The sequence below is a fragment of the Camellia sinensis genome, chromosome 5 (genome assembly GCF_055761805.1).
Source record: "Camellia sinensis isolate YWXY chromosome 5, ASM5576180v1, whole genome shotgun sequence".
NCBI lineage: Eukaryota > Viridiplantae > Streptophyta > Magnoliopsida > Ericales > Theaceae > Camellia > Camellia sinensis.
This window is the reverse complement of record NC_138965.1, coordinates 182,670,028-182,742,116: the sequence shown is the minus strand read 5'-3', so window position 1 is coordinate 182,742,116 and position 72,089 is coordinate 182,670,028. Positions and strand designations below refer to the sequence as shown.

At 36.5% G+C, this 72,089-nt stretch overlaps 2 protein-coding genes, 1 long non-coding RNA gene and 1 pseudogene across 5 annotated transcripts in view; all 4 read right to left on the bottom strand.

Annotated features, from left to right (window-relative positions):
- The window catches only part of LOC114268154 (uncharacterized), a 20,918-nt gene extending 19,601 nt beyond the window's left edge, over window positions 1–1,317 (bottom strand). Inside the window, exon 1 of the mRNA XM_082870658.1 lies at window positions 829–1,317. Coding sequence (XP_082726784.1) covers window positions 829–1,141 — 313 coding nt within the window. The 5' untranslated portion in view covers window positions 1,142–1,317. The remainder of the gene's footprint in view (window positions 1–828) is intronic.
- A 31,976-nt stretch (window positions 1,318–33,293) lies between these two features.
- On the bottom strand, window positions 33,294–35,781 carry LOC145791034 (uncharacterized). Of its 2 annotated transcripts, none has more exons than XR_014330660.1 (4): window positions 35,681–35,781; window positions 34,297–34,381; window positions 33,742–33,807; window positions 33,294–33,653 (listed from the first exon to the last, which is right to left on the bottom strand). It is a non-coding gene; the product is annotated as an uncharacterized LOC145791034 (long non-coding RNA). The 2 variants fall into 2 exon arrangements; XR_014330661.1 differs by having other exon boundaries at window positions 33,525–33,653; window positions 33,718–33,807.
- An 11,041-nt stretch (window positions 35,782–46,822) lies between these two features.
- On the bottom strand, window positions 46,823–53,089 carry LOC145791033 (ABC transporter C family member 10-like; annotated as a pseudogene). The gene is made up of 5 exons (XR_014330659.1): window positions 50,062–53,089; window positions 49,486–49,787; window positions 49,310–49,396; window positions 47,942–48,520; window positions 46,823–47,817 (listed from the first exon to the last, which is right to left on the bottom strand). The product of XR_014330659.1 is annotated as an ABC transporter C family member 10-like (transcript).
- A 4,478-nt stretch (window positions 53,090–57,567) lies between these two features.
- The window catches only part of LOC114287379 (uncharacterized), a 23,531-nt gene continuing 9,009 nt past the window's right edge, over window positions 57,568–72,089 (bottom strand). The window contains exons 2-10 of the mRNA XM_082870652.1: window positions 61,888–62,082; window positions 61,493–61,774; window positions 61,120–61,154; window positions 60,947–61,036; window positions 60,432–60,570; window positions 59,951–60,351; window positions 59,619–59,760; window positions 58,931–59,538; window positions 57,568–58,809 (exon numbers count right to left, since the gene is read on the bottom strand). Coding sequence (XP_082726778.1) covers window positions 57,925–58,809; window positions 58,931–59,538; window positions 59,619–59,760; window positions 59,951–60,351; window positions 60,432–60,570; window positions 60,947–61,036; window positions 61,120–61,154; window positions 61,493–61,774; window positions 61,888–62,082 — 2,777 coding nt within the window. The 3' untranslated portion in view covers window positions 57,568–57,924. The remainder of the gene's footprint in view (window positions 58,810–58,930; window positions 59,539–59,618; window positions 59,761–59,950; window positions 60,352–60,431; window positions 60,571–60,946; window positions 61,037–61,119; window positions 61,155–61,492; window positions 61,775–61,887; window positions 62,083–72,089) is intronic.

Genomic DNA, 72,089 nt, shown 5'->3' with positions numbered 1-72,089 from the left:
TAATAAGGTGAGATGACATGATTGTAAATGATCCAAATTAAAAATAAATAAATAGGATGAATCATCTTATTTTGAGCTCACATCAAAATATTGGACAATTCAATTATTTCCAAAATAAATAATTAGAAACATAAAAATTGAATATAAAATTAAACAGAACCCTTTTACATGAGATGAATCTCACTTTTTATTAATTTTTTTTGACATTGCAAAAAGAATGGGGGGTTTGAATTAAATGTTAAAAATAAAAAATATAAGATGGAACAAGCAGAGTAAACAATCATGAATTCTACAGAGCAACTCTGTCTCTTTTTTTTTTTTTTATGGGGTAAGGGCAATGATCATCAGTGAATGATGTAGGTAAGAGCCAGAGCAAGCAGCATGAGCACATATGCTATTCCTTGATCTACTGCTACCCCATCACTTGTAGGGGAAGGTGCAGGAGCAGGGGCAGGGACATGAGCATGAGCATTGATAGAAGGAACAACCAGAGCCAAAACAAGTGCCATAACACCCATCACAACAAAATTTACTCTCAACATCTCCATTTACAAAAAAATAAAAAATACTCAAAGCTTTCTTCTTCTTCTTGAATGAACCCTAAAAACCCTTTTTCTTTCCCTCTTCTATTTCCCTCAAATCATAGAATGAAATGACCATGCCCTCACTTTTTATTAATCCTACATCAATTCAGCCATATATTTTTGTGCAGGTAGAATAATTATTGTTTACAAAGGTCAGTGACAATCTTAACTAATAAAAAAATATGTATAATTATTAGGGTTTAAATTAGTAAAATGGTAAATAATGGTTTTAGGTTATACTAACCAGAAATACCGGCGGTGCAGTAAACAAGGACGAAGATCATGCCGCCGAAGGCCCATGCGATGCCGAGGATGCCGACACCGCCACACTGGTCAGGGTTCTTGATGGGGTCAATCTGGCTCTTGTAGCCGATGACGGTGAGGACGGTGATGTAGAGGAAGAGAAGTGTGGCTATGAACTCTGCAATGATAGCTCTGTAGAACGACCATTTTGTCGGCTCCACCACGTCCACTAGCGGAGCTGGAGGCGGGTCGTGGTAGTCCTTGGCTGAGAACTCCTGCTCTGTTACTACTGTTTTCTCAACTTCCTTTGCCATTCTAACAAAAGGCCCGCCGTGTGTAGAGAGAGAGAGAGAGAGAGAGAGAGAGAGATGTAGGATGTGGAAGGTGAGGAAGAGGGGGGCAGGTATTTATGGAGAGAGAGAGAATGCGGGGAGAGAGAATTTTGGACCCGGTTTGGAATGGTTTTCAAACCGTGATTCCACCGCTATATTTGGGTCGGATGTTTGTTTATAAATTCACGCTCAGTTTTGAAAGTTTTATGAAAGGTGAGAAAATTTAGCCTAACCAACCGTCCGGTCAGTTGATTAAAATAATATAAATATATATATATATATTTTTTATAATTGACATATATTAATTATTATATATTTAATAGTATTTTAATTATTAAATTCCATGAAAAATATATTTTAAACATTTAATAGAGATTTGGGGGTTATATGTGGGACTCAACATAATTTTGGCACGCATTTGGCAAAAAATTGAGTTTTCTGTTAGTTCAATAGACTGAGGCGCGTAGATTGCGACATGGAATGGAATTCAAGATTTAAATTAATGAAATTAAAACTTTGGAGTTTAATTTGAAAAATACACAAAATCTTGAGATTTTTTTTTATAATTTGTCTCAAATTTTTCTCTCTCTCTCTCTACAAATTTAGGATATAAACATAGTTTATGAAAGTGCTCCAATCAATAATTGAAAGCAAAAAACACAAAAACATTGAGGCTAGAATGAACTCTCTGCAAACTTTGAAGTTTGTTAGATATATGAATTCATAAATTAAGAAGTGATTGATAAACCAGTGAAAACTATAATTTAAAAAAAAAAGAAATCATGAATATAATTAATTGTTTATCAAAAAAATTGATAAGAGAAAAATTTAAGAACCACATCTTTCCACACAAGCAGTGAAAAAAAAATAATTAAAAACATTCATAACATATGTTGTTTTTATTTGTTTTTAGGAAATACAAAAAAAATTAATTTATTATATTTGACATTATCCTTCTTTAATTATCTCTTAAACCTGAACGCCACATTATTTCTTTATTTTTTTATATATATTTTCTTAATAAGTAAAAAAATCTTTCTTTTTTTTTTTGGTTTGTTTTTCTGTTTTTATTTTGGACATTTCTCAAAACAACACTTTATTATGACACATTATCTAGAGCCCCAATAGGCCAACTGTGTGACAGTCGTACCAGTCTCTTCTTGGTTACATTTTCATTATTTTGGGGGTTTTCATTAGTTATAGGTCTTGTTGAAATTTTGGATCACCTAATTATAATTTAGAATGAATAGTAGTAAATTGCTAAATTATAGCAATTGTGTTCCAATAATCACATGTCATTTTGGCAAATTTCAACAAATTTTCCTTTTAATTTTGTATGTGTTATTTGGATATAGGTTTTTTAGTATTTTTTTATTGTTTATTTATTTATTTTTTTTATCTTTTATGACCTTTTTCAAATTTTTTCTTAAAAAATTAAATATTTACATTCTATCTGACTAGACAAATATAAAAAATTAAAAATATTAATATATATATAAATATAATTTACCCCACCATTTGATACCACTACAAAATTGAGTGAAGAGGATGAAGAAACTTCAACCCCCTTTCCAAGTATTTATTTTTGTGAAATTCATTTATGAAATTGTTTGAAATTTGCTTGAAATTAGTTGAGATTCTTTTTGCTTTGTTTGAGATTGCTTGAAATTTGTGAAAAATTGCTTGAAATTTCTCTGAAATTGTTTGATTATTGTCTTTGTAGTGATTGTTGTTGTTGTTTTCTAAATTTGTTATATATATATATATATATATGTTCTGTTTTGGGGTGGGTGGGTTTTGCCTTTGCCTCTATCTCCATCTCCAAAAATCTAGAAAATAGTATTTTTTATTATTATTGTATTGTTGCTAGATTTTTCCCAATGTGTTTGTTTGTTCCATAGAAATTTTGGAGCCAAATTCTATTTATTTGGATGATGATTGCCAAATGTGTTGCCAAATTTGAGGAAATGGCAATTGTCAAATTTAACAAGGGTTATAGCAGTCCACTGGAATAAGATTTTTGGAGACTATTACTAAATTTTGGCAATGGCAACTCCAATAGCTTGCCATTGGAGATGCTCTAATGTGTGAGAAAAAAAAAAATTTAATATCTAACAACCTTCTTCTCTATGATTAATTAGAACATTCACATTAGTTTCAACAAATTTCGAGCCAAATTCTAATTTAAAAAAGCTAATTTCTTATTTTAAGTAATTACTTTTTGGGCCATTTACATACAAGTCCCATTTTGTGAACTTATAATCCATTAAGTCCTAGATAAAATTATTTTCTCTCTCAAGTCCCATTAATTTTTAATAGACTAATTTACTCTTCTAACAAACTCCAAGCAAGGCAAGTTCTCTCGATGTCGCCTTCACTCTCCCTTTCGTCTTCAAGTCCTCCATCGACGTCCTCGACGGAGCTCCGTTGTTGGAAATCCAGCTCCGCCCCCAGAACCACCGCCTCTTTTCCTTACTCAGATCTGCGGTGTTGTCGTCGTTGATAAAGATGAAGAACTCAAATCTGCAAGTGGCTCACGCATGAGGTTGAGATTGTTGTTAATCTATCTCTGAACAGATCTACCTCTCTCTATCGCCACCAATTTGCCTTATCACCGCCTAAAATTTAGGGTTTCTAGGAGAGTTGGGTGAAGAATTGCGTGGATCTGCAGCTATTGCTTATGAAAGTCCACCAGAAAATGAGAACTCAGAGCCGACGTTGGAGACTTGTCCGGAAGGCGATGAGTTCATTGATTGTGAGGTCCCGGTTTTCACTGAGTTCACAGATGCCACTACCCATTAGAGAGAGAGAGAGAGAGAGATTTAGGATTTTTTTAAATTGAGAACCTTCTCAGTTTATAATTATCTCAATTTTAATCATGAAAAAAATTGAGAAATTTCTCAAAATTGATAATTATAAATTTCTTAGTTTTGATAATATTCTTAGTTCATATTAGTAAAAAATTAAGAAATTTCTTAGTTTTGATAATTATAAATTGAGAACATTTTCAGTTTTGAAATTGAAAATATTCTTAGTTTTGGGATTAAAGGGCAAAACGTCTTTTTACCTATAAATGGGACTTATTGGTTCAAAAACTTTTTGATAGGATCTAAGCTACCACCAAATATGGGGTGATGCTATGGTACATTTAGATGTACCATACATTTAGTTATAAACTTATATGATTTAATGTTATAACCAATATCATATTAATCATAATCATTATCATATTGACTCGTAACTTAGTTATATTCAATTATTTATTTATACCATATTACCTCATAATCAGGTCATAACTAAATTATTTAAATAATTTAACTCTGGCAACTGGTGTAGCCAGTTACAAGGGGGAACAAAATTGAATTAGTCGTGTTTGGCCCTCTTGTTGGCGCTTCTCCTTCCTCTTCTCTTCCGCCATAGCCGAAGCTTCCGAGGACCACCAGCCTTGTCGGCGATCCGGGCTTCAACCATGTCGATATCTTCTTCACAAGCTCTCACTCTCTGGACGTCTCCACCATGTGTTTGTGAGCAAAGACCTAGTCATCGTCTTTTCCGTTCCCTTCTAGTCAAATCGAATTTTTTCAAGAACACTTTTCCGTAGTTCAGGTTTGTTGCTAACTCTAAGCTTCATCTAAATGTGCCATTGGTGCTTTGATTTCAAAACCCTAACCATTGAATATCTGTTATTAATTTTTTTTATCAGTCAAAATTAATATCCATAGCTACCCAAGATAGTTGTGCCATTGGGGCTTTGATTTCAAAACCAAGTTGTGTAGATAGCTGCTTCCATGTCTTACAAGTTGTGTCGGTGTATGGTTTCTATGTTGTTCTTTTTCTTTAATTTAATTTATGTGTAAATTATGTACACCAACTGTTTGCTAATATGTCCCCGAAAATAGAAAATAGAAAATCTGTTGGTGTCTCAACCATGAATAAAGAGGCATTCTAACTACCAGCCACCAAAATTAACAGCAAATCATCTTCCTTGGAACAAGTTGCATAACACAATGATTTTTATGTTCAAACAGACAAGTGAAAACAAATTTTGTATTATTCCATGATGTGGTTTATTGAAGACAGGATTATTTAATTACATAGCTGGAAGTAATACCACATCTACCATAAGATATTTCACTTCTTCAAGTGGATTTAATCAGAAAAACTGTAAAACATTCATTCTACTGGTAGATTCCAATACCTTGTGTAGTGTAGGGCCTTATTTTGACAAATTAATATGCAGATAGACCTTCTGCAAAACATAGATAAATCCCCATCAATCAAAGTTCTTTCAAACAGAATTTCATGCCAATTAACAAAATGAAACTGGGACCAAATTAATAAAATTTCAAGAGGCGAAGGCATACTAAGATGGGTAGTTTAGAGACCAAATTGGTTGAAGATGGTAAGGTTGCTGCAGATTCAGTCAGTCAACTCCCGAGTAAGGTTCATTCACTTCTTCGAAAAATCCAAGCCTTTGTCCCCATGCTTGATGTCTATGTATTTATGGATGTGTTTGTAAACGATTTATTCTTTATGCTGTGATTTTAATTTTAATATATTAATTCTGTTTTAGAATTTTGATTAATTATAAATTTTAAGATTTAGGAATGCAGCAAAAGTATGTTGAATTGGAGTGAAGGAGAATTGGGTAAAAGCAGACATATGTCAAGTTTTCATTGGTAGTTATTTGAATAAAGGAAATGGCTCTTCCTGCTTAACTTGCATTTTTGGAAACTCTATTAGTTACAGGGAAGTTTTTTTTTGTTTCTTATTTTCAACGTCAAAGTAACAGCTTGATAAACATTGTTCTTTTTTAATTGCTTTACTTTTCATATGATGTAAATTGTTATTATTTTGTCTCTTTTGTGTTTTTGTTCTTGGTTTTCTTCTTCTATATTGTTTCAGATGGTCAAGATGTGAAATAATTTTCTCTTGTTTTCTTCAGTACATTTGAGGAGTTCATTATTTTCATCGGTGAGACCATATTCACCTTCATCTTTGTGTCCTTCTTTATTCTTTTGTGACCCAAAAATTAATCGGGATTGAAATGTTTAGGGATTAGTAATTATATTTTGAAGAATATGAAAATAGCAGTAGCAAGAATTCTTAGGACTAACTCAGGAATGCATCAGAAGTTAGAAATATTGTTTCTTCATTACATTTGTGAGTTTATCTTAATTTTTTGAGCATACACCATCAAGTTGAATAATTGATTGATAGGATCTTAATTTTGTGGGCATTCTACTCATTATACTTGATAAAGCTAATTCTCAGAGCCATTTTCCTATCAAGTATGGCATTGATGGCTTGGATGGGAGTTTGATGGACCTTGATTAGCAACCATTTTCAATTTATTATTGAAAAGAATGATTGATGTAAGATGATATGCTTGATGCCTTGTGTGACTTCATAATAATGAGATAGTTGATTGCTGGCCACTGGCCGAGTTTATGCTATGTTCTTGTGTTGGTATACTTTAAGTAAAAAAATCTTTCCTCTATGTTTCAGGCCCTTTGAGTTTGAGGTCTGGTAATTGTAAGGAAATAGAAATGTGTATCTAGCATATAAGGCATATGCTAAAGTATGTATTTCGTTGCTTAAGTTCTTGTTGTGCTCTTAAAGATTAAGAAGATGGTACTCAAGAGGGATAAATTTAAGATGAGAAAATTGTAATCTTTGCATTTGCTTTGCTAAATTGGGAACTGTTAATGCTTCAGTTATCATTGACCAGATGGGTTTTGTTTATTGGTTTTGGAGGGTCTGGTTTGATTGAACTTTATATGAGCTTAAACAACAGATTAGGCAGTGTGTCGCTACAGATTAGGCGGTGTGCTTTTCACCCAAGCTTGTTCCTTAAGTCGTGATATATTAAGAGGTGTAAATTGTTCAATTTCTTACAATGCATATTCGTTTAAGTGTTGTATCTTCCTTTATTCTGCAGTTTACATTGGCTGAACTCTGTATGCATTTTTCTTTCACAAACCAGCTACAAATACAAACAATCTGGTATGTAATGGTTTGGTTTGTTGTTTCTTTGTCTTCTATGGAGATGTCATTACATGATTTCTATGCTTTTATATTAGATTGATGCTTGTTATTGCCCCAATTCTATTTAATATTTGGCTCAGCCTATGTATTGTCTTTGTCTTGTTGTTTTGCTACAATTTTATCTTTTGCTCGCCATGTGTTTGATAATATGCCCAAACCAATAATAATATACTTTCATTGATCACTTACTGTTATTGATTAGGAAAAACAACTAATTTTTTATTAGTTTGTTTTCCTTACCTGCAATATTTCGTACCACTCTTAATCAACAATATGATTTCATTGGATTTTCCCTTTTGGTTCAAAATAAACCTTTATTAATTACGTAATCTAATCAATACAATGACTACGTTTAGTGTTTCTTGTAGAGATGGGCCTGCTTTAAATGCCTAGGCCAAGTCTAACAAAATTGTGCAGGTACTCTGAGACCGTACCTCACTATTCTCATCTCTTTGGAGTTTGTATTATCTTCTCTATTTTTATTATGTGTGGGGTGCTTCTATTTATACCCGAAAAACAATTCTTTACACCCCCCATTTAACCATGTACACTCAAGTTTAGAAACACTTAACCTTTATATATCATTTTTATTTTTCAGTGAATATATTTTTTAATATTTTAATATCAATTTAAATGTTTTTTCTAAAAAAAATATGTTCAGTTTTAAAAAAAAAATCTTCATTTTAGCATGAATAAAATCAATATAACTTACAATTTGATGGTTCCAATTGGCAGATCAAAAGTGCCAAAAGAGAGTGAAGATTTGCAAACTTGTAGGCACATGTTATCACGTGTTAAGTACTAACCTTGATTTGTTAGCAGTTCACATACTGTTTCTTTACTCCAAACCTGTCATTGTTACTCACTAAACTTAACACAAACTTAATTCCATAGCTATTGTCATCAGCTACAACAAAATCCAACCCCTTCAATTGAACAAAAGAAAGGCCATGGCTTGAAGCCCATCTAAAAGTGACTGAAATTTTGATAGAGTAAATAATATGTTTACATGGACAATAGGTTTGACATTATGGACATGAAAGCAAACGTATATTGCTCATTTTTTAACTTTGTTCATCATTGTTTTTTTATTTATTTTTTTATTTTTTTATTTTTAGGTATTTCCATTATGTTTTGCAAGTTACAATTGGCTATTGTTTTTTGTTGTTGATTGAACTTAGAAATTTGTAAATGACAGTTTCATTTTAACCTTTATTGCCTAAGCTGTATATCCTGTATTAGATTGTAGATATTATTTGCGTTGAGTATGGATATCTTAACCTCCTTGTTTGCTTCTTCTTTTCCTGATGTATATTTTTAACTGATCGATGGATACTAGATACATTCAATAATTCATTTTTCACTCAATGTCATTACTTTCCATTAGAAGCTGAATGCTAGAAACAAATAGAAGCAAGAGAGGGACAAACTTGATTTTGTTATACTCCAAATTTTATTTTTTCACTTTAGCTTCTAATTATAGATATTCTATTACTTCTTTTAGGTTTTTGCAAATGCGCATTAGGTATGAATTGCAGTATAAAAAAATGTGTACCATACTATGTCTATATTTATTAAGCTATATCTTGGAAAGAATTGAGAACTCTTTTAAACTTGGCATCCAAAGCCTACATTACAAATCTTCATGGAATCACTTTACAGTTGCAAAGTGCAATCATCTAAATCTTAAAGTACAATGAAGTGCAATCAAAGAGAAAGAAGCTCCATAACCAAGTTGAAGATGTAAAACACTCGTCAATTTTTTCTTCTACACTCAATTACATGTTTACATGTTAATGAGATATGACTTGAGGCTACTAAGCATAGCTGTTGAATAAACTTCTTGTTGGTTTTGCTAAGCACACTGTTATATTGGCTCTTCTGTTGACTTGTAGGAAAAGACGGGATTCAAAACCAATTCTCGATTTTGAATCTAGAGCCTAATTTCCGTTTATGAAAACTTGTCCTTAAAGAACTCTTTTTTTTTAACCGGTTGACACAGTAAAATGGTCAAACGGCGTTGGATGTCAACGAAACTTGACACACACAACTAACTAGGCACAAATGACTTGTAGGAAAAGACGAAACATGAAACCAATTCTCGGTTTTGAATCTGGAGCTTAATTTTCATTAGTGAAAACTTGTCCTTGAGATACTCGAACTGGTTGACACACTAAAATGGTCAAATGGCGTCAAATGTCAATGAAACTTGACACACACAGCTAACTAGGCACAAATGACTTGTCAGAAAAGATGGGACCCGGCCTCTTGACATTGATTATGTGTCCTTTGTTTTGTGTCACCTATATTGCCTTTTTGTTGTTAATCTCACATCTATTTCATGTCTACTAGCATGAACTACTAGGGACTGCTGTGTCTATGTTTAAACACAATTATTTGGCTAGATTTCTTGTTTTGTGTTTATTCGATTATTGTTAAATTGTAGCGGAATGTGTTCAATCAATACATGATTTTAATAGTATTATCATTATTTTACAATTTAATTAAAGTTTCTTTGGATAGTTCATGTATACTAATAGTCCAATTGGCGGAGGGACTTCTTATTAGTAACAATCCGTTGTGTGACATTGATTGAGTTCCAATTAGGCCCAAATGTTGCAAAGTCTTTGTCTTAAAAGTGAAAAAGCCAAATGCTGGTTTGGAAACACCATCCCGAGGTCCAAGAACAATTGGAGAAGCTGTTGGAAGATACATTGTGTGGCGCTCGATTCATGTATATATTACAATCTTATTTATTTATTTATTTTTTGAAATAATATCAAATATTTTACAGTTTTTGCAAGCTTGGAATTAATTATATTGTAAATAATTTTTTTTTTTTTTTGTGTGTGTGCAGATGCTACCCTTTTAAGTACGTGATGATATCTTCACATATTGATATTGGAGCTTACTGTTGGTACTAAAACAAGCTATAATATATATGTTTTTTTTATTTGTACTGTCTATACTTTTGTTTTGTTTTAAATAAAAATTTGAGTACTTGAATTATCAAAAATTATTAATATTGTTGGAGGATGTTTTATATATTTTTGTAAAGAATGTTTGGTTGACACTATATTGCTACAGGGGTCATATATATTATTCGTATATATGATTTTGTTTTTTTTTTGTTTTTTGTTTTTTTTTTAAGAACTTATATATGATTTTGTGAGTGTAAATGTAAATGCGAATGCAAATGATGATGTTGATGATGTGTGTGAATGTGGATGTGGATGTGGATGCATTTTATTTTACAAAATATTAATAATTTGTACAGGGAATGAATTAATAAAAAATATATATTTTATGAAAATAATTATTTTGCGATAGTAATAAACCATCGCTAATGTAATCATTATTTACTTACATTTTGTTATATGCGACAGGTTAACTTGTTGCATACACATGTTAATGCTAGTTTAGCGACGATTTAAATTGTTGCGAATACATTATTGATTTAATTCTATTTTTTTTGCAACAATTAATACCATAAAAAATCATTACCTGAACTAGCTGATGTCAAAAATCCATATCGAACAAGACTTCCTTTTTGCTAATTCTTCTCAATTGCAGGGTCAGAAGTCTTTGGCATTGGATACTACAATCAGGATGTGGCAGTTGCTTTTTGCAGAAAAGCAGTGGCCATTGGTTGATCACTGGTGACAGTTCTTGCAGGTAGCCTAATGGATCATAGCTCGTTAAATTTTTAAAAATTTGCTAGAAATTTGGACTAGAGTGATTGGTGGTTTGTTTATAACTTGCAAGGTGCACACAATAGTCATCAATACTCATATTCCCCTACTATTTACTGAGTGGTTTAATCATGTCTGTTAGTCTCATATTAAATGGCAACATGTTATTAGTTCCATGAGGGGTCCGGTTAGAGTGGGGAAAGGTTTCAGTTTTTCTCCCTCATATCGAGTTTCTTTTCTTGAATATGGAAAAGATATGCTCCCCTAGAAGAGCTATGACTACAAAAACAAGATATGTCATGCATAATCTTCAAAGGTAAAACGTCTGTGGGATGCACAAGGTTAAGATGATTGTGATTATGCTTGATTATGCCACCCCTTTTGCATAGAAATACAAAGGATATAAAAATATTATATTAAAAAAAAAAAGAAAGACTTGCATATTGGTGGCTCTTTCGTAATGCTTTATGGGAGGAGTGTTTTGACATAATTTTTAGTACAATTTTCTGCACTTTTCTTGGTGCTAGGGAACTTGTCAGTGATTTCCAATATGTTATTATTTGCTGTATTGTGTTCGTGAATGTGTTCATGTTGAGGTGATGAAGTTTAGTTAAAGAAAAATGTTGCATGTCACTCAGTTTTTTTTCACCATTTTGGGTCTCTTTTTATGTGGATTTTTGGGATCGATTCTTTGTTTGGAAATAATCATTAAAGAAATAATGAAGGCAAATAATATTTTTGCCATGTATCCCATTGATTGAAACAGTGAAAAAAATTCAATGACATGCATTGCTCTTAGTTATATTACTAATTTGAACTCCCTAGAGTCTACATTCATTTATCTTTTCATATTTCTATCTAATAAATGCCAATTTTTCTATTTGGTAGGCCCGGCATAACAAAGCAATATCAAACTTTTAAAAAATATTATTATCTTATTGATCTAACCAAGGTTGATTTGCTGGTGGATCAATAAGATAATAATATTTTTTAAAAGTTTGAACATAGTCTTCAAAAAGGCAAATATTACATAATTCTAATTTAGTCAAAATATAATTTGCATCTGCTTGCAAATTAGTATCTCCTGCAAAACCACATAAATTTTCTTTTATGATTTTTGCAAACTCAACTAAAATTGTGTCAAGTGTGAGAAAATTTGTTAACAAAGCCATTTTTTTGACTTTTTCCAATTTCAGATTTTTCCCACTGTCTTAACCATTGCAACACATCTCCCTGGAGAGTTGCTGCAATATAATCAAGGAATTTTTCCTTTGACCAACTATTTTTATAATTGGTAATAATGATGGACAAGGATTGTGCCCAATCATCTATTGCTTGTGGTTGATCCTTAAATGGAACATGAGACAAATCTAAATAAGTACCATTTTGAACTATTGGATACTTATGATTATTATCTTTTCTAGATATTACCGGCTCGGGTGTAGGATTGGAGGTACTTCCAATATTAGTATCATTTTTAACTTCATTTGTTTGAATAAAGTCAAAATTTTCCCCATCTCCCCATGTGCCAAATAATTCGGGATCAATTGGCTCTTCTGCCTTTCTTTTCCCTTTATTTATTTCTGATGAAATATCTTGATCTATTGTTTCTTCAGATGAGGATGATTCGCTGTCATCATCATTAGTTGACATATTAATATCATAATTAAAGTGTTGTAAAAGAGTTTCATTTTCTAGATAAGTTTCTCTTATCTGATCTAGTAGCCTATTTCTTTCATCAATGCCTAAATCTGGGTCTTTATATAATTTTCTCCAATAATCCAGTATTTCAACAATATTTTCATATTCAGTCCTATTATAGGTATTGGTTTGAAGTACCATAATATCTTATGTACCATAAAATAGCCTATGGATGTTACTATCTCCTGGACTATTCATTCCATCATTGTTTATGAAGGATATAGTTTCTAATTTTGCCACCAAATTATTTATTTGGTTTTTTGATTCTGTATTTAAGTCAATATTTATTATAGAACCCAAATTGTCTATTTTACATTCTATAGACTCCACTTTGGTCTCTAGATAATTTTGATTTATTTTTTGATTTTTATCTAATTTAGAATGCAAAATATCAGTAATATTATTTAAACTATAACACACTATTTATATTTGCAGATTCTTTAGTAATATGCAAACTATGATCGTATTTATTATTAACATTATTTTTTGTGTTTCTAAAGCATATTATATCGTCAGAATTAATTGCCATTTTAGATTGTTGTTAGTACCTAAGACCCTCTTAGTGTATTATCTGGTGCCTAAAACCTCTCTTTATGATCTTAAAGACTTAATTATGGCCAACAGTCAAAAGATCTTAATGAGTATATGGGGCTTTGACATACACTATGCATATAGGTTTTACAACAACTATAAATGAAATAAATAATTATGAATATATAAAATACAAAGGATACACAAAATACTTAGACGAAATTTAATTTTTTTTTTTTTTTTTTTTACAACATAAAACACACCATACAAACTTATATATATATATATATCAAAAATTTATACATAGATAGAAATACTTACATAACTTGATCTTGCTTTTAAAAGCTCTTCACCAAGCTCTGATACCAATTACCAAACAAATAAGGAAATGAGCTTTTTACTATTTTTATTATGGAATTATGGTGGAGTTATGGAATAAGGAATTATGATAGAGACAAAGACGGAAGCACAAAGATGGAGAGAATATGGAGGGAATTTACATTGCCTTTTTCATTGGCTTGAATGCCAATTTATAGAATACATATTGTATATACAGACAAAAACCAAAAGTTATGGCATATCCACCTTACGTCCAATTTCTACAACTTTTGACAAAACTTTACAACTTTTTGACAAAGTCTACAAGCCTAGGCATAGGCTTATACAACGTTTCCACAAAATTAAATACAAAGACAAAAAAAAGTCATAAATGAGAGACTTCAATTATTTGTTATCTTTATACTACAATTATATACATACACTGTATATATTTGTCATCTTTATATACATACACTGTCTATCCTCCCCGGTTTTCAAAGATAAGCTTTGGCTAAGCGGAGTTGTCGTGTAGCATCGGCTGAAAAGATTTGGCTGATCACTTTCTGCCAAATGATGCAAGTTGCTCCATGTGTCCTGGATAAGGTTGGAGTCGATCAGGAGACAGCTGCATTTGATAGTGGGTCCACTATGCTTCCATCCTGTTGATGAGATTGTGATATTCTTCATCAGTTTCTGATGGAGGGGAATCCGTATCTTGGCTGTATTGTTCATTCCGGAAATGTTCTACACCATCCGCGGTCATGGCTAGTTCCAACAAAAGATCCAAATTATTTCTCTTTTTGAGATTTATTAACATGTCAAGAGCCTCATTAATTTGTGTAGGAGACCTTTGATATGCTATGGGAAAATGGGTTACAAATAATCTACCATCTGTAACCATGAATGGCAATTTTACTAAGCCATGGATGTTGGATACTGCTTGTGAAACAGATATTAGACTGTCTATCCAATATTCTGTCAAAGAAAGTTTTTGGATATTTTCCAATCGCTCTCTCCGGTGATCTTCATCTAAATAATCATCTTCAAATTCAAAATCTTCGGTTTCTTTAAGATACCAAATCTGGTATGGTTGGAAAATGTTCTCGTTCTCGCCAACCAACAGTACTGGAGATCCAGAAAGTAAAATATTTGCTCCATCGAAAGCCTTTTACTATCTATGAGAGCATTGCTTTGATGATCTTTGGATAATCAATCCATTGGATTAGATCTAAAATTTGGAAAATAACTTGATTAGTTATTCCCCAATCTATAACATCAAAAAACCACATGTCATGGTTTGCCATGATGGTTATTTTGGGAATTCCATCTTTTAAATTTAATTTATCATAAGATCGTTCTAAGATTTGTCTAATCTTATCATGATGATCTTCAACTCGATTTTTGATTAACATAAAAATTTCATTTGGAAGCAAAGTTCTTGCTTTTTCAAAAAGACAAATCCTTTTTATTTGTTCAAAAACTGGATCAGAAAACTTATCTGATATGAAGTCTGATAGCTGAAGAAAATTGTTTATTTTTCAAAATTAAAATCTTCATTCCAATTCATTTGTTTAAGAATATTGAAACAAACATTTTGCAAATCTTTTAATTTAGCTGTTTGCTCAGCTGATTTGTTAGCCAAAATTCCCATGTGTTGTCACGCCCTCAAAAAAATAACATTAAACCCATCAATAGAGACATGCATTGATATATAAAATCTCCACTTTCTTCTATTCATCAGAGTTCCATTACCAAAAGTATTACATGTTAACAACAAAAGCAAATGCCCTGAAGGCTTACAGCTTTCCAAGTTAACACTTGGTTACAACAAAAGAGTGCTAAGTCATTTACACATTAAGCCCTTGGCTTGAGTATACATGTAATGCATCAAAGAAATAAAACAGCAAAAGTCTGCCTGCCTCTAGCCTCCTAAGCTACGTCCTTGGAGCTGACATGCTACCTGTACCTAAAAATGATATTCCCATATAGGGTGAGCCACAGCCCAGTAGAAATATACTAAACCAAATATGAATAATGACTAAAAGATTAGCAGTTGATAGATGGCTAACACTGATACTTTCCCTTATCACATTTTACGATTTCACGACATACAAGTCCTTGTTACAATCCATTTTTCCAATTCTTTTCAATTCTCAATTTACAACCATGGCTCAGAACTTGGCCAAACAACTCATATGAGACAATAACTCATATCAAGCACTTCCCCATTTCATGATAGATAAGCATACTAGCTATATCACATACCAACAGATAAGCATACAAGCTATATCACATACCAACAGATAAGCATACAAGCTATATCATCACTTCCACAGATATGCATAAGAGCACTATCACACTTCCAATGACAAGCATATGAGCTCTGTCAACACATCACTAGATAAGCATATGAGCTCTATCTATGGAGTCCATCCCCTATCTCCTCCCAACAACATCCGGTTTCGAGGTCCATCCCCTATCTTCCCCTAAACCGTGGAGTACATCCCCTATCTCCTCCAACACAACACAATGCATATAAACAATAATTATACACATCACCACACAACACATAAATTTAATGTATTCTTTCAACCGTCATACTCAATGACACATTCCAGTGATTAGTTTCAGTTTGCCTAATCATCATGCATTGTCTACAACAATCAAGACTGTCCTCCACTGATAGCCCAAAGCAGTTATTTTTATACAGAAAATAAATGCAACAATGGATATATAATCAACATTTCAATTAGGTGAGCGATAAATAATCCAACTACACCCTTTAATCCCATATCTTTCCAAATCAATTCCTCATTTCTCATAATTAATTATGCAAATTAATTAACCAATGTAATTAGGGCATTTTCCATAATTAACATTTCAACCCTTAGTTTCCATTTTCATTAATGTCTTCACATTAGTTTCACTTTTCCATGCCAAGCATGCATCTAGGTTTTATATGGCCAAAACCCCAACTTTTGTAAAAATTACACCAAGGCCCCCAAACTTTCACAAAATCACCAAACCAACCCCAACATCTCAAAATACTAAAATTTAAAGACAAAGCTCATAAAGAGGAGTAGGATATCCCTACCTCGAAGTTAGAGCTCGGATGGAGAAGAGACTCAAAACCAAAATGCTCCAAAGACCAAGATGCTCGGATCAAAACGACGCCCTCGACGATCAACACAACTTTTACAAAGGCAGAAGGCGAGGAACTCACTCCTACTAGATCAATATCTAGAGAGAAGTCAAGGTTTTGGAGAGATGAGCTCTCAAAATGAGTTTTAGAAAAAGTAGGAGAGAGAAAGGAAAGTGAAAAGTGATTTAAAATCACCCAGCGGATAACTCATATACGTATGACCCGCTCGAGCGGAGAACACAGCGCTCGAGCGCCAAGAACGAAAATCTGAACACGCTCGAGCGCAATAAGGCCCGCTCGAGCGCCAAGACACATGAATAAAGCACTTCCGCTCGAGCGCGAAAACCAGTCCGCTCGAGCGTAGATTTCCACCTTCCAAAACTTATACCCAGAAAGTACTACTCGCTCGAGTGCCAACAGACCCGCTTGAGCGCTACCGCTCGAGCGTAAACAAACCCGCTCGAGCGTAAAAATCACGTCTGCAGAAGTTTTGCAGGAACACGAAAGTACTGGTTTTGTGCAATCCCCGCTCGAGCGCAAGACGACCCGCTCGAGCGGAACGCCTAAAAACTGGGCAACAAGGAATTGAAACCAAGGCCTAACCAACCTGTGACAACCCTGCCCAAAACATCCTAAAACTCAATCAAGTGGAATTAAAGGACGGCAACAAGATAGATACTACTGCCCACTTCACGGAACCGAGTCCGGAATACAACAGGACAGTAAAGGGGCAACCGGGATCGCTATAACCTCCCCCCCTTAAAGAATTTCGTCCCCGAAATTAAACACAAGTTTTTCCAAAAATAGGTTTTCTCCATTTTCAACAATATTGCAACATAATATTAGACAACCCGACCCATTACTGGTCGACCCCATCTCTTTTTAAGAGGTATTTTACAACACATATTACAAGTGCATTATCAATCATGCAATCTTCTCCCATTCCCAACCATTTTCAATACACATGGTTCACAGTTCATATCATAATTAATATACATGATACAACTCCAATTCTACCATATAGCCAACATATGCAATATCATAATCAACTCCCATATCAAGGTAAGTTCTACAACATACTTTCATTAAACCAAAACATTACCAATGTTTTACAACTTAAGACATATATAAAGCTCTTAAGTCCAACAACATTACAAAATTTAAATACAAGATTACTCATCAACAAACAAGTTCGGATATTTCTCGCGGACCTCCAACTCACGTTCCCAAGTGGCTTCTTCCACCCCGTGATGTTTCCACAAGACCTTTACCAAAGGGATGGTCCTGCCACGCAGGACTTGATCCCGCTTATCCAAGACCCGAACCGGTCTCTCCTTATACGAGGCATCCTCATCTACCTCTAAGTCGGTCCAATCTAACACATGCGATGAATCCGGCTCATACTTCCGAAGCATACTCACATGAAACACGTCATGAACTCCGGACAACTGCGACGGTAATGCTAAACGATAAGCAACCTCGCCAATCCTCTCAAGGATCTCAAAGGGACCAATAAATCGAGGGGATAACTTCCCACTCTTCCCAAACCTCATCAAACCTCGCCTAGGTGATATTTTCAAGAAAACATGATCACCTACCTCAAACGCCAAAGGTCTCCTCCTACGGTCGGCATAACTCTTTTGGCGACTCTAGGCTGTAACAAGCCTCTTACGGATAAGCTCAACTTTCTCCGTCGTCTCTCTAACCAACTCTGGACCCAACAAAGGTGCGTCACCCACCTCGGCCCAACAAATTGGAGACCTACACGGTCGGCCATACAAGGCCTCAAACGGTGCCATACCGATACTAGACTGAAAGCTGTTATTGTAGGCAAACTCCACCAATGGTAAGTGCCTCTCCCATGTCCCACTAAAGTCAAGGACACAACCCCGAAGCATATCCTCAAGGATCTGAATAGTGCGTTCGGACTTCCCATCAGTCTGAGGATGATAAGCCGTACTAAAGGTCAACTTAGTACCCAAGGCACTCTGCAAACTCTGCCATAACCTAGCAGTAAAACGAGGATCTCTATCTGAGACGATCGTCACTGGGACCCCGTGCAATCTCACTATGTCCCGAATATACAAGTCAGCGAGATGATCTACCGAATCTCTCACGCGCATGGGAATAAAGTGCACCGACTTAGTCAACCGGTCTACAACCACCCAAATAGCATCACTACCCCGCTGAGTCCTCGGAAGACCTACAACGAAGTCCATGGTGACATGCTCCCACTTCCACTCGGCAATAGGCAAGGGTTGCAACAAACCCGCTGGCCTCTGATGCTCGGCCTTCACTTGCTGGCAAGTAATTCACTTAGATACGAAAACTGCCACATCTCTCTTCATATTCCGCCACCAAAACTGGCGACCCAAATCCCGATACATGTTAGTACCTCTCGGATACACCGCAAGACGAGAATGATGGAACTCTCGGAGTACTTCCTCTCGGCAAGACTCCGGCACAAGCAAACGGTCTCGGTATCTCACACTCAGGTCGGGATACACCGTCAAACCCTTCTCAACTTTCCCACTGGAGATTTTCTCTCGGAAGGACTCTACCTCAAGGTCACCTCTCTGTGCCTCTAACACTCGAGTCACAAGTGTGGGCTGCGCAACAACAGAAAACAAGACCGTAGCCTCAACGGATTCGCCCAGATGCAAATCAAACTCGCCAAGTACACCTAACATCCTCCATTCCCGGATGGCTATACAAGCTATATCACTAATGGATTTCCTACTAAGGGCATCGGCCACAACATTGGCCTTCCCCGGGTGATAGTGCAACTCAAAATCATAGTCCTCAATGAACTCCATCCATCTCCTCTGCCTCAAATTCAAGTCTCTCTGTGTAAACAGATACTTCAAACTCTTATGGTCCGAGAACACCTCGAACCTCTCACCATAAAGGTAATGCCTCCAAATCTTCAAGGCAAAGATCACTGCCGCTAACTCAAGGTCGTGTGTAGGGTAATTCTTCTCGTGAATTTTCAACTGACGTGAGCCATAAGCTACCACTTTCCCCTCTTGCATCAACACACAACCCAAACCCTCTCGTGAGGCATCACAATAAACCGCGTAACCCGACCCTCTCTCCGGAATAATCAAAATCGGAGCAGTGGTCAATCTAACCTTCAACTCTTGGAACGACTTTTCGCAAGTCTCACTCCACACAATTTGACTCCCTTCCGAGTCAATCTAGTCAACGGTGAAGCTAGCCTCGAGAAATCTTTCACAAACCGACGATAATACCCAGCTAATCCCAGAAAACTGCGGATCTTAAACACACTCTTAGGCTGTGCCCAATCTTGCACTGCCTCAACCTTGGATGCATCAACGGACACCCCTTCCCCGGATACCACGTGGCCTAAGAATTTGACTTCTCCTAGCCAGAACTCACACTTCCCAAACTTGGCATACAGCCTATGGGCTCTAAGCAACTCAAGCACCACTCTCAAGTGTTCCTCGTGCTCCTCCTCTGAAGGTGAATAAATCAGGATGTCGTCCACGAAAACGACTACAAATCGATCTAAGAATTCCCGGAAGATCCGGTTCATCAAGTTCATAAAGACTGCCGGTGCATTGGTTAGCCCAAATGGCATCACCAAAAACTCATAATGGCCATACCGCGCACGGAATGCCGTCTTAGGAATATCCTCCTCCTTGACCCTCAACTGGTGGTAACCCGATCTCAAGTCTATCTTAGAGAAACAACGGGAACCCTTTAACTGGTCAAACAAATCGTCTATACGGGGCATAGGGTACTTATTCTTGACCGTAGCCCGATTCAACTTTCGGTAGTCGATACACAATCTCAAGGCACCATCTTTCTTTTTAGCAAAGAGGGCCGGTTCTCCCCACGGCGAAACACTAGGGCGAACAAAACCCCTATCTAACAATTCCTGGAGCTGAACTTTTAACTCAACCAACTCTGCTGGAGCAAAACGATAAGGTACCATAGAAATCGGCGCCGTGCCGGGCACTAGATCAATAGAGAACTCTATCTCTCGGTGAGGTGGCAAACTAACAAGGTCTTCGGGAAAGACATCCGAATACTCACAAACCACCCTCGGCAACACAAGCTGGGTCTCACCACACTCACCAGTCTCAAAGCTAGCAAGTAGACCACTAAGCTCACTCCGCCCTCGCGAATCATACCTCGGTGGCAAAACACTACCAACCCGGTCTCCCAAGAAATGGAACCACTCCCCGCTCAAGGTACATAACGTGACCCTCTGGCGGTAACAATCGATAACAGCCCGGTATGACGATAGCCAGTCCATACCCAAAATAACATCAAAACCCTTCATAGGCATAACTACAAAGGGAAAAGGAAGCCTATGGTCGACGACCTCTATATCACAACCTCTAACACCTTGTTTCAAGATCAACTCACCACCAATAGGCGATACCACACAAATAGGAGATGCTAACTGTGCCAACTCCAATTCCAAAACAGATGCAAATGCAGCAGATACAAAAGAATGAGATGCACCCGTGTCAATCAACACACTAGCAACCGAGTTGCAAACAGAAAAGTACCTCTCACTACTGATGGAGCCGGTACTACATCCTGCGCGGTAACAGCATACACGCGCCCTGTAGGCCCCTGATCCACCTACTCACCCCTCAGAGCATACGACTGCTGCACTGACTGGGATGACGAAACTCCTGGATTGGCCCTCGAGGCCTGCACAGACTGAGCTGGCTGAAAACCCTGCGTCTGCCTAGAACCAGACGCTCCTGAAGTAGCACTCAACTGTGGGCAATACCTCTTTAAGTGCCCAGGCTGGCCACACTGATAGCAGGACAAGGGCTGGCCCCTGCCCTGACTCTGGCCCTGAGGTCTAGCTGATGAAGAAGCAGCTCGCTGACCCCCTCCCTTCTGCGGGCAAACCGAAGACTTGTGACCCAGCTGGCCACACGCAAAACAAGTCAAGCCTCTCTGACTGCCTCTCCCCGAGCCTGCACTCGACACCGGAAAGGTCGATCTAGCAACTCCACCCTGAGACTGCTGAGGGTTATAACCCCGCTGTCTCCTGCCATCACCCTGACCCTCTTGGCCCCGCTTGGAGCCTCTATGTTTCTCCTCGTCTTCCTCCTGCATCATAAGCTCCATATGAGCTGCAGCATCCACTAAGTGTCTATACTCTCGGATGTAAGACCCACCAACCCTCAACTTGAGGCCCCACCTCAACTTCCGTTCAAACTCATAGCAACGGCATTCTTCGGACGCCACCAACTCAGGTGCAAACCTGGACAAACTAGTAAAAGTGGCCTCAAATTCTGCCACTGACATACCCTGCTGATTAAGCCGGCTAAACTGATCCCTCAGCTTCTCCCTAGCCACTGCAGATAAGAACCTCTCCTGGAAAGCATTTACAAACGCCTCCCAAGTACCACCAACACGAGCCTTCTCGTACTTCCACCATTGACCCGCATCTCCCTTCAACTAGAAGGATGCCAAGGTCACTTTCAAAGCTCCGTCCTCGATGCCAAGCATCTCGAACGTCTTACTCATCTGTTCTAATCACTCGTCAGCCTTCAGTGGTTCCTTTGGATCTCCAACAAACTCGTCCGGGTTAGACCGGAAGAACTCCCTCTTCAAGAAAGAAGGCCCTGCCTCAGCTGCCAGATTCCCTGCTCTGAGAATACCCAAAGCTCCTGCTATCTCTCGTGCCAAGGCACTCATAGCCTGCTGACCCGCTGGCTCGGCCACATTGGCCTGACCAACTCCCTCTTGCACTGCTGGAATATCATCCGGTAAGGGCACTTCCTGCCTCGCAGGCCTACCACGCCTAGCACCTCTTCCTCGTCCTAACATCCTAATAAAGGTAATACAAAACGTTAGCACATTCACAAATGTGCCAAAACTAAACACTCACGTCCTAATGCATGGACAACTGTAATTCATTCCACGTAAGCACATAAACACATAAGCACTTACGAATTTCATTTCCGGATAATGATAGTCCCGAGGCATTACTAGAGTTCCGGTTAGAAACAGCATTGATCAAGTGCCTTTCCAACAAAACTCACAGAAACCCAAGGATCCAATCAACATCCTAGAAATTAAATCCCATACCCACATAGTCACATAAGCATGTTATCAATTAAGCACATAGCATATGATTCTACATCTAAGTCTCTATCAAGCGAGACAAACCCATTGTGATACTAATCACTTCCCACGTACCCAAAGTATTCGAACCTGGTACGCTCTGATACCAAGTTGTCACGCCCTCAAAAAAATAACATTAAACCCATCAATAGAGACATGCATTGATATATAAAATCTCCACTTTCTTCTATTCATCAGAGTTCCATTACCAAAAGTATTACATGTTAACAACAAAAGCAAATGCCCTAAAGGCTTACAGCTTTCCAAGTTAACACTTGGTTACAACAAAAGAGTGCTAACTCATTTACACATTAAGCCCTTGGCTCGAGTATACATGTAATGCATCAAAGAAATAAAACAGCAAAAGTCTGCCTGCCTCTAGCCTCCTAAGCTACGTCCTTGGAGGTGGCATGCTACCTATACCTGAAAATGATATTCCCATATAGGGTGAGCCATAGCCCAGTAGAAATATACTAAACCAAATATGAATAATGACTAAAAGATTAGCAGTTGATAGATGGCTAACACTGATATTTTCCCTTATCACATTTTACGGTTTCACGACATACAAGTCCTTGTTATAATCCATTTTTCCAATTCTTTTCAATTCTCAATTTACAACCATGGCTCAGAACCTGGCCAAACAACTCATATGAGACAATAACTCATATCAAGCACTTCCCCATTTCATGATAGATAAGCATACTAGCTATATCACATACCAACAAATAAGCATACAAGCTATATCACATACCAACAGATAAGCATACAAGCTATATCATCACTTCTACAGATATGCAGAAGAGCACTATCACACTTCCAATGACAAGCATATGAGCTCTGTCAACACATCACTAGATAAGCATATGAGCTCTATCTATGGAGTCCATCCCCTATCTCCTCCCAACAACATCCGGTTTCGAGGTCCATCCCCTATCTTCCCCTAAACCGTGAGTACATCCCCTATCTCCTCTAACACAACACAATGCATATAAACAATAATTATACACATCACCACACAACACATAAATTTAATGTATTCTTTCAACCGTCATACTCAATGACACATTCCAGTGATTAGTTTCAGTTTGCCTAATCATCATGCATCGTCTACAACAATCAAGACTATCCACCACTGATAGCCCAAAGCAGTTATTTTTATACAGAAAATAAATGCAACAATGGATATATAATCAACATTTCAATTAGGTGAGCGATAAATAATCCAACTACACCCTTTAATCCCATATCTTTTCAAATCAATTCCTCATTTCTCATAATTAATTATGCAAATTAATTAACCAATGTAATTAGGGCATTTTCCATAATTAACATTTCAACCCTTAGTTTCCATTTTCATTAATGTCTTCACATTAGTTTCACTTTTCCATGCCAAGCATGCATCTAGGTTTTATATGGCCAAAACCCCAACTTTTGTAAAAATTACACCAAGGCCCCCAAACTTTCACAAAATCACCAAACCAACCCCAACATCTCAAAATACTAAAATTTAAAGACAAAGCTCATAAAGAGGAGTAGGATATCCCTACCTCGAAGTTAGAGCTCGGATGGAGAAGAGACTCAAAACCAAAATGCTCCAAAGACCAAGATGCTCGGATCAAAACGACGCCCTCGACGATCAACACAACTTTTACAAAGGCGGAAGGTGAGGAACTCACTCCTACTAGATCAATATCTAGAGAGAAGTCAAGGTTTTAGAGAGAGGAGCTCTCAAAATGAGTTTTAGAAAAAGTAGGAGAGAGAAAGGAAAGTGAAAAGTGATTTAAAATCACCCAGCGGATAACTCATATACGTATGACCCGCTCGAGCGGAGAACACAGCGCTCGAGCGCCAAGAACGAAAATCTAAACACGCTCGAGCGCAATAAGGCCCGCTCGAGCGCCAAGACACATGAATAAAGCACTTCCGCTCGAGCGCGAAAACCAGTCCGCTCGAGTGTAGATTTCCACCTTCCAAAACTTATACCCAGAAAGTACTACCCGCTCGAGCGCTACCACTCGAGCGTAAACAAACCCGCTCGAGCATAAAAATCACGTCTGCAGAAGTTTTGCAGGAACACGAAAGTACTGGTTTTGTGCAGTCCCCACTCGAGCGCAAGACGACCCGCTCGAGCGGAACGCCTAAAAACTGGGCAACAAGGAATTGAAACCAAGGCCTAACCAACCTGTGACAACCCTGCCTAAAACATCCTAAAACTCAATCAAGTGGAATTAAAGGACGGCAACAAGATAGATACTACTACCCACTTCACGGAACCGAGTCCGAAATACAACAGAACAGTAAAGGGGCAACCGGGATCGCTATATGTGTTTTCAAAATTTCACTTTGTTGTCTACAACGTGAGTTTTCCAAACTCCATTGAGTTCTATATAAATTTTTCTGGATATACCAGGGTTGAAAAAATATTTTATTTCAGATTCATCTGGTCTGGATGTCTGAATATTAGTTGAAACTGGGTTAGTTCTCATTTAACAAAAATTCTTTTGATAAACAGGCATACCTGGTGTACTGTAAAAAGTTTTTTTAGCTTTGGCCATGCTATCATATGATTTATGACTGGCTCCTGGAAATTTGCAAACTTGCTGATTAGCTTCATTCCAGTCTGTGTAAATTCCAGGTTGTTTTCCTGAGAATACAACATAAACTCTTTCTTGTCTGGGGTTTCACCCAATCTCCTTGAGTGGGTTGTTTACCCTTATCCATTGTTTCCTCTTGGTCTAGAGGTCTTCTGCAAAAATTAAATTTACTTATTTAGCAATTTAATTTTTTGAAACAATTTCTGCTAAGAAAATCTGCAAGAAAATTGTTAGTACTTTTAAGATGTTCTATTTCAAAAGTATATTTAGAAATTTTATTATACCAGGCTAATCTTCTTCCTTGCTCAATAGGTTTTTTATTGATCGAGAAATCTCTTACTGCCTTATTATCAGTGCGTACAATAAAATTTTCTGGGGCTAAATAGATATGAAAGCTTTTTATTGCCAATTTTATTGCAAGTAATTCTTTTTCAAAAATAATATATTTCTGTTCATTTGGTTTAAATGTTCCAGAATTATATCCGCAAATTAATTCTTCTTTTTATAATTTTATGGGTATTGGATTTTTTCTTGGTCTAATCCCATTTTCTGATAAAGGTATCTCTTTATCATACCATAAATTACTTGGTATTGCTTTAAGAACACATCCCCAGCCTGCTTCTGAGGCATCTGTTTCTAAAATTAATTTATCACCTATTTTAGGAAGATAAACATCTGGTAAAGTTTTAACATTTTCTTTAATTTGTGTAATTAAAGCAACATCTTCTGCTGTCCATTCAGAAATAACATTTTTCCTTAATTTGATTAACCAAGGAATTTCTATTTTTGAAAGATTTTTGATAAAATTTCATCCATAATTTAAAATGCCTAATATGTTCTTATAATTTTCTTTAATAAACTCTGTAATTGTGTTATATTTTCAAGAGTATCAGGAAAATCTCGTACTTTGGACAAAATATGTTCTTGTAATTTTAAACCTTTCTGGTCTAAAATTATTCCCAAAAATTCAATTGATTCTTTTTCTAGTTCAATCTTTTTTAGAGACAAAATAATTCCATGTTTTTGGAATTTTTTACAAAGTAATTTTAAATGTTTCTTATGCTCCTCCTTGGTTTTAGAGAAGATAATTATATCATCAATATAAACTACACAACAATCTTTAAGATCTTTAAAAATTGTATCCATCTACCGTTGAAATACCTGTGGTGCAATATTTAACCTAAAAGGCATAACATTTCAGTGGTAATGTCCTCTAGGTGTACTGAAAGCTGTCAATTTTTTTGACTCTTCAGTCAATTGAATTTGCCAAAATCCACTTTTACAATCAAATTTGCTAAAGATTTTTTTATTCTTTGGTTAAGTTAATCAAAACATCTTTTCGTGGAATAAAATATCCATCAAATTCTAAATTTTCATTTAGTTATTTATAGTTGACTACCATTCGGGCTTTTCCTCTTTTAATTTCAGCATGGTTTCTTACCATAAAAGCTGGATTAGAGTGAGGGCTTTTAGTTTCTTCAATTAACTTTTTGTCTAAAAGTTCCTGGAGTTGAATATCAAATTCATCTATATCTTGTCTAGTATAGATCATTGGTCATACTCTAATGATAACATTAGGGTCTTTCAATTTTAAACTACAATAACGTGGACTACGTTGCCATAGTTTTAATGGATGTTCACTAAAATTTTCTTCTAAAATTTTATAGATCCAATGTGATTCATCAATAGTTTTGATGATGGGAGTTAACTCACCATGCAGCACGGGCACAAACTCTTTATCACAAATATACATATGTTGTTCTAACAAGGGAATATGAATTAAGACATTGTTTATGCTTAATGAAATAACTTTTTCTTGTATTTGCATTGGAAGGTATTTATATATATAATTATTGCCAAGAAGGAAATCTTCATGCATATACGGAAAACATAAAATTTTTGATATAATGAATTTGCTATCATTTAACCAAATAGCTATATTTTTAGCCTTGAATTGTATAGAAGTATGGCTGCCATCAATTCCAGTAACCAAAATTGGATGTTTCATTAATGTCCATTTTTCCTTTGGTATGGCATTCCATTTACATGAGCTAACTGTAGCTCCTGTGTCTATGAGAACATTGAGACTATTGGGTTTATAACCTGCAAAATTAAATGTTCTCAATACATATGTATATCTTCTTTTTCCCTGGCTAGGAGAAAAAATGATATCATCATTTTTTGTTTGAAAATGATACATATATGCAGACTTAATATGTTCAAGTTTTCTTGTTCCTAGAAAAATAGGAATCTGAACGTTGTTTGAAGTAATAGATTCTTGATTAGAATTATTACTTGATTCTCCAATGCTTAACGTTGAAAATGATTTGTTAGGAAAATCTTTTTCAAATACAGAAGTTGATCTTTTAATTTTTGAAACTGTATTTTCAATATATAAATTTTTTCCTGATGTCTGCATTTGTAATTGTAACGCCCTCAAAATAATAACATTAAACCCATCAATATAAACATACATTTATATACAAAAGATCCACATTTCCTCAATTCATCAGAGTACTTCATTACAAAAGTATTACACGTTAACAACAAAAGTAAATGCCCTACGGGCTTATAGCTTTCCAAGTTAACACCTGGTTACAAAGAGAGTATTGACTCGGTTACACATTAAGCCCTTGGCATAGAATTTACATGTAACACATCAAACGGAGATAAGAGAACAAAAGTCTGTCCGCCTCTAGCCTCCCAAGCTATGTCCTTGGAGGGGGCATGCTACCTGAACCTGAAATGATGTTCCCATATAGGGTGAGCCACAGCCCAGCAGAGATATACTAAACCCATTTATAAACAATGCCTAAAAGATTAGCAACTGAAAGATGGTCAATACTTATACCTCCATTTATATCTTATTTCAATTCCATGACAATTAAGTCTATGATACAATTCAATTTTCATTTCTTATTCAACTTTGAGTTTGAAAACAAGGCTCACTACTCTGGCCAAAACATTTGATGAGGTTATAGTTCATCACTAGAACACCTTCGAAATTCACGGTGGATACCCATTTTGATGTTATATCAATAACACACAAACTACTTCCATACTTCACAAACGATGATGATATACATTTTAGTGTTATATCAAATCAAACCAACTTTTCAATAGATAAGCATATGAGCTATATCAATACCACAACAGATAAGCATATGAGCTATATCAATACCATAACAGATAAGCATATGAGCTATATCAATACCATAACAGACAAGCATATGAGCTATATCAATACCATAACAGATAAGCATGTTACACATCAACAGATAAGCATGTAAGCTGTATCCACACTTCACTAGACAAGCCTATGAGCTATATCTACACTTCACAAAGACAAGCATATGAGCTGTATCTTCACTTCTCTAGACAAGCATATGAGCTATATCTACACTTCACAAAGACAAGCATATGAGCTGTATCTTCACTTCTCTAGACACGCCTATGAGCTGTGTCTATGGAGTTCATCCCCCATCTCCTCCCAATCCTATCCGGTTTAGAGGTACATCCCCCATCTTCCCCTAAACCGCGGAGTACATCCCCCATCTCCTCCTCTACACAAGCAATGCATATAAACACAAAGGTTCTATACACAATATAACGCATGTAAACACAGAATCACATACTCAATCAATCAATACATAAATCTAATGTATTCTACTAACCGTCTACACATAATGCATATAAACACATTGGTCATATACGCAATCACTCAATACATATAGTTAATGTATTCTATCAACCGTCATACTCTATGACACATCCGATTGATTAGTTTTAGTTTGCCTAATCATCATGCATTGTCTATAACAATCAACACTACCCTCCACCGGTAGCCCAAAGCAATCTTTTCTAAGCAGGAAATAAATGCACAAATGGATAATATATCAACATTTCAACTAGATGAGCAATAAAAGATTCATCTACACTCTTTAGTCACATACATTCCCAATTTTAACATTCTCAATTCAATTCCTCATTTTCTTCAATTAATCGTATGCATTAATTAATTAATCCAATTAGGGCAAATCACCATAGTTCACAAAACAACCCTAAGGTTCCATTTCCATCAATGTCCCAACATTAATCTCGTTTCTCTATGCCTAACATGCATATAGGTTTATATATTTAAAACCCCAACTTTTGTAAAATTACACAAAGGCCCAAACTTTCTCAAAATTTCCCAACAACCCCCAACATATCAAAATGCTAAAATTCAAAGACAAAGCTCATAAGATGGAGTAGGTTATCCCTACCTCGAAAGATGGGGCGCAACGAAGGAGATGAAGAAACGGAAATGCTCCAAATCCCGAAATTTTCAGATTAAAAGATAGCCCTCGACGATCAACACAACTTTTGTAAAGGCCCAAGGTGAGAAAACAACTCCTACTAGATCAATTCTAAGAGAGAAGTTGGGGTTTTAGAGTGAGATGCTCTCCAATGGAGGTTTTGAAAAAGTAAGAGAGAGAAAGGAAATCAAAAAGTGATCAAAAAAATGATTTCACGGACTGATATAAAAACAGGTCCGCTCGAGCGTACAACACCCCGCTCGAGCGTCAGACACAGGTTCACGCTCGAGCGTCCCAAGATCCGCTCGGGCGCCGGATGCACTCTCCTAGAATTTTCTGCAGATGTCCAAAATGCTGAGAGAAGGAAATTCACGCTCGAGCGTCCAAACGTCCGCTCGAGCGGAAAGGCAGCAACAAAATCCCGCTCGAGCGTCAAATCTCCGCTCGAGCGGAGAGACCAAAACCTGGGCAAAAATTCTAAGTTTTAAAACACGACCAACTTATTCCCAACTTGTCCAACACAACCCAAAACTCTAATTAAAAGAGTAGGGGATAGAAATGAGGATAAGACAACAACGAATCTACGGAACCGAGTCCGGATTACAGTTAAACAACAACAGGAAATATCGGGATCGCTATAGTAATTGTGCAGGTTTTTTTGTTTTAGAAGATTCTCCTTGTCCCACTAGGTCTTGGATTAACCATTGTTGAGGGACTTCTAAATCGCTCCAATTCATTAGACGAGGTTGCATTACCGTGTCAAATGGTCTTGGTTCAAAGATTTCAACGATTTTATTATCGTTTGATCTTGTTTTCATTTCAAGAAATTTGGTTAATTCATGAATTGTTTTCCAACGAATAGCCAAATCATGAGAATTTGATTTCATTCCTAATCCTTGTGTTTTAATTCTTATTCTGACTGTATCTTCAATATTAGGATCATTTATGGAAATAAAGAAATTTGGTCTGACATTAAACCAAACTACTCCATTAGTCAAATTAGACTGAATTCCTCCAATGATTGCTTTCATTGGATCGGAAAATCTTTTATAAAAAATTACTGCCAAAATAGGAGTATCTATCCCTTGGCGAAATAAGGCTGTTATGGTTACTTGAATTTATCCAATATGAATATATTAAATTTCAGGATATTTCTTTTTCCATCTTGCAACCTTTTTCTTATCAAAAAAAGGAATATCAATATTTCCTTCTTCTGACCATTTTGCTTGAGTGTTACCACTGTATTGTTCAAACACTCTTGCTGAAAAGAAGTTGAATTTTGAAAGTTTGTAAATTTCTGTAACAGCAACTTCTTGCATTTTTTCGAATGTTGCTAATTCTTCGTCAGTAAAAGTTTTTTCTTCTTCGATTACATCTCCAAGTCGAATTGCCTGTAGTTCTTCTTGAGATATATTATCTACTTCTTGAGATATTTCTTGACTATTATTAGTCATCATGAAGATTAGTTCTTCATCTGAACTTTCTTCATCACTAGAAATTTCATATAAGATTTCTTCTTCATCATAAATTTCTTCTCCATATATTATTTCAAAATCTTGTTCTTCAAGGACTTTGATCATTTTCTTTGCACTTTTTTCCCTTTTTGAGCATTCGGGTGCATAGTGACCTTCTTCGTTACAAATGTAACATTTACAAGTTTTCTTTTTTGAAACACTTGTTGGTTTCTTTTTTCGAATATACTTTTTCTTTTTTGAAAAAGTTTTGTTCTTCTTCCAAGGTTTCCATTTATATTTTCTACGTTTTTTGAAAAATCCTTTCCTTTTAAGAAATGTATTACAACCAATTTTTCAATTTTCTTTTAAAATTTTATCACAACATTTTTGACCATATTGTGAGTTGGAAATTTGATTTTTTATTTGTTTTTTCGCTTTTGCTTCTAGACACCGATCTACTATCAGTCTTATAACATAATAAATGCGAAAACCAAGATTATCATATTCTTCCTTCCCTATTTTTTTTAAAAAATCAGGATATGTTTTAATACATAACTCATCCCATGGATTAGGGACAGTTGGTCTCAACTACTGGAATTTGCAAGGGTAAGATATGAAGCAATAACTTGTAATGCCCAAAGCTGCCATACATTTCTGTATGCATTTGGTGCCTATTCTAATTGTTTTCATCTGCTCACATCCACCTGACTGATGAATAATATCTCCTTGAACCACTGGCCCCATGCTGGCGCACTCCTACATACATAGGTCCATAAGTGGCTAGGAAATAGGAGCTGATCCCTGTCTGTGTGCACATGTGCGCCTCGCATTTCTTCCCTGATCTATATCTCTAGTCCAGTGCAGCCTTTCCAAAGAGGGAACTTACGATAGGAACGATACTTGTGGTCTAGCTTCCCTATCAATTGGATTCTAATCAAAATATAGTTTTACAACTTTTTTCTAAACATTGGAATTGTTGTGTAAAGTACTGAATTTGGTCGACATCTTGAAATGGTTTTTTAAAGGGTAATTAAAATAACCATATAATGTTAAGGCCATGGGTATTCTTTCCTCTCTATGGAGTACAGCACAAGGTGATGTTGACATCACTAACATTTTTAATGTCGACTGTTGTTACAGATGGTGGACCTACACTATCAAACTACGATGCAGAAGGTGTTGGGCCATATCTCATTGAGGAATTTGTTGAATACGAGGATGGCATCATTCAAAAAGGTCAGTTGAATGACTGGAGCTAGAAATGTTGATGTTGTGGTGTATGATATGATGAAGTGTGTCCGATTTAGTATGATTCTGAGTTGTTTTACCCCATGATTAAATCTATTTTATGTTCAAACCAGAAATTTGTTGAAATACAAAAGAGGGACAATACTGGGTGGTGTTGGTATTCTTTTTCAGTGATGGGATTATTGATTTTGATTATATGAATTTTTTAATGAAATAAATGCTAGGGTACATGCAGCTCTGTTTGGTGCAATTTATGGGGTTAATTATAAACTGAAAAATAATATATTGAGAAAGAAATGGATACTTTATTTTAGTCTCTGCTTTCTAATTATCAATATATGTATATATATATATATATATATTTGGAGAAGGTTTTAGTATATACAACACAAATATATAACCTAATCTAGGAGAGGGGAGATGATACTCAAAACCCACACCTTGTGTCTGGTAAAGAGGGCCTTTACCACTTGGGCTGTCTCTGTCTCCTAATTATTATCAATTTTTATCTTATAAGAAGTTTTACAAAACAGTATTAGACCGTGACTACTTTCTCTCTACACTCTTGCTTTCTACCCGGGGTGAGATATGCTTTCGCAAAGGTGGATGTGGAGAAAAATAAGAGGCATATTTAGAAGCTCCCAAAGTGGGGTCACTCATTATTTTTAAGGTAAATTATACATGCATTCTTAAAATTTAATTGAAATACAAATCACCTCTTATAATTTTGAAAATTATATTTTACTAATTAAAATTTTTAATTTCATAATAAATCGTTTATTTTATTAATAAATAATAAAAATTAATTAACAATTTTTAACGATATTAAAAATATATTTAAATTAATAATTTAAATAATTTTATTATTGTATAAGAGAATAATTATGATTTTTATTTTTTAGTTAATTTTGTTAAATAAAAAATTCTAATAAAAAAATATATGCCAAATCACAAACAATGTGTCTTAAACAAACCTTAGATGGTATATTTGTAATTTACCCTTATTTTTAAAATAAAAATTCTTTCCCACATGTTCTTATGGTGACCCGAGATAAACACACGGCACAAACAAATCATATATATGTATTACTAAAGTGAGTTCATAGTCGTGTGGAATCTTCATTATTTTTAGGTCCCGTTATGAAACTCAATAGAAAGGCTCAAATGATATGATGATGATAACAAAGACCAATTAAACACAAAAATGACTATGAAATTTATAAACTACTTTTAACTAAAATCAATGCAGGCTCCAAAAAATGAAACAGCAGTCTCCTCCTCCCAGACCACTTAGTTGCTGGCAGCCACCAATGCCATGTGCTCTATCAGGTCCAACACTCGGTTGCTGCAATAAAGACCAAATGAATCACCACTAGGTGTCGGTGCACAGAGAGAGAGAGAAGCTGTACCTGTAACCCCACTCATTGTCGTACCATGAAACAAGCTCCATGAAAGATGCATTCAGTCCCATCCCAGCCTTGGCATCAAATATACTTGACCTGAGATAAAATATGCCCCAAAAATGTAAATCAAATAGTAAAGGAGAAAGTCATCGGAACATCAAGGATATAAAAAATAAAAAAAAAAAACCCCGAATCAGGGCACTTCAGCTTTAGGGTCATTCACCGGTAAAGAATATGAACAAACTAGATGCAGTGAAACAAATTTCCATAACAAAGGAGATTTTAAAAAAAAGAAAAGAAAAAGGCCCAGAAAACCACGTGATAACAGCCAAAACGTTCCTGCTTCTGCCCCCATACTTCCAAACCAATTGAGAAAGTTTCTTTAATTGAAAAGTGTAACATCAGCACATAAGCTATAGATGGGAAACCAATATGATATAGCTGCTGGTGGAAGGCCAAGAATTTTTTCCATTCAAGAATTTAAAAACACATCTACATTCAGAAGATATTGTGCGGGATATTTAAATTCTTAATGACAATAGTTTTATCAAGATATAAAAATGAGAGAGAGACAACAAAGTTAACCTTGAGTCACCAACAAAGTCATTGGAGACAACCTCCTCAATCTGTGTACCCGAGAATGCCTTTCAGCGACCCCTCTGAAGCATACCTATAATTGAAATATCAAGGGTGCCTTAGTTTTTTTTGTTTTTTTTGGTATGTCAAAGGTGATTTAGTACTTACCAATATGATGTTAATTCATGCCTAGGAACCTCACATCAATCAATCATGAGAGAGAGAGAGAGAGAGAGAGAGAGAGAGAGAGAGAGAGAGAGATTGTATATGCAAGGTGGATAAGAAAACAAAAAATGGCAAACATACTTTATGGCTGCTTTAACATCTTCATAAGAAGCACTATTCTCAAGTCGACAAGTTAAGTCCACAACAGCAACATTAGGAGTTGGGACTCGGAAGGCCATTCCTGTGAGCTTTCCATTAAGTTCTGGAAAACACCTCAAAATTACAAGGAGACACCTCATGACTCAGGATAAGGTGAAGCTGGCATAGTTTGCATAACATTAACATCCTGTCACATCCTATCTCCTCATTTTAACCATTCAGAAGATTTCACAGAAAAATAATTTGTAGACATAGGATCAAAATTTTTGAAAAGCGGTAACTGGTATTTGTCCCACCAAATCCTCAAGTCAACCGCCTTTCCAATTACAATGCTAAATATGCCCACATGTTGCGCCAGAATGGTATCCTTAAAACCTACTTCCCACCATCCTGAAGAAAAGTAAGGGAGTCCATGGTTTTCTCTAGCTGTGAAAAATCCAAAATACATGCAAGTGAATTTTCTTTCAATCTCTTGTAGACTTTTTATAACTTGTAAAGTGTAAAAGCTGCCCCAACTCCCTCGGGGTACTTAACCCAATTCCAAGATCTTGCAATGTAATCAACAAATATTAAGCAAACATAACATTAACCTAACTCGGTAGCAGCAATTACATTCCACAATATTGCGGCTGAGATAAAAAACTATTTGAGTTTAGCCAAGTTTATGTTGTTCAAGGTCAATCAGCTACCTTGAAGTTGACTAAAAATAACACCAAGTTCAAGCTCCTGAACTGAAAGTATTATTTTCAAAAAAAAATTAGCAATTTAAGATAGTGAGGTTTGCAATTTGAGTTTCAGTTTTGTTATTCAAAAAAACTTCTTAATCTAGCAAGGATGCTTGGGATCGTACACCAAGAACTGCATGTACAAGTCAGATTCAAACTTGGGTCATCAAATGAGCTACAATTATCTTTTAGCAACCTGAGCTTGCCAAGAACTGCTAAGTTCAACTTACAGCCCAACAATTGGAAGGAGATTATGTTACTACTGAAAATACACTACATCTAAAACAATTCAAGATGTCTAGGGAGGAACCCAAAGAAAATAGAAGCAAAGCACAATTTCTTACCATGTACTTAGCATCAACAAAAGGATCATTGACAGCTACAACATCCATGTCATCCCTAGATGTTGCTATCCATAATACCAATCTTCCAATCCGACCAAAACCTGAAAAAGTAAGCAATTTGAGTTAGTTCAGTTTTGTTAGTCAAAATAACTTCTTAATCTAGAAAGGATGCTACGGATCATGCACCAACAACTACTTACAAGATCAAATATTTTATTGAAGGAAAATAAATTACATACATAGTCAATAAACAACTGAAACAAGGAATACTACGGGATGTTGGTTGAAGAACAACTGAAACATGACAGAAACCATCAACAAACATACCATTGATTCCAACCTTTGTCTTCCCACTGCTTTGTGATTCTAAACAAAACAAAACAAATATAAAATTAATATTAAAATAATATGTGCATAGATAATGCACCAACAGCATCCAATCATGAGAAGAATTGTATATCAATCAAATAAAAATCCTCAAATGCAGAGGTAAAATATGCAACTATTAATCCATAAGGGGAATATTACATTCAACCATAACCCAAAACCACCAATATTAGAAGTATAACATAAGAAGAAACAAAAAATTATAAACATAAACAGATTTTAACAAATAAATAAGAAATTACTATCTCATATCAGTTAGATGAGTACAAAAGTCAATTAACTACACATTAGATTTCACAAACCCGAGCCAAATTTGAAGTATATATCTATATATATGGAATCAAAACAACTACCAAATCAAACAAACATGAAAAACAAAGGTGAAAGGGGCAGTTTCAAAGAAGGGGATTTCGGTCTGGGGTTTCATAGAATGGAGATGGAGAAAGGGAGAGAAACAAGTTGCAGAGAGAGAGAGAGAGAGAGAGAGAGAGAGACATACATTGAGGCATGTAGCTTGCTAAAAAAAGTATTTTACTCATCAACTACAAAATGTATAATCACACTATTAATTGGCATAATAAAAATATTTAAAATTTTAGAAACTATAAATATTGTAATCAAGTCACAAAGATTTGTGATATAAAATACAAAATACATAACTGCATCACTAATTGGCGTAACAAAATTGTTTAAAATTATAGAAAATCACCAATGTCGTAACTAATTTTCAAAATTTCATAACATTAACCAAAAATTATGTAACTATGCTCTAATTGGTGTAACAAAAACATCTAAAATTTTTAAAAACCACAAATGTCATAACCAACTAACAAAATTAAATAACATCAACTACAAAATGTGTAACTGCACCACTAATTGACATAATAAAAATAATCAAAATTTTTACAAATTACAAATGTCATAACCAACCCATAAAATTCCATAACATCAATCACAAAATGCGTAACAACACAACTAATTAATGTAGTGAAAATATACAAATTTTTTATAAACCATAAATATCGTAATCAAGCAACAAAGTTTCATAACTATTATCATAAAATGACTAACAAATCACTAAAAATCGTAGAATCACCAATCGGGATCTCTAATGATACAAATAAACACAAAATGTAATGACAATAATTAAATAATTTAATCAACGACTTAAAGCCATGGAACAGAAAATGAGAGTTAGAGAAGATTACCCAATAGAGCGAAAGGAAAGGGAATATGAGAAAGAGAGACTGAACGAACTTATCGCCTATGAAAATAATGTCAAAGATGGTGTTGTTTCCGATAAGGAACATCGGAGATATCTAAAGTGAAATCCAGCTCTAACTCTCAAACCGGGAATCCGATTCGAGTCTCGTCTTCTCCCACGAGTCTCTCGTACCTAGGCGATCGTGTGTGCCAAGTTCCATGCTACTCCGACGCTGTTTGGTGATTTTGGGGCGTTAACACCTCGAATTCTAAGTTTTTTAAGAAACTTGTCTAAAGTAAAATCCGGCTGTAACTCCCAAACCGAGAATCCGATTCGAGTCCCGTCTTCTCCCACAAGTCTCTCGTGCCTAGGTGGTCGTGTGTGCCAAGTTTCGTGATAACTTAAAGATCTTCCTGAATCATAAATGTTTTACATAAAATTTGTCTTCCTAATAACTTAAAGATCTTAGTAAAGTGAGTACACCATATGTAAAATCAGAGAACTACTAGAAATAGAAAGAGAGACAATTAAAGAGAATTGGAGCCTACCAATCAACAGGAGCCTACCAATTAGCGTGAATCTAGCCTATCCTGCCATGGCTATAAAGCTCAACTAATAAAATAAATTGAAATTCATTTGATAGGTGTAAATTGAAGTTTTATTTATTTATTTATTGCTAGGCCAAAAAGGATGAAAAATAGGACTAAAAGTATGTACACATAATGAAAAATTTAAACTATCCCATAACAACTTAAAATTTAAAATTAACTAACTAAGAACAAAATAGGACTAATAATGCTAAACTACCAAATATATAAAGCCAAATAATAACATAACATATCTATTTCATAGAAATCCATTCTTATTTCATAGATTTGTAACAAACGAAACCCAAAGAATAAAATTTGAACTCAATTTTGAACCACACAGAAATTCATATTTCAGTCAAAGAATTTTTACAAGCAAAACTTGAAAATTAACAGGAGTTCACAAGAATAAATAAATAAATACTAGCGGTTAAGGCACATGCGATGCGTGTGTAAATTTTTTTAAAAAAAATATGCAATTGAGTCAATAAAAATTGGTTAAGCCGAGATTATTGTTTATCTTCACCTGTTGAAATTTGTAGCAATTTACAAGTTGAAGTTAAACCGAAGTAATGCTTAACGCTTGTTGAAATTTGTAGCAATTTACAAGTTGAAGTTAAGCTGAGATTATTGTTTATCTTCACTTGTTGAAATTTGTAGCAATTTACAAGTTGAAGTTAAACCGATGTAGTGCTTAACGCTTGTTGAAATTTGTAGCAATTTACAAGTTGAAGTTAAGCTGAAATTATTGTTTATCTTCACTTGTTGAAATTTGTAGCAATTTACAAGTTGAAGTTAAACCGAAGTAATGCTTAACGCTTGTTGAAATTTGTAGCAATTTACAAGTTGAAGTTAAACCGAGATTATTGTTTATCTTCACTTGTTGAAATTTGTAGCAATTTACAAGTTGAAGTTAAACCGAAGTAGTACTTAACGCTTGTTGAAATTTGTAGCAATTTACAAGTTGAAGTTAAGCCGAGATTATTATTTATCTTCACTTGTTGAAATTTGTAGCAATTTACATGTTGAAGTTAAACCGAAGTAATGCTTAACGCTTGTTGAAATTTGTAATAATTTACAAGTTGAAGTTAAGCCGAGATTATTGTTTATCTTCACTTGTTGAAATTTGTAGCAATTTACAAGTTGAAGTTAAGCCGAGATTATTGTTTATCTTCACTTATTGAAATTTGTAGCAATTTACAAGTTGAAGTTAAACCGAAGTAGTGCTTAACGCTTGTTGAAATTTGTAGCAATTTACAAGTTGAAGTTAAGCCAAGATTATTGTTTATCTTCACTTGTTGAAATTTGTAGCAATTTACAAGTTGAAGTTAAACCGAAGTAATGCTTAACGCTTGTTGAAATTTGTAGCAATTTACAAGTTGAAGTTAATCCGAGATTATTGTTTATCTTCACTTGTTGAAATTTGTAGCAATTTACAAGTTGAAGCTAAACCAAAATCATTGTTTGGTACTTGTTACAAGTTAAGAAAAGTTTACAAAATAGAAATTAAAACAGTATATGTTAATCCTTATTGAAATTTGTAAGCAATTTACAGGACAAGTACTTGCCGAGGTAAATCGTCAGGTGGCATAACCGAGGTGTGTCACCCCGAGAAGATTGCACAAAAAAGAAAGAGTACACAAGACATGCAAAATATTCTAAAGTATAGAATCATGCAAGAACAGTTAGAAGAAGACAAAGATACAAGCATTCAGAAAAAGAAAGTTGAGTTAGCATTCACAAAAAGGCACATCGGCCATATGCAAAACTTACATCGTCTAAAGAAACAAAGAAGTATAAGAGTACAAAAGACAAGAAAAGAAAAGACATGACATCAAAACTAAGATTCCCCAACATCGGCAGCAGGCTGGGTTTGGACGTCAGAGGACTGCTGAGAAGATACCTCGGCCGCCTTCTCCGTCGCAATCTCGGCATCAATTTGGGCAAGGGTCTCATCAATACTATTATCAGCAAGAAGTGAATCCGATGATACCTTTGGAGGAATCACATCCTGGGGAACCTCCTCAACCTCCTCATCTTGAGTTAACTCTAGGACTTGCTCATTTTGAGGAGGGGACTTGGACGCAGTAGCCTCCTTGGCTTTTCTCACCAAGGCATCATCCTCTTCCTCATCTTCAGATTCTGAATCTTCATCGGACTGAGCTGGTGGAGGAGGTGGAGGGAATGGAAGAGGAATATCATCGGCATTCCTCAGAGGCGAATCATCAAGGACATTGAGTTTTTTCAGAAGAGACATCCAACCAAGGGTGAAACTCTTGTTGCATGCCTGCTTCACTTGAAGTTCATAAGCCTCAGTAACGTCGGCCATGCCTTGAGTGTATGCCTTTTCATCAGCTTCTTTGATTTCGGCATCTTTGGTGGCCAGGGCCTCCTGAAGCTCCTTTTTGGCCTGGGCCATTTTCTCTTCGGCCTCTTTTCTCTGGGACTCAGCAACCTTCCTTATGGCCTCAGCAGAATCGGCCTTCTCTTCGGCCTCAGTCTAGGCTTTGATAGCAGCCTCAGCCTGATCCTCTAACTTCTTCATTTTTGATTGAAGGTTTTTATTGGCCTTTTGAAGGGCAGAAAACTCCCTCTTCATGTCGATCAATTTCTCATGATTTTCAAAGGCTTGCATAGAGAGAGAATGGGCATGCTGAATGGCCTGAAAAAACACAAGGCAAAAGTTATTTGAAAAATTTTACAAGTATGAAAAGGAGAAAGAAAGACAAGTTACCAAGTGAAGACACTTACTTGAATAGAACGTTGAAGCATGAAAGCATAGTTCTCATACTCGCTCATTTTGGCGTTCCTGTCAAGATCGCCTGGAAGAAGTAGAGCAGTGCTGAGGGCAACGCCGACATTGATGTCATCAGCGCTATCACTAGCCATAACAGGCTTATCTTCTAAAGTAATTTCAGGTGCCCAGGGGACGTCTGGTATTTTGGACCCCGAGGTCGTTGCAGAGGATGACCTCGGCTTCTTTGATTTTTGAGATTCTGATGGCTGGGTTTCAGAGTGCCTCTTCCCAGTAGAGGGTTGAGATTTGTCACTCTCAGTCAGCTTGGAAATTGGTAAAGTATCCTCAGATTCAACCTGAGTTACTTTAGCCTTTGGCAGAGCTTTTTTAACTCTTTTCGGCTTCAGTGGGGGCATGGTTTGTGTTGGCTGAGTTTCAACATCAGAAGGGAGGCTGGCTAAAAGGTCTTTTGCAACTGGTTTTGGGCGACCCATCTCGACAGTAAGCACGAGTCGTCGCCAACGTTTTCGTTCTAATATTGGGACCAGGTACGGAGCCGAAGTTGATGGCTGATCAGCTGGATCGGATGTTGATCCTTGATCTGTTCGTGATGTGGATGCAGTCAATGGAGTTGTAGCAGAGGGTGGAGACAGGTTTTTCTACTTCCTTTTGGGAACGTCGGGCAAAGTTGACTTATATGTTGGAATAAAATTGAAAAGCACAGACGCTTTCCTTTTATGGACTGGCAAGTTTAGAAGTTTCTTCAAATCCTTGCTGGGAACAAAGGATTGGCGAAAGTTTTTTGGTGGCTTACGAACAGCTACAAGAAGAACAGACGTCGGAAACAGACAAAGTATTTAAGACTTTAAAAGAAAACAAGCAAAGCTGAATACTGGGCTCTTACCCTTGCCCTCTAAAACTGATCGAGGAAGAGGATAGAGATGGATGTCCTCATCTGGAGCAAACTCCCAATTTCCCGAGGTAATGAAATAGTCATCCCCAGCCCCCTTGTTGGAGTCTGGGAGGTCGGCTACAATTTTGAATTCGGTAGACCTCGGCTTAAGGTAATAAATGTAGCATTTTTCTTTCAAATTAAGGGCACACATGGTATAGCAGTACTGGATATCGGCTAGGGTGATCCTAGCATTTTCCTATTTAGCTAAGGCTATGATGCCATTGATCACTCGGTAGGAATTGATTGCCAATTGCATGGGATTCAACTTATAATAGTGAAGAATCTCACGAAAAAGGATGTTGAGTGGGAGCCGGAGTCCGCACTCAGTGAAAGCTACAATGGGAAAGGGCATCGAATCATCTGTGGGCATGATGGAGTCGTTATCTCCAGCCAGCCTCAGATGGACATCGGCAGGGATAGAGAACTCTTGCCTAAAGTACTCAAGTTTGGTCGGGGTATCTACCCTATGTCTCCACGTACCTATGATATCGGCCTAAATTAGAGGGGTTGGATTTCAGAGAAAAAATGTGTTGAGAGGGTTAATAAGACCTCGGCAAAAATCTAGGTAAAGTACTAGTTTCAATTTTTTCCTAAATTATGGGTTCTGCACAACAAATCCCAAACCTAGGTCTATGAAAGCAAGGGTTGAAGGCACGGATCTGGAAGACAGAAAGGCAAAGACGTGCTTTAGAATCAAGAACAGGGATGGGCTATCAAGAGCATAAAGAATACGAGAAATAAATGGTCAAGAATAGTAACAAGAGTGCAAGAAAGTGGTGAACAATATGTATTCAAGATATGGGCAAGATCAAAACCATTTGAATAAATATGTTCAGATATGTGATTCGCAAGATTTGGAACAATAATGGCAACAAGTAATGAAGAATATCAAAAGAATTGAAAACGAAAGGGACAGTGGCTTACCAGAAAATAGTGAAGCCGGTATGAAGATTGCCGAAGTCAAACGACAGTTACAGATGTAACAAAAACGACGAAAGCTTCACAGGAAGGGAGAAAGGAAGGTAGTTTCAGAGCTTGAGGACTGGAGCAATGGCGTATTCAAGAGCTAGAGAGAGAAAAAGCGAAGAGAAATCGAACGCAAAAGTGAAAAAACGAAAAGAGGGGGAAAGGTTTTGTCAAAAATTTGAAATAGCGGCAAAACGGAGCATTAAATGCGCCTGGAACAACGCATACGTCAGACGGCGCCCAGAGATTATAGCGATCCCGGGTTTACCCTTGTTGAACAGTGATCCGGACATGTGTTCGTGGATGTTGGTAGTTGGTTATTATCGTGTTTACATTCCTTTTTTCTTCATACATTGAGTTATAGGATGTGTTGGGCAGGTTTGTTACAGGTTGGTTGTGTTCGGGAGCCTAGTGTTGCTGCCCAGAATTTTGGACCTTCGCTCGAGCGAGGAGTTGGTCGCTCGAGCGAGAGTGGGGTTCGTGTTTGGTGGGTCGAGCCAGAGTGGCTCGCTCGAGTGAGCGGTTGCACCTGGTTCTGGACCTGAGAGCTATCTTTCTTGGCTCGAGCGAGCTTTTCGTGGCTCGAGCGGTCTGGGTTTTTCTTCGCTCGATCGAGAACTTCTTGGTTCGAGCGAGAGTTTTCTGTGTCTGGTCGCTCGAGCGACCAAGCCTTCGCTCGAGCGAGCGTGTTTTATATCAGCGGACAGCAGCGTCTTAAACATCACTTTTTCACCTCTTTTCTTTGAGCAAAACCTAAATCCGAGCCTCTCTCTCTCTAAACTTGCACTCTCTCTAAGATTTGATCTCCCTAGGGTGTGAATCTAGCCTAAGGCCTTTGTTAAAAAGATAGAGGGCGTTGAGGGCTTCGATTTAATCTGAAAAAGTTTGGATTTGGAGCAAGTTGATCTTGGAGTCTTCATCTCCTTTTGGGCTAAAACTTCGAGGTAGGGATATCCTACTCCTCTCTATGGATTTTGTCTTTAAATTTTGGTATTTTGAGATGTTGGGCTTGGTTTGGTAATTTTGTGAAAGTTCGGGGCTTTTTTGCAAATTTACAAAAGTTGGGGTTTTATTCATAATAAACCTAAATGCATGTTTGGCGTAGAGAAATGGTATAAATGTTAAATCATTGATGAAAATGGGACCTAAGGGTTGAAATGTAAATTATGGGAATTGACCTAATTACATTGTTTAATTAATTGGGATAATTAATTGAGAAGAATGAGGAAATGAAATGTTGATTGAATATCCATTTGTGCATTTATTTTCTGTTTAGAAATAACTGCTTTGGGCTATCGGTGGAGGATAGTCGTGATTGTTGTAGACAATGCATGATGATTAGGCAAACTGAAACTAATCAATGAAATGTGTCATGGAAATTGACGGTTGATAGAATGCATTAATTATATGTATTGAGTGATTGTATATAGAACCATTGTGTTTGTATACGTTATGTGTAGAGGAGGAGAAAGGGGATGTACTCCGCGGTTTAGGGGAAGATAGGGGATGTACCTCTAAACCGGATAGTGTTGGGAGAAGATAGGGGATGAACTCCGTAGATACAGCTCATATGCTTGTCTAAAGAAGTGAAGATAGAGCTTATATGCTTATCTTTGTGATGTGTGGATATAGCTTTTATGCTTATCTGTGGATATTGTTGTTATACATATCTGTTGTAGAATGTGGATATAGCTTATTTGCTTATCTGAGAATGTGGATATTGTTGTTATATATATCTGTTGAGCATGTGGGTAGTGCTCATATGCCTATCTATTGAAAAAGGGGAAATGAAAGTAACTGGGACTTGTAAGTCGTTTGACATAAATATATGATTTATGTGATTGTATCAGTGTTGGCCATCTATCAATTGCTAATCTTTTAGTCATTGTTCATGGTTGGTTTAGTGTATTTCTACTGGGCTGTGGCTCACCCTATATGGGAATATCATTTTCAGGTGCAGGAAGCATGCCACCTCCAAGGACATAGCTTGGGAGGCCAGAGGCGGACATGTTTTGTTGTTTTACTTTTGATGTATTACATGTAACTTCAAGCCAAGGGCTTTATGTGTAAACGAGTTAGTACTCTTTGTTGTAACCAAGTGTTAACTTGGAAAGCTGTAAGCCCGTAGGGCATTTTGTGTTGATGTTAACATGTAATACCCATGTAATGGAACTCTAATGAATAAAAGATTGTGGGTAGTTTATATGTAAATGCGTGTCTTATCTGATGGGTTTTATGTTGTTATTTTGAGGGCGTTACAGAGATGCAAGACGGCTTGCAAGCTTGTCATGGGCACGATCCAATGAAGTGGAGATGCATGAATGAAACGGTTGAGTAAATGATGCGTGACAGCTCACACACGTGAAAGAGTTCATTGGAATTCTTGTTCTCTGAAGAAAACATGTCGGCCTGAAATGAATGATCTCGGCTGAGGGGTTCTTGTGCCGATGTACAGGAAGAAGTACCGATATAGGTTCCATCACCTCAAAATGCCAAGGTAATAGAACCTAGGGGGCAGTGGTGGGGATATATTTTCTGAGTACCAACATGTGGCAAGGTGACGCCGATGTGTCAGCCGAGGTACCACGTGTCCTGGTCATTATGCCGAGGTTATCTCCGAAGATATCGGAATCCGAGATAAACGGATAAGGGACAAGAGTCCTAGAATGAAGAGGAGACTTAGTTAAGATGAGGATAAAGCTCTTAGGGAGTTTATCTTTATCTCTTGAGGAGTCCAAAGTAAGTATTGAATTGGAGTCCATAGAAGTCAGACTTCTAGTGAGACTAGGATTGAGTTAACTATAAAAGAGAGGCACCCCCGTGGGTCTAAGGTACGCAATTTATGCTTTGAGCAGTGAGTTTAGCACTTGATTATCTTTGAGAGATATACTCACTTGATCGTCGGAGTGCCCCTAGGTGGAAGAACCACCACCAGAGCCTTCTTTTTTTGTTACAGGTTAGCTGAAGTCATCTATTCTGCCAGTGCTCTTTAGCTGATTACTAAATGGGCAGTGTGATCAGAAAATCACTCACACAGGAATCATTAGCGGATTATAGTTCCATCACTTCCAGCTTATGAAAAGAGCAGCACTGTAGATTTTGAAAAATTATTTACATTTTTTTGGGGGAAAATGAAATCCGTTATCAGACGTGTTTATTTAAGTTAATAGTTTTCATTTAGGTTAATAGTTTGCAAATTTTTTGAAAAATAAAAGTATAAAATAGTACCCTAATGTGTTGTTTGGCAACATTTATGCCAAGAGAAGGTTTCCACTAGTAGGAGGTGGTGGCTAAAGGTGATTTTCATTAAGAGAAGGTGATCAAAGGTGGTTGCTGCCTGTGGGAAGTGGTTGGCAGAGGCTAGAGGTAGTTTCCAGCTGCAGGAGGTGGTGGTTGTCAAAGGACCTCACTGGTGACGGTGGCTAGAGGTGGGGGTGGCCGGTGGGGGTGATGAGTGATGGGTGGTGGCCAAAGGCGATGAAAGCAGGACGAAGGAATGAATTTTTTTTTTTTTCCTTCTAAACAAGTGAAACTAACTTCTTATTTTAAAACAAGAATTTAGTACAATTTGTGAAGTTTTGAAAACAAAAATAGATGCCAAACTAGTTTTTGTTTCCAATTTTCAATTTTTTTTTTTAAATATTAAAAAGAAAACCATAAATATAAATGTAACCAAACATACCCTAAATAACTTTTTGTTTTCAAATGAACTCTAATTTGCTTGGGATATAGCAATAATAACTATATATAAAACCAAATTAAAAATAAAAAATTAGAAAAGTACCACCCACCAGAGCTGAATGTTCCAGGAGGAAGCAAAACCATGCAGAGTGCTGATGAGGAGAGAACAACTACACTAAGTACTCCAAGCCGTTCGATCAACCACTCATTTGCTGCAAAACAGTGGAAAAATGGGGTGGCATTTATATCAATGACGTCAAGATTCTTTACGAAGAATCATTCCTCCTTCCCAAAAGCTGTTATCGTCATCAATCCTACTATGGATTCAGCAAGATGGTTTGCCACGAAAGACTTTGTTGTGCCATTGATTCGCATCAATTCTTTCGCGGTGCTAAGGTAGTATCTCTGTTGTCAATAATCAATGCCAGTTTACCATTTTAATCATATTTAATGCAAACCATCTGATTTATATAAAATAAAAATAAAAAAAAGTTATATGCAACATTAATTTTATGTTTTTCCATGGATCCAACAGGATTCCCCAGAACCTTGTAGTCACAAAATCGTTGAAACTTACATAGTTCCAATTTGATGCATACTTACTTCAAGCAAATATAATGTCAAATATAATGATAACATGTGAATTGGTGAAAAATATCACTATGACAAGCTATGCTTTTACATTTTTACCTTTTCTACAAACACATATACAAGGACTTCCCCACCTCAATTACTTACCTAATTTGAGTTCACCTATTTCCAAACAATTCCAAAATCTCTGTTTGTCCACGTGTTTTTGCTAAATTTCACTTCATATCTAATTGTCATATATCTCCTAACTCCTAGGGGTAGCTCAGATCTAAAAAACACAAATACAGACACGTGACAGACATTGATATACCAACATAGAAGTTTTCAAAAAATGCAAGACATGACACTTAGGAGACGCGTGCAAAATATATAATTTTATATATTTATTATATGTCAAAGATAAATAACTATTATAGCTCAAATATATGAATATTTAAGTCAAATATAATAAATTTAAAAATGAAGAACAGATATAAATTTACACGTTATTGTTTAATCTTTAGATTCCAATTCAAATTTATGATGTGTTTCATGTATATCTAAGTGTTCGGAAGAGTCTAACGAGTGTCGTGTCGGTATCCAATATTGTGTCAGACACGACACGTTACCTCCTTAGAAGTGTCCGTACTTTTTAGGCTTGGATAATCGATCACCCAAGTTCATAGTCTTAGGTGCTGGCACAGGCTTCTAGGAAGTCTGAGGTTCGATTTCCTCTCTCGTTTGCCTGGCTCATAGTCTTAGGGGCTAACTTCTAAATCTCGAGTTTACACACCCAGCGTCATTCGTTCAAAGGATCCTGCCTAGGCCGAGTTCTCAATCATCAAAAAAAAAAAAAAGAAAGGGTATTATATCTCCCAAGATTACCTGCAAGAGAATTGTCAAATAAATCATTGGTATGGAGATGAACAGGACTTGCCAGGTAACAGCAGTCAAGACAGCAAGATTAGCATAGGTATTTATGGTAGACGAAAAACTGTAGACAAAGCTAAAGGGAACATCAAGATCAACAATACTCAAATCGGCTGAAACCTACATAAAAAATGAAAAAATAACATAAGAAAACAAAGAAGAGGAAAGGGGGTTAGTTTCAAGAATATCAATGCCAAAAAAAAAAAACACAGTCACAAAAAGTTTAACATTTTGAGATGCTTACCCGACTCAGTATCCTTCCCAAAGGCGTAGAGTCGTAAAATGACATGGGCACACGAAAAAGGGAGTTTGGTAGCTGTGAAAACAAAGATTTTGACGATTGCATACCAAGAGCAACTATGGAGAGAGATCTAAAATACAAAATTAGTGTCGAAGTAAATCCAATCACCAAGTAAACTACAATCAATCGCAATGTGGTGACATTAGGATTTTCAACATTAGCGGCCATCCAAGAGTTTTGTAGTATTGAACCAATCACGAATGCAAGGTGGCAGATAGAAGTCGCGGAGAAAAGCAAGTAGCCTTTGTTCTGATTTAAGTATTGCATGTAAGGCTTAAGACCGATGCCTCATACTTCTCTCTCTTCTTGTTTAATCAACTGGTCCCCTTTAGATTTCTCACCAGTATGAGTTTTTTTGATCTCTTTGGTAGACGTTTCACGCTTCTGAGAAGAAGATACCTCTTCAAGCCTTTCAGCGCCAGCAGTTTCTTTGTGTGCATTGACAAGGTCTTGAAATTCTCGACTTGAAGCCAGTAACTGATGCTAAGGAGCTGCTTGTAGAATTTCTCCATCCGACATCAACTGTCAACCAAAAGAATTGAAATTATTACCAACTGATTGCTTAATAGTGATGAAACTTAGCAATGTTATATACAGTTAGTTCCCTTTGGACTCAACCTCTAGTAGAAAATAGAATATTCACTTGGCTATACACACTAAATGAATTCTGTTCCCTCAAAAAATTTACTTGTGACAGATCCAAAAAAGTTATATGGAAGTATGACTTCATTTTTCAGCAATCAAAACCTACTTCCTAAACTTTCACAATTAGAAAAAAGTGTGAAGGTTTTGAGGTACTTCAATTTTTTTGTACCTGAAACCTTCATATTTCCATATAAGCCTTCATACTTGCTAGACTTTCCTAATAAGAAAAAGTAACTTTTCTAGCATTTTCCAAGCACGTTAACTTTTTTAGCAGCAACTTTATCACAAAAAAGATTATTTATTTATATTATTAAAAAAACACTACTAAAAAAGCATTGGGCAAGCCAGCCATTAAAAGCATTCATCAAAGTTATATGGAAGTATGAAGGTTTTGAGGTACTTCAAGAACAGGAAAGTCTTGAGGTCCTAGGATTCATTAAAGATGTAGACAAGTATAAGTTTGGAACTATAATTAAGAAATCCGTTAAAAAGGAGTCAGTCACCATTTCATAGAAATGATCAGTAAGCAAATTGGCTTAATTTTAAGGCTATGTCATCGTGGTTGGATGGTCGAATTGCAGCAAGAATTAGAAGAAAAAGAAGAAAAAAAAAACTAATTTTATGAAGAACAGTGTGAAAGACAGCACCCAAAGAAGTTAAACTGACCAAAACAGAATCAAATGCAGGAAGAAAATCCACTTGGCGGGTGACAAGTAAGACCGTCTTCGTTGAAAGAGCTGCCATAACATATTCCTGCCATAATGAAATGAATTTTCTCCATAAGATTGTTGCGGGCAACAAGAATAAAATTGCAGTACACTAAAAAAAAGTAATTACATTACATTAAATAGGCTCGAACAAGTGTGTGCATTAACAGCGCCGAATGGGTCATCCAATAGATATATATCAGCATCCTGATATAGTGCACGAGCAAGTTGGATCCGCTGCTTCTGACCACCGCTGATTTCAGTGAGGTCACCGTAGGGTAGCAAGTCAAGGTCCTTTACCAAGGAACACTTCTCTAATGTTTCCTGGTATCTCTCATTATCCAATCCCGACCCAAGTAAAATATTCTCTCTTATTGTTCCGCTCTGGATCCATGCTGATTGAGAAACATAGGCAATAGTCCCATATACATGAATTTGTAAAATAGAGCAAATGGATCCAAATTGGTCATCGACAACAAAATTTCCCCCAATCTAACGAAAGGGGGAGCGAGTTACACTACAACAAATTGACACATAATAGGAAACAATTAGCGAAAGAATAAAACTCCACACCTTGCTAAGTTTTATTTTTCTAATGGCCTCTTTTAGGGAAAGAACAGTGCAGGATTAGTATAAAAATAGTACAGTGGTTGTGAAGTTGAGGTGTACTTAATAGCTATGAATGAATGAGAGGAAGTGAGCAGCAAGAATTTACAGTTCCCTGGATATTTGGAACCTCTCCTAGGATTGCAGCCAGAAGAATCGATTTGCCTGAACCGACATCTCCACATAGAGCCACCTTTTCACCAGCTCGAACCTCTAAATTAATATTTCTAAGCGTGGGCTTTAACGGACTCTCTTCCCACGAAAAACTAGCAGAATTGATGAAAATGCTTTGGCTCTTCATTCCCATGTTGCGTTTTTGCCTGATATTTGTGTTCTCTAGCTCAAGTGCCTCAAGAAATTTCATAATCCTAGCGAATGCAACTTTCGCTTGAATAACAACCCCAATTACATCAGGAATACATCTATCAGGCTCTTGAACAAGTCGTAAAGTCACTACAAATGTGAAAACATTACTAGCATGCAAAGGCACTCCGAGAAAATAGCATGCCCCAAAAGTGGCAGTTGAGACCAACACCGGGGATACCCAGAAGAGAAAGCCATTGTATGCTTTAAGCATTTGAACTGCCGATAACCATTTATATTCCACTTTCCTCAAGTTTTCGATGACATTCTTGAAATGACTTTCCCACGCATAGAGTTTCAACACCTTCATGTTCACCAGCGCCTCTGAAGTAGCCTTGAGCCGATCATCTTGGGCCACCATGAGCTTAGACTGGAACTTATGCTGCAATTTTGCAAGCGGGGCATTGCAAAGCACAGTAAGAATTATCACCACCAAGGATGCAATTGTCGCAAGCTTGACTGCGCGAAATAGGATTATTAAGGCAAGAAAGAGCTGGAGGCTCGTTGTCCAAGTTTGATGAAACCACAAAGGAAACTCTCCGATCCGATAAGCATCAGTGGAAACATAGTTCATTATCTCACCGGCCGAGTGCATCATTTTCGAAGCATTGGATAGTCTTAATTGCTTCTTATAAATGGCTGCTGTTAGCAAAGACCTCACTTTTAGACCAATAAGTCTGCTTCGAAAATACCATTGCCTTTGTGCTAAGGACTCAATGCTCCTAGAAAAGAAAAGTAAGATGGCCAACACTTACCCCTCATTTTTGAAACTTTCTCTGCCCTCGGCAACCTCAATGAAGGTGTTGAGAATAAGTGGACCAGTAGATAAAGTAACAACTGTTAGCAGTGCGAACAATCTCGACATAAATATCTCCTTCCAGCGGCACGAAACTATTGTCCACAAAACCGATGGTTGGGATGATGGGTTGAGTTGTTTTTGCTCATTGAATTTCTCTGTGAATAGCAAGTAACAAGCTTGTGCTTGATCTTCCTTGCGCAATTTGGGTATATCTTCATCCTCAAGTGTTTTCTCCCTCCCCCTTTTCATCAATGGGTTCAGCCACCAAAAGGTCATTTTATTGAAAAACCTAGCTTTCGCAAATGGAGTAATGGTGACAACAGACTCGGTTTTACTACTTCCATCGACCTCACTGTTTAAGGGGGTACATAGATTCTCATCAATTTCTTCATATTTGTAACCCATGTAAGTGCATAGCAATAACAAACTTGCCCCTAAAAAGGACAGTATATCCAAAGCTACCTTAATTGACACTTCTTTGATAAAAATGGCGGTGACAAGGGACAAACAACAAGCAATTGCAGTAAACAAGAAGGCAAGAATTGACAAAACCCACAATGATGCTTTTGGGAAATGTTTTCCTCTAAGGCTAATCATTAAGCCCATTGACAACCATGTTAGTCCTTGAAACAAAACTAGCAACCACCAATGCAGAGGTGAAACAGACCGGGACAACCTTAATTTATCGACTAACATCCAAATACCCAAAATCAAGTATACCAATCCCAAAACCCCATTGAAAATGGCAGATATCATTTGCAAACACGTAACACCACGAAAGTGCTTTGATGGTTTCTTCCGAATGACATTGAATAAGAACACGACCACGAGCAATATGTCAAAACAAATAATCATGGTGTGGTTGATACACGAAGAAGGTCGTGTCACAAACATGAAATCAATGGTGCAAGGCTCTGCCTTACCAGAAGGACAATCGGATTCCCCACAAAACACAGTCCATAGGCCCTCCATTTCTTAGTCTCAAACCCTTTTTGCCCAGCAAGAACTCTGCATTGCATACAAGAATCGGTTTAAAAGCTGCAATTTTAAATATATTTGACCCTTAGAGGGTTTAAAACCGAGTAAAATGTGTTGTTACTAGTAATTGTAAGATAAAAGTTTAGGAACACAGAAACTGATCACAGAATTGTTGAATATTGGCTCAGATTCTCCATGTGATTGGAAGCCCTAGTTGTCAACAATAGTGGCTGCAAACTGAAGAAAAAGAAGCGAGCTACGGATTTTGGAAATGAGTTTTCAACCGAGCTAGATTTTGTAGTTTGGCCATCATCAAGCTTGTTGGCAGTGGCCAAACTTGACTTTGGCTCTCCCATTTTGTGTATAAATAGGAGTGTATGTGATGGGTTTAGGAAGTAGCAGCAGAGACGTAGAAGTCAGAGAGAGTTTTGTGTGTGTGACTGTGAGTTAAGTTGAGAGTGTTGTCTCCGCCTCCACTGTTGTATTTGTTGTTTGTTCTTTCTGAAATTAGTAAATCTGTCCGTGGACGTAGGCTAATTGTCGAACCATATAAAACTTGTTTAGTTTTTGTTTGAGTCCTGATCACAACAAGAATCGAATACAACACTCTCAGATGATAATTAGAGGGTTTAAACAGAGTAAAGAGCAAAAAAACTAGGAATATAGAAGTTGATCATAATATCAGCACAATCCTTTCACATAAGTGATTGGTTTGTAGAGATGAAGAACTCAAACCTCCTTGCTTGTAATGAGAAAGAAGAACCAGAAAAGCTCAACCCTGTAAAAACTTTTTGCTTCTCCTCCCCCACAAACTCTAAAACTGTTTTGCAGATTCAAGAACAGAAACATATATAGTAAACCACAATAGTATTGCAGATTGGTTTACTATATATAGTGGAGGATGGTTTACTATTTATGAATTGGAGATTACTATATATGAGTTTGTGAATTCACAAACTTTTAATCCACAAAAAAGGGAAGACAAGATATGAGTTTGTGGGTTTGGTATTATTTATCTATATATATATATATATATATATCAACACTACAAATTCCGACTTATGAATCAAAATTTACTCAAAAAAAAAAAAAAAAAAAAAAAAATTAGCGTTCAAATTCATGTTACTCATAAACCTTGTACTTCATCAATATAATTTCTACCACACAAACACATTCGGAAATCAACTAAGCCATCATGACTTTCTTAACACCTTAGTCATAAGGAAAGGTCATGATTCAACTTTCCTCAATGGAGAGTTGAATTATAAGGCAAGTACTTAGTGATAGAGAGGTTAACTCTCATTAAGTACAAACACAAATACATTCAAAATAAATTATGAATTAATAAGGTGAGTTCATAACATTTATCTATATTATTAATAAAAGGAACACCTAAGTTGGTGTCATGAAACTATCCTCCACTTTAGTGCCAAGTGTATGCCAAGTGTATCCTCCACTTTAATGTCAAGTGTTCATTTTGTCATTTAAAAAAATCATTATTAGACAAATAATAGGCGTGAGACTCGAATTATGGACAAAAAACCATTATTTGACAAATAATGGATATGAGACTCGAACTATGAACAAATAATATAATGAAAAAAACTTTTATCACTTAAATCAAATATAATATATATTGTAAGTATTTTATTTTATTTTACTTATTGAAATTACATACATATTACCTGTGTCAATCACTAATATACATATATTTGTACAGTGACAGACATCATTCAATGCATAACAACCACTTTCACGGGTCATGATTGAGACCCCCTCCAATCACCACCCCCACCACCCCACACACACGTGGCGGGTGGTGATTAGAGGAGAAGGAAAAAAAAAAAGAAGGAAAAACTGACCAATCATGTTGAGAGGGGATCAAAGGGGGTGGGGGGAAAGGGGGTCTGGAACATTATTGCCACTTTCTTTTTTTTTTTAGGTCTAAACCGCCAGTATCCGGAAGTCCACAGGACCCCAACTAATCCGGTTCGAGCCGGGTAGGACCACAAGGGCGGCAAAACTCTCCCAACAAGTTTTTAACACAGCTGTGTTCCCATGTCTCGAACTCGAGATCTTGGTTAAGCTAGTTAGCATATCCTCCACATTATTGCCACTTTCATTTCATGTAAAAGGACACTATGCATAACAGCCACTTTCATTTCATGTAAAAGAACACTTCTATCTAGTGTACGAGGCTCTGTTAAAGCTGGAACGGAACAAAATGATTAGAATCCGTAACACCTAAACCGAAAGGTGAGACAAGAAAAAAATAAAATAAAATAAAATAAAATAAAATATTACAAATGTGAAAAATCACATGTATAAAATAATATTGTATAAATAAAAAATTCATAAATAATTTTTATGCATAATAATGTGATTTATTGTGAATCTTTTATTTTAAAACAAAATACTATTAAAGATTAATTTATTTACAATGGCCCTATTTGGCAAGTTGTTTCTTTTTAGTTTTTTTGGCTAAAATAGTCAATAAAGACAAAATAGATTAAATTAGTCAATATAATAAAATGTTACATTTAATCTATAATCATTTCACTTTTAGCGAAACAACTATCTTTCCAAATACAACTATGTTAGCAAAATTAAAATAGTCAAAAAACTAAATAATCAACTAAAATAATCAACTTCCCAAATAGGACCAATAATGATAATGTCATATCATTCTTATTAAATTTTTTTGTATGAATTTTATATATGTGTTACGGGGTGTAAATTTGGCTCGGCCCATCCGGGCCAGCCCATGTCAAGCTTCATAGGCTCTTGCCAAAAACTGGGTCGGGCCGGGTCAGGAAATTAGGCCCAGACCCAGGGGTATTTAGGCCTTGGGCTGGCCCCTGGGCCTGGGCTTGAGCTCGAACTTGAACAAATTTTTTTATTTTTTTTACCAACTTTTTTTTATTTTTTGCTATAAAAAACATTGAGTCTCGGGCATGCCGGGCCTCGAGTCGAGCCTTGAGTAGGCCTTATGCGGGTCGGGTTGGGCTTCAAAATGATGGCCCAAGGTCTCGGGTTGGGTCGGACCTATGACCAAACGGGTCGGGCCCACCCCGAACCGCGAGGAGGTTTTAGGCGGCGGGCCATTTTTATACTCCTATATGTGTAGAATTTTTCTAAAGAAATATAAGATTTGCACAGTTGACTATAAAATTAAGATTAGTACTACGGTTTTGCTCAAAAGCCGCATCATATGTACATAAAATCCATTAAACTAGCATATTAGGCTTCGTTTGAGAATTTAGTTATTTTAATTGGTTATTTAATTTTTTTAATTATTTTAATTTGGTTAAAAAATTGTGTTTGAGATGATAATTGATTTTTTTAGTTAATTTGATGGTCATAAGAGAAAAAGTAAAATGATTATAAGTTGGATGCGATATTTTGTTTTATTCGCGATTTTAGCCTATTTTGTATTTATTAACTATTTTAGCCAAAAATCATCTTCTCAAACAAGGCCTTAGAGCATCTCTAATCATTTATCTTTTCTTTTATCAGATTTAAAATTGATAAAAAAAAATTAAAAATCATTTATAATCCTTTTATTAAATAATCATCAAATCAAAAGTCATTTTTTAAAAAGATGAAATATTAGAAATGAATTTTTTTTTATCAAATTTGATGAAAATAAAATTTTGGAATAAGATAGAAATTTTTAGAAAGATTTTAAGAAAAATTGATGAAAAGTTTGAAGCAGTTAATATTAAAATCAAACTTTTTACTCAATTTTAGAATTAAAAAATAAATAAATAAAATAACCCTTATTTCAAAATACCCAAAATTCGGACCCACAGAGTAATTATAGTTGGGTATTTGTAATTAGTTCAAATTATAAGCAATCTTACAAATCAAAGAAAGTAATGGAAACAATTATCTTAAAACTAACAAGAAGACAAACACACAAAACCCATAACCTTTGACAAACCAAGACAAATTACGAAAAATGTTTTTCAACACACAAGAATTGATGATTAGGTTTTGATATTGACGGAAAGGGTTAAAATTTTCTGAGGTAGCGTAGCAAGTTTATGAGGACAAAACAAAAAGGCTAAAGCTGAGTGACCGACGAGGACAATGAACACGCGAACAAGTCTACGGACCCAAATTTATGATCTTCGAAGATTTTTTGAAAATGTATAATTGAAATTGAATTTGTATATTATGAGATTTACGTATAAAATAAGTGTAATTATTGGATAGTTTAGAAGCATGATCACATAATATTTTATAGTATCATGATTAGTAGAGAAGGCAGAGTATTATGATTTTGTATTTAGTGATTAAGGAATATAAAGAGGCATGGTAAATGATGATCGTTAAAAAAGTATAAATATGTGATATTCTAGAAGTACTTAATAATTTCTCGTAAAATAAATTTAAATCATAAGAAGATAAATCTGAATAATTCTTAAATAGTTCAATATAAATTTATAATATTATTACTATATATATATAGACGATTGTTTGACTTTTTTATTTTTTTTTAATTTTTTGGTGGCTTTTCTAACTAAAAAAAGTCGATTTTTTTGTGACTTTTTTTTGTGTAAAAAAAATTAAAAAGTCAAAAAAGCTAACTTTTTTGGCACGTTGTCAAAAGACATCGTCATGGCATATCTTTTTTATGGTTTTCTCTCAACCTTTATTATTGTTTATCAAGTTTTAATTCTTTTTTTTACGAGAGAGAACGGTAGAGATTTGATTTACTGTTTATCAAATTTTGATTCCTTTTTTTTATGAGAGAGAAGGGGAGAGAGATTTATGGCAGAAATGAAATAGTTGGTGCTTGCTGTAAAAAAAAAAAAAAAAAACAACTAGGACCCTAGCCTCAATGAAATACATATTGCATGTCTAAAAGTCAGAAAAACCAAAATTAGCAAGGCCGGCCTGGCTGGTATGCATCAGCAGCCAAGTACCGAGCCACATCTCATCACCATAATCTCAACAATCAAACAAGGGACTAAACTTTCTCTATCCTATACATACAGTCAAATACAAGAAAGGCGTCTTAAATAATATTGTCTACACCCAAAAAACGACGGAGCAAAGCGTCAGAACTAACTCACTGGTCCCTTCCAACACTGAGAATCCACTGAGCAAGATGAGTTAAATATGGCTCCGCTTGAGAACTGCTGCTCAAAATTGGCCCGAGACTCAAGCTCAGAATTAAATTCCCTCTCAAATTTCCTGCAGATTATTCACAGCATATTAATGAGAGAGAGAGTTGCACTAGTGATTTATCCTTACAGATCAGAATCAGTGACTGCTGCATTTTCAGTGGCTAACTTCTGTGACTGCTGCATTTTCAGTGGCTAACTTCAGTGACTGCTGCATTTTCAGTGGCTAGCTTCAGCACCTGGAATGTCAATGGATTTAATGATGTTCTATATTACCTTAATTGTTTTGCTCCACATTAATATGTGCTAAGCATACACTAGCATTCAAATCTCAAAACAGATGAGAAATCCAACACATTTATTATATCTGATCTGACAAATAGTATGTGTTTATTCAGGAACAATTTTTCCTATACAAGGACTATGAACTCCAATCCAATTAAACTCTTGCACAATCAAAAAACACTAAATGACAAGGTTGATCGGACAATTTGCTAATATATGGAAAGTGTTCCCAGAAGAACCAACTTAAAGATTAATAAACTCAGGTGAGAGAAATATAGAACAGAGACCCATGCCTTGAAATGTTAATCCTAGGTTCAGATAAATAAATAAAAAATTCTGATCTCCAATGCCATGTAATGGAGTGTTTTGACACCTTTTCCACTGCCTTGTCTACTGTTGATTCTGATTCTGTTATAAACCTGAATTAATCTGCTGCTGCATGGGAGCAGAATTTTTGTCCGCCAATGGAGTTCTTGTGCTGGGCATGAACTCAACTGTCGTCGAAAGAGAGAGTGGTCTAGTCTTTGACAGCATATTTGGTGAAACCTGCTGGCGGGGAAAAAGGTACTCCTTAGAGAAGGATGATGAATACATGGGAGCTCTGTCATTTTCAGCCAAATTGTCACCAAGGTGGGAATGAGAGCAACCCCTCTTCCCTTCAAGCTCTATCACCACGCCCCTGTTGAGATCAATGACCTCCAAACATCTATTTGAACCATTAACATGATCTTCAAAACTAGGTATGTTTTCTTTTTCGTTGTCATGAAGTGAATGACGGTCATTCTCAAGAGGGCGCCTGCTGGCCCTTTCATGCTCTTTCGTCATTGGCCTCTTGCTCTCTCCACCCATTTCATTTTTCAATATTCCTTCTGTTCTTTTCCTTTCTGCCTTCAAACTAGAATGCAGGCCTAGTTTTTTTGAATTATGTCCCCCATCAATAACTTTACTAGATCTTGAGCAATTTTCTCTGCACAATTGAGGAGATGCATCAGTCTGACCTTTTGAAGTTTTCCCTGGTAAATTTCTCGAGGTTGCAGACGTGCTGGACATTTTTGGGGAATTTTTATCTAGCTCTTGATTCTGTGCTGCATATCTGCGAATGGCATTCAAAGAAGGATTTATCACTCCATTTTGCACAGAACCAAGCTTTGTATCCCCATTCTCTAGTAAAATTCCAGTAGTCTGAAGTTTACCCGGCCTTTTTCTGTTTGTCACCCCACTAATATTAGGCAAAGCACTCTGCGCTCCAAAATGAAACTGGAAATCTCTACCTACCGTCGACAACATAGCTTTGTCCTGTCAAAGCAGATAAGCTTTACTTGATTGAAATACTGACTTCACAAGGTAATACTCATAACATAGAACTAAACAAATCTCATAACATAGAACTAAACAAATCGGAAGACAATAAAACTACCTCATCAAAGAACCCAATCCTTGGTGATGGCATTCGGAGACCCGAAGGTTTGAAATTTCTGGTCGATTTTGCAAGATCATTAGCAGTTCCCCTAACTACTTCAAGACATAGATTTGGAAACCTTGATTGATGACTTTCTTGACCATCGAAACATTCATCATGTGGGAAACTCTGAAAATTTAATGCTTGGGTGGCATCATTTCCTAAACAAGCTCCTCTGGAAGTACTGGTATGAAAACTGACCTCTAAACAGTTGGAGCTTTGGTGGGCAGTTGATGATGATTCTGAGGACCATCCATCAATGGAGCTAGCAGGTGATTCATAAGAAGAATGGTTTGACATGGACAATGAAGAGGTTGACAAACTAGGATTTTCCAACACAATTTTGTCTCCTAGTGAGCACCTGAGAGGAGTCTTGGAGGTTGAACCAGAGGCAGCAAGTCTACTTTTCCTGGAATCTGCTTTTCTTCTCGAGTTTGAGGAAGATTTCAACGACGAAGCACTACTAGTAGTGGCAGAAACTGAAGAAGATGATTCAAGGGATGTTGTAGAGCTAGTGGAACATGAGTTTCCCAATCCAGATTTCTTGGATAATATAAAATCTTTCCCTGTAACAGTCAATGCATTTTGATGTAAATTCCATTAGAAGTGGAAGAAAGGAACTTTTAAATTATATGAAGATTCTTACCAGATCCAAGGGTTGCAACTTTATTTCCCATTTTGACATGATCCGCACCTAAGGAAATCTTTTTTTTTTGTCCTGCTGACGCCATGTTCATCCTGCTTGACTTATGAGGAAACGAATTAGCTTCCCCATTCTTTTCAGCATCCTGTATTGATCAAATTAATTTGAGTTAGTTAATTCATATCCTAGAGTTAAGTTTCATTTCCTTACACAATCTTGTGTCTACATATCCAACAAGTTAGACAACCCAATGCTGGACAAAATTGTAACTTATAAGTAACAAATAATAATAATCATAACATAGAACTAAACAAATTGGAAGAAAATAAAACTACCTCATCAAAGAACCCAATCTTTGGTGATGGCATTCGGAGACCTGAAGGTTTGAAATTTCTGGTCGATTTTGCAGGATCAATAGAAGAATGGTTTGACATGGACAATGAAGGGGTGGACAAACCAGGATTTTCCAACACAATTTTGTCTCCTAGTAAGCACTTGAGAGGAGTCTTGGAGGTTGAACCAGAGGCAGCAAGTCTACTTTTCTTGGAATCTGCTTTTCTTCTCGAGTTTGAGGAAGATTTCAACGACGAAGCACTACCAGATGGAGAACAAGAAGCTGATGAATCATTACTGGTAGTGACAGAAACTGAAGAAGATGATTCAAGGGATGTTGTAGAGCTAGTGGAACAACATGAGTTCCCCAATCCAGATTTCTTAGATACTATGAAATCTTTCCCTGTAACAGTCAATGCATTTTGATGTCAATTCCATTGGAATTGGAAGAAAGGAACTTTTAAATTATATGATTGTTCTTACCAGATCCAAGGGTTGCAACTTTATTTCCCATTTTGACATGGTCCACACCTAAGGAAATCTTTTTTCTTTGTCCTGCTGACGCCATGTTCATCCTGCCTAATATCTTGGGTGACTTAGATTTACCATTCTTTTCAGCATCCTGTATTGATCAAATTAATTTGAGTTAGTTAATTCATATCTTAGAGTTACAATTCCATTTCCTTACACAATCTTTTGTCTACATATCCAACATGTTAGACTACCAAATGTTGGACAAACTTGTGACTTGTAAGTAATAAATAATAATGCAGCCTTTCAATTTGAGCAATCGAGATGAACACTTATGCATACTAAATACCAAAAGGAACTATATAATCTCATTGTCTTCGATTTATACATGCCTAGACAAACTTGTAACTTGTAAGTTATAAATAAGAATGCAGCCTTTCAATTTGAGCAATTGAGATGATGAACACTTATGCATTCTAAATACTAAAAGGAACTATATAATCTCATTTTCTTCGATTTATACATGCCTGGACGATTTGTGGATGAACAACCTCCTTAACTCTTTTTGATCCTTGCATATAGACACTTTGCCTTCTAGAAGTTGGTGTGGATTTCACCTGATATTTAGATACAAGAGAACTTAATTTCTCAATAAATGCTAGAACAATTACAATGAAAGACTACAATCAATAGCACATACCCTATTTTGAGAAATGTCATCAAGTTTCTTCAAGGCTGAAAAAAAGCAACCATAGATATTGAGCATAAATTTGTGATAAACAGATGCATAAAAAGGGAGACCATATAACATTTTTTACAAGACACTAAGGCTAGGTACCAACCTCCTAAACACAAGATATTATGCTTACTAAGCCTAAGAGTAAGAAAAGAATTTAGGACAAGTGAGGTTTCAATATTTCCTGCTGCAACAATAGCGGAAGGCCTGATTACCCATTAAATCTCTTTGGGATACCTTAAATGCAATCACATTGCAATTCACATACAAAATGAACAGGCAAAAATTTCTTCTTCCATTCACAGTAAGATTTGTTCTAAATTTGCAATATACTTACAGTGGGTTTCCCCTTTGTGGGCTTCTCCAACTCCTGATTTGCAAACTGACTTGCAAATATTGGACATTATATTGGATTTCTCAATGGATCCTCTTATTTCTTCAAACAAATCAACCTCAGTGCTTTGGTTGCTGTCCAAAGAGAGGTCATCACTATCTAATGTCGATTCTGAGTGTGCATATCTCCACGTACACAGATCTTCTTGAGTTACGGGTAATAGATCAGCTTCAACCTTCTCAAATCCTTTATTTATAATAAACAACTCTTCTGGATCTAGAAGTCCTGATCATGCATGAAGCATTAATGAGTTCGAATTTTAACTTGCTCTAACCATATGAAATGAGTTAACATTGGCAGAAGGCACCAAATATTTCAGATTTCTTGTAAAAGCATACCTGCACTGGTGAAAAAAGCAGTATCCCAATCTAAACTTTTGCGCAAGTTGCTTGCTCTTCCCAACTCAGTGGATTCATGAAATAAGACCTTTTGCTCCCTTTGCTCGAGTATTTCTACTGTATTTTCAGGTTCACGAGAATTTGTGGTCCCAAACAGCTTGAAACCTTCTTGCTCATCTATTTTCTCCAACACTACTGTGAAAATGAATTCAAGAATAAAATGTTTCAGGCTAAAATTGAAAATGGAAGAATGTATCTGTTCAAGTAACTGCAGAATTGTTCCTAATGTTGATGCAGAAACTAAGATCAGTTGGTGGTTTTTCATGCAGCCTAAGCAAATTAGAGTCCTTTAGATATTGATGTGTTAGTTATCAGGAATTAGGAGGTCCAAAGGTGATGCAGAACTATGAAATATCTCACAAATAAAATGATATCAGAAATTCACACCTACCACAAGGGAACTACTGTAAAATATTAAGGTTCTTAAAATTTTGCTCCCATCCCCGAAAGTAACTGAAGAATTAGAAATACAGGTCTATTCTAATGGATTGATTATTAGTCTTAACACTATGATAAACAATAAGACATGAAAATTAGAATTAGAATATAAACATGCCTACATAGGGCAGAGAAATATCATTCACGTACTATATAACCTACAATTACATTATTACAGAGTATATCTTCCAATATACTTGTGTTATCTCACATTAAGACATAAGTACTAAGTATTGTATTGGCGGAGATTAGGTGACTAGTTACAATTTATAAAGCATGGCTAGAGGGATACAAGACAGAGGTATGACACAATATGGATACATCAATACAAATTTTGAAAAAAGTAGGATATGGATTATGTTAAAGGATAAAACCATAAATAAAAATATATATAAATTAAAAAGTAATTGTCATAAATCTTTTAGGATAAACTAGTTTTCTTTAGTTATCTATAATTAGGAAACACTCTAATTTTGGCGAAGCTGAGTCAGACTTTAGATTTCTAGAAAAAGTTGAATAAAAATTTATTAATTTATTCAGATGGTGATAATTAATCAAATCATTTGAGAGTCACATAGTTACTTTATATACACAGTTACATAACCACCATGAAGTATGTAAGCTCTCTACTTCCAGTCCCATGCTCCATATATAACTCCACTATCATCAAGAGTTGCAATGCTTCCCTACGATGTATTCAAGCACATCAAGTATGTGTTGACTTTCTAGTCTACCAAATAGTCTTAATTTCAAACTACTAGAAGTCACAGCATGCAAAAAGATTCGAAGTGTAGTATTGGTAGAGATTAAGTGACTAGTTGAATCTATAAAGCATGGAATGGGATACAGGTATGACACAATATGAATACATCGATACAAATTCTGGAAAAGTAAGATATGGATTATGTTAAGGATACGACAATATATAAACATATATAAATTTAAAAAGTAACTTTGTGAAGACTGTTTTTCAAACTACTAGGAGTCATAGCAACCACAAAGTGTGCATAAATCATTGAAAGACAATAACAATTCTAAATATAAAATTTATGGTATAAATGAAATGTTACCAGAAATGACGCCTTAAATTACTTCAAAAGATTAGCAACCCAGTAAATTTTTTTAAAAAATGGATAAAAAGAAAAATAAAGAAGTAATCAACAAAATATTCAAAGTCCCTGTCAAATTTTATGTTTAGAATATCATCAATTTTTGTGTTTTTTTTTTTTTTTTTCATGGGATAATAATACCATCATCAAATTGAAGTTATTTAATCTCTTTGTAACACATTTGACACAGGAAATTAATAACAGTGAAAGAAATGAAAATTATAGGCAGATAGATCACTATATCTAGCTAAGCATATAGCGACAATGACTATGAAAAGCTTCATACACAACATCACACAAAAAAAAAAATCAAAATAAATTTTATATATATACAATTTATGGTAGATGTATATGTACGTAAAAATGACGAAAAATCTTTTAAGTGATGTCATTTAAATCAAGGTGGTGGTGATAGTATAAAATTATTGAGCAAATCCAAAGAGATAATTGAATGTTCTTCTCTATAATATTGGTTTGGAGGAATTGGAAAGTCTATTCCTCTTTGATAGAGCAAATATGCATATTCCTCGTATGGTACTTCTGCATACATACCGACCGGGTACACAACACATAACCAAGCATTTTCTTTTTAATTTTTGGTGTACCCAGACGTACCTAGTATATTCCCAAGCCGTACTGTACCTCAGTTGAAATAATATTTTCTTATACTGAAGAGATAAAACTCCTTTCACTAGACTTCTTTTTTATTTTTTATTTTATACTTAGCATGATTTTAAAATTAAACTATGGTTTGTAAGTTATTTAATATATTGACATTTAATTTTGATTTATACCTTTACTTTTGACATTAAATGTTAATTGTAGGTTGAACCTTAACAAATTAAATCATTTAATTAATTTTGCATTACTCTAAATTAAAAATAAATATTTTTTTACAAGCGTACCAAGCCTTACCCGTACCCTATTTTTAAAAAATTTTACCGTATTGATGTACCCGTATCGTACCAGTACTAGTATTCGTATTCGTACTTATACCCGTGCTTCATAGGCAACAATGACTATGAAAAGCTTCATACACAACACCACACAAAAAAAGTCAAAATAACATTTATATATACATACAATTTATCATAGATGTATATGTACGTAAAAATGAAGAAAAGTCTTCTAAGTTGTAAGATACAGACAACGCAACAGGTAAAAGAATTCCAACCATACCTTGCGTAAAAGAATTCGAAATGAAGAGCCTCGTTGGTAAATCACGTGCTTGACAACCATGAACTATGAACACTCAGCAATGGAGTGATACTACAGTATGAGTATCACCGACACTAGTCACGGTGCAAAGGCTGGATCGTTCTCTGATGGGAGAGAGTGAGAGAAAGAGTATAGGGAAAAAATGTTATGGGTAAAAAACCACATCACGTATCTAATGTTCTATGTATTAAAACATATAATCAGATATATAACCATATATATCCATCTATCCATATCTCCTAAGGATAGGATAGATGTAGATAGATAGAGGGTTATCCTAACAAATAGGATAATCAAGAAATCAAATTCAAATTACATGGGTAATTTGAATGGGCGGGTCATGCCACATGAGCGCCTAAATTCGGGTCTAATACCCGACCCAATTTCCAACATCTCCCATTCGCACATGAGTTGGCATGATACTGCTACATCTCTATCTCAATCTCCCAAATATTGAACAATCCCATACTAACCAATGAACCATGCGACCGCTGAGAAACACTTGCATGTGAGAGCTCTATACTAGAAACTCAAAATGAGCCAGTATAGGGACATCAACCCAAAAAATAGAAATAGTGTCTCATATATCCCAGACCCATCTAATTACACCGGTCCAAAAACATCTCTAATCCCTCAAAAGAGCATGCTTGACCCTCTCAATTCTTGTAATATATTCACACTCAATCCGCCTCTCATACAGAGCGATGTGAGTTGCCGGCAGTGAATACTAGATGATCTTCCCCTTGCCCTTATGCCATTTAGTTTAGGATTGACCGCTTTCCCAGTGATGTCCCTTAAGATCGAATCATACATGACCGCAAGCAACATACCAAAGTAACAGAACGTCAATCCCTTACCTTGTGACATAGTTAAAGGTCACAAAAGGGTACACAAGTGAAAGACATATCAATAATGACACGTAAGACTCACACAGTGAGGAAACAAGGATCCATTCTCTCACCTCATTACTCGGTCGTCAAGCACATGGAGTATGAAGACATGCTACAGTGGAGTAACTCTTCCAAAAGAGTGACGTCATACTCGATACACCGTACAAATCTTAGTCTAGTATCTTTCTAGGGCCTAACCCGAATTCTCTATTTGCTGCCTTCCAGGCGCCAAATGAGATCTTGCATCTGGCTAATCACAACAGGCACAACATGGAAAGTGGGTACTAACATCCATGTTTGGTCCTTCACACAGCCTCATCTTGGTTGTAACCAAGGCGACATATATAGTGGATAATTTAAGCCTCTCTTGGCTCCAAATAAAAATAAACCACTAATCTCATCCTTGCTCGCTCCCAAGCACAAAGGGTGATTGCTCGTGTGAATGAGCCAATCTTGCCTGCTGACATCATCATCTGCTAATCATTATGACACAAACCATAATAATGTCAACATCCCATCATCTCACAACAAATAAGTCACCGATTTTAAAAAAAACACGACCACAGTCTGCGCAATTCTAGATTCCAAGCATAAACCTTATCAGCACCTCTTGCGATAAGCATATACAACAGAATCTACCATGTGCGCCTCACATGAAATGGTTCAAGATCACTACCTCTTGCGCAATTACCTCTCTAAAGATATTTTGGTGACCAATCTATGTTCATTCAAAATGTGCCCAACTAGCGCATTGAATCTTACAAAGGGCAAATTTATACACTACCAGTAAAGCATCCTATCCACAGTCTAATGAGCAAGGTCAAGGTCTAAAACTACTCAGTTGACCATCTGAACAGATAACACTCATTATGCTGAATATGCCCACATAGCGTACTTCAGGCTCCCACAAAAAAACAATCAAGGAATATAAGTCATTTGTTTCTCCCAAAGACAATCCGAGGATTCACTCAATAGCTAAAGCTCTAGCTTTTACCGATAGATAAGTCAATGGGTTTGCAATTTCGCATCTAGAATCATTCTAGGATATTCCTTATGTAAGTCATTAAAGACAAACCAAGAATTCTTCCAGAACAATCTCTAAGGATCTTACATCCGAGCATATAAATAACATCACCCATGTCCATCATGTCTAAAACAGAGGACTGCCAACCCTAGGTGACGACAGCTGTATAAATTCCTGGCTCATAATGACTCAGTAAAGAAAAACTTCTTTTGGACCATTGATCATGCCTCAGTGGTCTTCATCGATCATCGTAGGTCTATCATGGCTCGATGAATCTAAGAATCACTATTTGGGTAACTGTTTTAGGCCGTAAAAAATTTATTAGAACAAGCAATCCTTTTTGCGCTTCTAACTTTTCACCATAAAAGCAAAAGGTAAATCCCTACGGATCTACCTATCCAATTCTCCAACGAGAAGTTGGGTCACAATGTCCACAAATCAAAATTCCGAACTCATGTCAATCATAGCCTAAGTCAAAGTAACCTTACTCCCCAGGAGAAAATCTTCTCATGGTCTACACCTTCCTTAATGGTGCGACTTTTTGATATCTAGTGAGCCTTATGCCTCAAAAAATGACTATCCAAATCGCGCATAACTTTAGAACAGTTTCGCGTCATAGCGGAAAGTCAACCAAATTATAGAAATGGTTAATTCTCAAAGACTTTGTCTTAAACTGCGCAACATTGATCCACTTTTCTAAAAGTAGGGGACTAGAGAGCCTTTGGCATTATCCTAGGCTCTTTATCATCTTGCGGAGCAATCATGAATGTTTCCCTCTCAATCATCCAGTGATGATGTGAAAAATTTTCACATTCTCCACCACGCAACTAAGAATGTATTCTTCTCTAATGGAGCAATCCACTAGTAGGCACATCGCTCCCACTGTCCCTAGGATATTGGAAATTTCTTTCCATTCTCAACTAGGCTAGATAAACCGCTATACTTAGAATTCTCTATTTTATAGAGTTCCAAAACTCTAGTCACGTCACCTTTACTAAGAAAACTTTATGTGACTTAGTTACACTCCCACAAAGCTGCTTATCTATAAGCACATGACCAGGAGGGTTTACATGACTGCATACAATAATGCGCCACATGACCATAAGTTTTTACAAGACAGCATACAATAATGCGCCCTAGATCTTTAGGTCTTAACTTCGCAACCTTAAGAGAAGTAAAAGATAAGCTGTTTGATGGTTACAGATCGCCCACAAATGGCTCTCTGCTAACCCATTACTTAAATGGAGTGTAAAATCTGATATGGAGGGCACTTAGTTAGGGATATAGGCAACAAACTAGTGCAATTCTCAATTGGGAAACATTTAGCGCCATCATCCACCAAACATAAATAATACTTAATTCCTTATCTCTACTACACCATTGTGTTGCTGAGTGCTAGAAATAATCAATTTTCTAAGCATCCATCTCTCTTTACAGAGTTTTCAAAAAAAACTCAAATAGACACTCGCCACCTTGGTCAAAACTAAAAGCACAAAAGCTCTTATCTAATTGATCTCAACCTCATGTGTGCAATGTCAAAAATCTTCTCAAAACTTTTGACTTATGAGAGATCAAATAGCCTTGACTAAGATGCGTATCGTAATCTATAAATGTGTCAAGATTGAGGCTAGCTATCATACCTTTACACATATCCAGTCACAAATATCATAGTGGACTAAATGCGCCAATACAAATGCCCTTCTGCAGCTTTCCTACTTACTTGTACGCAACCATTGCGAACAAAGTTACACATTCACATGAGAGCAAGATGTCACAAGCGAGTGGGCCCGAGAGGGCCTACTCAAACCATCTATGTCATCTTCTCATTAATGTGATTAAGTATAATAAGCCACCAGTTCATGACCAATGTCATAAACTAATTCTAATCATTCTAATGTGTGAATTCTCGAAGACAAATTTTAAAGGTTTAGGCCCAACTAGGTAATGACTCACGACAAATTCATGTTCACTAGATTATAAAAGGATGTTATGGAGATATCAAATTGTAAAAATTAATGTATAGAGAAAGAGAGAGAGAATCAATTATGTATATATTGATGTATTATTGATTGATGTATATTGTATATTACAAATGGTGAGGGGCTCCTTATATAGGAGATGTAGGTGTAGTGGAGTAGGTGAAGTGGAGTAGGTGGAGTAGGTGTAGTAGGTGGAGTAGGTGGTGGTAGGTGTAGTAAGTGGAGTAGGTGAGGTGAAGTGGAGTAGGTTTTAACAGCCCCCCGCAAACTCAAGGGGGATAGGAACTAACCAACTTGAGTTTGGAGAGAGTAACAAAACAGGAAAATAAATTGATAAAGAAAATAAAATAGGATAGGAGACACTGTATGGTCGTGTCAGACTGTTGGTGAAGACACCGTATGGTCGTGTCGAACCGTTGTAGAAGCTAACCGGAACCAATGTCGGGACAGTTTATGGGGTCATGTCGGACCGTTGTAAAAGCTAACCGGAATCAATGTCGGGACAGTTTATGGAGTCATGTCGGACCGATGTAGAAGCTAACCGGAATCAATGTCGGGACAGTTTACAGAGTCTTGTCGGACCCATGAAGGAGCTAACCGGAATCAATGTCGGGACAGTTTACAGAGTCTTGTCGGACTCCTAAAAAGTCGCACCCTCAAAAGGTGTGCCCAATCTTTCAAAAGGCGTGCCATCAAAAGGTGTGCCCAATCCATAAAAAAGGCGTGCCATCAAAAGGCGCGCCCATTTTGTCGTCGAGCGCCGAGCGGCGCATGATGCGCGTGTCTGCCTTGGCTATTTAACCAAGACGGAGGCTGAGGCTGAGGCTGAGGCTGAGACAAAAACCGACTAAAAAACCTCTGAAAAACTCTTCGTGTTCGGAGAAAGATACTTTGTAACACTCTGTTGCCCAGAAAATGGCTTCTTCTTCCCGTGGGCTGCTCACTCTCTTTCCCGACCTCAACGAGTCAACAAGAGGGATAGCTGGTGCGGTGGCCCGGGAACCTCAACCAAACACCTCTGGTTTTGCTCCATTGAACTTTCCGATGCGGTCTGTGGAGCAAAAAATGGTAGTGCAAACGGATATTAAGGCCAATCAGTATACATTGAAGTCATGTGTGGAGACCATGACTGCAGTCACAAACTTGTCGCACCGGCTTCAGAGTAGGACAAATGAGGTGCAGCAGTTAAACGCCCAACTGGCTCTGCTCCAGCGCATGTATAAGGATGCGCGAGCAGAGATAAGTGTGCTGAAAGCGGAAAATAAGGAGCTAAAGCGGAAGGCCACCGTGATGTTCCGATTTGGAGGTCCGCCATATGCTGCAGTGGAGGAGCAGGGGAGAGTGAATGTGCTCGGTGGATTAGGAAGCACAGAGGCAGCACCATCAAGGACCGCCCAGGACGGAGGCAAAAAGAAGAGACCGGCGGCAGAGTAGGTCGGTGGGTGGCCGTCTGCAGAAAAGAAAACAAATCTGTTGTGGTTGTGATGGTGATTTTGTGTGGTTTGGTTTGTTGTTTTTGTTTGTTTTGTTTTTGTTTTTGTTTTTGTTTTTTTTTTTTTTTTTTTATCCCCGATATGAATAAAACAAGTGTGGTTTGCAAACTCGAATGGACAAGCCCATGTGAGTGAAAGATGGGTTTAAAGAAAGTGAGGGAGTGGGTTGATTAAAAAAGGATGGTGGGTGTGAAAGTGGAAATATGATATTAAGAAGTTGGGTCCATGGAGAGAGACGTGAGGTCAGGTTGGATTCTGAAAGGCGGTGACCTTCGTGGCGATGAAGTCGCAGCTGTTCGGTGGTGGCTCGGCAGTGATCAGTCACGGCTGGAAGCAGTGGCGAGGCTTCCGGTGACAGACATGAGGTGCGCAGGCCGTATGAGCTCGCATTTTCAGCAGCCCCAATAGCCCTGAGCCAGAAGTTTCCGTGTCTCAGGCTCCATTCGATGGGAAGAATATGTATCCAAGTGGAGATGATAATGAAGTTTGCAAAAATTCCATGATTGATTCAGAGAAAACCCTCACCATTGGGGATGGTGGTACGTCTTCCCGAGTTGCCATTCTCAGAGATAGGGAGAAGGATCGTATTGACCCAGATTATGACCGGAGTTATTTAATCCAAGCTTTAGCTTGGCACCCTTTAGTATGCAGAAATTTCAGCCTCCATTTGTGCAGTATGATACCGTTGTTCCTCAGGTGGGTCAGATGCCAAGAACCCAAGATTGAAGCCTGTATCAAGGAAGGGAACTTGAAGGCATCTGCAATGGTGAACAGGCTTGACAGGGTGGGTGCTAGACTTGGAACTAGCATTCCTAGATGATTTTGATCATCATGAATAACAAACAACAAAGGAAAGGACCCCCATTCAGTGCATGGTGGGTGCTCTGTGTGTGTGTTGAACCATCAGTGTTGCAGACATGGTGTTCGACGAAATGTCCCAGAGGGATTTTGGGTTTGCTTCGGCGAGGTGGTGAAGAAGAGTGAAGGTATGTGTAGAGAATTTTAGCGGACTAGGTTGAGGTCCGGCGGGCAGCCAAGTCGAGGTTGCCGCCCGCCGGTGAAGCGAAAAATACTAAGTTCTTAACTTAGCTCTGATACCATGTAAAAATTAATGTATAGAGAAAGAGAGAGAGAATCAATTATGTATATATTGATGTATTATTGATTGATGTATATTGTATATTACAAATGGTGAGAGGCTCCTTATATAGGAGATGTAGGTGTAGTGGAGTAGGTGAAGTGGAGTAGGTGGAGTAGGTGGAGTAGGTGTAGTAGGTGGAGTAGGTGGTGGTAGGTGTAGTAAGTGGAGTAGGTGACGTGAAGTGGAGTAGGTTTTAACACAAATGCACCTAAGTTGCAAATTTAACTAGTAAGTGCTAATCTCCTGCACCTTCAAGTCAATTTTATTCTCCATACACTTTACTGCATCTACTTGAAAGATGACGATACTCCTCTTGTCATCTGTGTTTCTCACTTCATAGTTACTTGCAATTAATCCTACTATCCACAAGAAGGAGAGAATCAGCTATCAATCTATGACAACTCCCTAAGTAACTTAAGCGCGAATTAGGCTAAAGAGTCTAATTCAACACAATGCTCTCACAAGCCATGCGTCAAATTCTCATAACCTTGTCGGCCTTGACCTTTTCATTACTATGCTACAACGTTTGCTAAGTGGTAAACGTTATTCAAAAGCGTTAGCCTAGCTAAGGAATCATACAAAGAAACACCTCATCATGTCTCACACTCAAGTGTGGAAACAGTAATTGTCCAGACTTAGACAAGTTGGCAATGCTAATAGATTTTCCAGTCACTTGGTGCTAATCTTTTCACTTAGTGTTAATAGATTTTTGCTGCTACTAAGCGCTAATCTTTTAACTTCAAGTGATACTTTAATGCACACTATTATAATGCGTGAAATTTTTGCTCCATCCACTCCCAACAGTTGGGTAGAGAGCAAAACACCGTTCATACTGGTTACTCGTCTTACA